The sequence below is a fragment of the Gossypium raimondii genome, chromosome 10 (genome assembly GCF_025698545.1).
Source record: "Gossypium raimondii isolate GPD5lz chromosome 10, ASM2569854v1, whole genome shotgun sequence".
NCBI classification, from domain to species: Eukaryota; Viridiplantae; Streptophyta; class Magnoliopsida; order Malvales; family Malvaceae; genus Gossypium; species Gossypium raimondii.
The window spans coordinates 26,800,412-26,872,500 of record NC_068574.1 but is presented as its reverse complement, the minus strand read 5'-3'; the positions used below and the strand labels follow the sequence as shown (position 1 = coordinate 26,872,500).

Genomic DNA, 72,089 nt, shown 5'->3' with positions numbered 1-72,089 from the left:
GTCTTTAAACCTAAATAATAATAATTTTATTTATATCTACTATTTATATTATTAAATTAAATTTCACATTTTGAACTATTTATATCATTGAGCTGTTTAATCATATTGAATATTTATAATTTTTTGTTAAAATTGAATTATTGGTGATGCTATAAAATATTCATGTAGAAAATTTAACTCGAACAAATATATTCGATTTAATTTGATTCAAATTCTATCTCACTCGACTCAATTTATAAAAAAAAATCAAACAGGATTTGTCAACTCGATTAACTCGAAATTTTTCATTCGATTCGATCAAAAGCTCACCCCTAGGGCTTAGGTTAAGGATATGGAAAAGGTCAGAAAAGTTGGTTATAATCTAGAGTCGACTTGATAAGTTACCAAACTAGAAAAATAATCAATTGTTGAATTAAAAGAATTTACGTCAAGAAGAAATAAGCTTCTCGGTAGACTATGAAACTAACGATTCAAGCTCAATCAATTTTTTTCATTTAATTTTTTATTTAATTCTTTTCCTTTTATTTTTTTTTAGAGTAAAGTAAAATTCAACAATGTAAAAAATGAAACATAGTTAAACAACTACCCAACTCTAATCTCGACAAAACGGGAGTCAATAAGAAAAATGATTTATAACATTAATGTAGATTATGGGTTAATATTAACGGTTAGAAAAAAGAAATGTGTTAGGATCAACAAAGTTTACTACGGGTTAATTCAATAGGTAAGTTGTTTTAAAGGTTAAGTGGGTTAAATCCTAAGTGCCTCTATCATCTCAATAAACCAAATCAACAATATGGTCTTGATATGTATAACCGAAACAAGTTCTAAAATAACAAATGAAGTTGACATACTCACAACCAAAAATAAAATGAGTTCGAACTAAAATATTTGGTCTATAGGCTCAAAAGCTCACAAAAATTATGGTTTTGATGTTAAACTCATATATTTAAAAATTCAAGATAATGCTTCAGTTCAGGGAGATAACCTAAAATATTATTTTTGAAACAATAACTTATCATGCTTGACTCTCTCATGTTTTAAAGTATAAATCATAATGCATAAAAATATACAAATTAAACCCAAACAGAATCAATAAAAACTCAAAATAAAAAAAATAAACTTTAATGATAGAGAAAAGGCTGATTACTAGGAGAGATTACTCAAGACAAGTTCAGGGCCTAAGAAGGTGATGCTTTCTTCATCGTTGCGTGGATATTTATAGGATAGATTAAAGTGTACAAGCCATTACTATGGACAATGAATGTATTAGCATAGTGTATGTGGGTAGTGGATATAGTAATCCCAAATAATACAAGATAGTTATTTATTGGTGGGGTCCACTTGATGTTTGAGATGTGTTCACTATTGAAGAAATATTTGTATAAAAAAAGCAGATATTTAATAATAGGTTGTTGAGTGGGTGACTTTGTAACATCTCGGATTTTTAGGTTAGAAGTTTTGAGGTTTGTGGTTAGCATCAATGAGTAGGTTGAGCAATTAAATTTATAGTCGCATTTTAATGTCAGAATGAGCCTGTTGGTTCGGTGGTTGTGTTAGTGTACCTCTGAGTTCAGGGTTTGAATCATCATATGTGTTTTGAGGAATTATTTTTATTTTACTTTAAAATTGTTTTTAAATTTTAAAATACTTATTTATTTTTTACTTTATCAAAAAACTTTCTCACGTTCTCCCTCTCCCACACTCCTCTGTCTCAACATTCTCTTTTGGCTTATTGGAAGCTTTATTTCTTTTCTATTATTTGATTTGTTTTTTTCTTTGGGGTTTCGAATTTGTTGTTGCTAGTTACTGCTTCTCAAGTCATTTCTTAATTCTTTAAGTGTTGTATCAGGTAAGTGCCATCCTTTGGGTTATTGACTGATTTATTTTGTTATTACTTTCGAATTATTTAGTCGATTTCTTATAGATTAGTATGTTTTTGGAATTGAGGTTTCTGAATAGTTTGGTGGAGCGAATTGAACGGTTCTTGGTGCTTGATATACGTTCTAAGATGTGTGTTGTGAACTATGTAACTCAGTATCGAATTGCTATGGAATTCAGTAACTTTTTGTGTGTTTTGGTAATTGAGTAATTGAAGTGTTGTAACGCTATTAAATTGGATGAAATTCAGTATATTATGGTGTATTTTTAAGTTACCAAGGGTTAGGGGTCGTTTCGACAATAAAGGCACATTTTGCAGCCTGTTTAGGTGTGGTTTCGTGACCACATGAGCGTGAGCTGCACAAGGGTGGTTCACACAGGTGGCCACATGAGCGTGTGCTACACACAGGTGGTTCACACGGTCGTGTGACATTAGGAATTAGGGTTTTTGGGAGATTTTTGGCGCCACATGGCCGTATAGCTGTGATTTGGAGATTTTATCGATTTTCACACTGGCACATGCTTTGGACACACGGGCGTGTGAGATTTCCACACGACCGTCTGAGATTCACACACGGTCGTGTCTACTCTGTACCTTATTTTGGCACATTTGGACAGTGAGTTACACAGGCTACTCACACGGCCATGTAACTCAATCACACGAGCGTGTAGACCACAACACGGGCGTGTATACCTCCACACAGGCTAGGTACTTCCACACAATTGTGTGACCCTATTTTGTAGATTTTTCTTTTGTGTCGCATTCTGACCCATTTTAATTCCTATGTAGTCCAACGTTTGTTAAGGCCTCTGTAAATGTGTAGGGACTCTACTTTCTGCTTAGATTCGGGTGTGTCCTAACTCATGTGTAATTTGTGTGTATGGTGTTGATTAAGTAGATGTGTGCTCTTTAAGGTACTAGTCGAATGTGTTTTGTGCTCTTATCTAAAGGGGGTCGAGTGTAAGTAACCCCTAACTAAGGCAAGCCATGCTTAACTGACTATGGAAATGCCTTCATGGGTGACCGACTGTGTAAGGGTTACAAATAATTGGTGTTGACCGAATGCTTATGTGCTCCTGTTGATGTTAGGTGAATGAGAAGTTGCACTTATTATTATGTTATCTAATACGCCTATGAGCATTTCTTCTATTAGTCTGTAAGTGCTATTAGCATGTTCTTTTTTATTCACTATATCTGTATATGAATAAGTATGTCTGATTTGAGCATGCATAATTGTGTTATGCCATTTGCATAAAATTGGGGTTTCTAGTTGTAAAGAGAAGGAAGACTGTTTTGGGCAAATTTTAACTTCAATACTTCTGTATAGCAGTTTACCACATTGTACTATACATATGCAAGCTTAGCTACATATTGTTATTTCAGTGGCATAGTTCCACATTACGTGGTGTGCAGGGTGGATGGGCCTTCTATAGCCCTTATGTGGTGTGCAGGGTGGTCAAAGTGTTGTTCAAATGGTTGGGTGGGTTTTTAACTTGTTGCATATGGTTTGCATTGAACATATGTGTCTTATTTTGATTCTTTTTAAGATTATTTGCGAATGTTTATACTAATTTTATTATTACATGTGTTTGAGACATTGCTTCTATGGTTTGGTACTGTATATTGACTTATCGGTGTAAGATTTTCGTAAGTGACCATCATCCAAATACTTGTCTGAAATATTTATGGTGTTATCCCCAATTTTACTGACTGATGTGTTTAAAACTCACACTGAGCTCGCGCAGCTCACCCCTTTTTAGTTCTTCCTTTCAGGTAACTCGCGGGGTTAGGCTTTGGATTCGGCGCCGGAGGTCTCCAAAAATGAATTTGATGCAGTTTAGTTAAGTTTTTCTTAAGTTTTATATGATTGGTTTAAAATTGGTTGTAAAGCGATTATATAAACTGTGGTATGGGTTTTTGGGTTAGACTTGCCGTTAAATTACATGGTTTCGGTTTGAATGTCGTTTTCAAAAATTCGCACACGATTTTGATTGGGTTTTTTGTTATTGTTTCAAAGTTCGTATATATTTGAGAAAACAACGTATTTTTCGCACAATTTCTAATCTAGAAATTTTAACTCACATTTGGCAAAATGATGCATTTTGAAACTATACAAGAGACATTAATTTGATTTATAATTAATTGTTTTAACGTTAATTAATTACTATTTCAAAAAATAATGTTAAATGAGTTAGCTCAATTCAAGCGATCCGTGTTCGGATTAGGTTTTAAATGGTTCTTTTGTAAAATTATTTTAGGATCACTTTGGTAATCAATGAACTTTCATGCTGAATTTTGGGTGTTACAGACTTCACCAAAGAAGCGGATGGCTAAGGCCGCCTTCGAAAGGTAACAAATGGTCAAGAGGTTTTGATAACCAAAGGCATACAGGTTGATTTTGGTAGCTAATATATTGACAAGTGTGTAAGTGGCGAGATATATAAAACAATAATAATAAGGGAAATTATTTGATATGTACTTGTTTATCAAACTGAAAGTCTTTCTTCAATTTATCTCTGTTTATTTATTTAGTGAGGAAGTAAAAGTTATCATATGAAGCAACATAGATACAGAATCTCAAAAATTTCCCGTTAGATTCAATCACATTAGTCCTATAATACCATCTGGAATCAAACAACAGTTTCTAGTAAGCAAGAAAACAGAGTACTGAAAATGCGACCACAAATCCAATACTTTCAATTGTTGTCATCAGTAGTAGTGTTTGATGTAGCATAAATGTTCATTTTGAACATCTTTAACTCTAATCTCAGCTTCTCATTCTCTAACTCCAGTCTCAGCTCTTCATTCTCTAACTCCCATCTCAGCTTCTCATTCTCTAACTCCAATCTCAGCCTCTCATTCTGGTGCAACAATTGTTCTTTTTCGTTGATCACTTGAATCAATTCCAAGTTCTGTTCCCTTTGACGCTCAAACTCCAATCTGAGCCTCGCGTTCCGGTGCAATAATTGATCTTCTTCGTTGATAGCTTGAATCAATTTCAAATTCTGTTCCGTTTCACGCTCTAACTCCAATCTCAGCCTCGCATTCTCCTTCTCCAGTTCATCTTCTCTGTCGATCGTTTCAGCTCCAAGCTGGTTAATTATTTTATTCACCTTCTCCTTTTGATCATCCAAACTCGCCATCAATGCCATCAGTTTGTTCACCATTGTTTCTGCATTAACTTCATCGCCACGGCCACCTGCAGCCGGTTGTTGTCCTTCACCATCATCGTCACGTGGAATCACTGCTTGTGTTGACTCCACGGGGAATACAGGGTAATGCACCTCAAACTCCTCGTCTTCTTTGCTGTTCCATTCAATTGTCGATGACATCAGATCGTTAAGGAGCAGACCAGACGCCCAGTCCCCATTAGTATCACAACCCACACCTTCCTCAAGAATCTTGCTTGCTGCCCTAAACCTTTCTTCAACACTAGGCAATCCACACAGCAAATTCTCCGCAAGAAACTCCGAATTACCATTGCAACTCTCAAAGAAAGGATGTTTCAAAAGCTCACCTGCAGAGGGTCGGTTTACAGGATCTTAATCGAGACATGAAGCAACCATGTCGTGAAAAGTTTCTGAACACTTCTTGGTGGAGACAAGAGCAGTTATACCGAAAGACCATATATCAGCTTAGAAACTATAATCTTTATGTGAATGAATCACCTCTGGGGCCTCCAGTATTGCGGCGAAAATGTCGAAGAACCTAATCTGTAAGCCGAACTCGACGCATAGAACGATAACGATACACCGAAATCCGCAAGCTTAACACGTCCGTTATCGTCCAACAAGATGTTACTGGCCTTTATATCTCTATGCAAATGCCCTCGGCTGTGAAGATACGACAATGCAGTCAGGGTTTCTTTGAGAACAATGGCAATGCATTGCTCTTGTATGCCATTGGGGACAGAAGATGCGATGATGGACTCTAAAGAACCGCCGGGCATAAAGGGCATAACCACCCAGAGACGGTTGCCGGCGGTGAAGGAAGAATGAGGGTTGAGGATGTTGAGGTGGGAAAGAAGCGAGGAGGTGTTGGTTTCACGTCCGACAAGGTTGCGGAAATCGGCGTTGGACTGATCAAGATCGATGGATTTAATGGCAACAACAGTTGAATTGATGGGAAGACATTGGGCTGTATAAACTTTAGAACAAACACCAGCACCGATTTCAGCGGTGATGTTGTAAGAGTTGGAATCTATAGGGAACTGAAGCTTAGGATGATCTTCTTGTTCATACGCCATGAGCTTCTTTCTTTCTTTGAGATTGGGTTTTGTGGAAGGATTCTTGAAGACTAATGATGAGGGAAAGAGAAGGGGTTTAAGAAAGCTTTTGTTTAAAATTTTAAAATTACAAAAGTATACATCAAATCACTTTATTTCTTATATTGTCGTTATTTTTAGATTAATCTTAATAAAATCAATTTTTTATATTTTAAAACATGTATATCACTTTTAATAGATGTATAATATAAATATGATTTATTTATAATTGTCTATTTACAAAATAAATTAGTTGTATTGAATTTATGTATGATATATATACAATAATGATTTATGATGGTAAGTTCTTTTTTAGGATAATAATCATGATAATTTTATATATATTTCTACTACCGTCTTGAGGTTAATATTATTTTATGTATATCTTTATGTAATGTTTTTTTATGCATTTAGTCATTTATGCATATTAATCCTATATATATTGTTATGTAATATTTTATAACAGTTTGTATACTGTCATGTGTATTTTATTTATATTATTATGAATATTTTCACTTATATATTTATATATATTTTATGTATAATTTCATGGATAAATTATATTGATAGTCACATGAAGAAATATTTGTAATTTAGACACTTACGTTACGTAATTCGATTATTTACTCACTCCCATTAAAATTGTAAATAGAAATATAACTGAATTATTTTTAAAATTTTTATTTTCACATAATTTATGTAAAATAAAAATTATTATTTCAATCCCAATCTTTTAAATATAAATGAGGTTTAATCCTTTCCTAAAAAGAAGTTAACCCTATAAATTGAGGAAAAGAAAAGGGGGTTGTGGAAAATCTGTGGCTTGATCGTTTTTGTTCTGCTTCCTTCTATATTGTTAATGTAAGGACATAACTGTAGGGAAACTTTTTTGCATTTGGAAGTTGTAGAAATTTATTGTTTTTGAAAGCTAAAATTCACTTCTTTGCAGCTTCTGCATTTCAATCGCAGTTATCGGTGGTCCTTTACTTGACAAACTAGGCACAACTTCTATCTTAAAAAACTTAACCAATGGTTGTTGTATGCCCCGAATCTCTAGCGCTTTGTGTGAGGTTGGAACTGATCACAAGCTTTCATCATCTTGGTTTTAGGTTATATCCTAAGTGGTTGAACCGTCAAATGAGTGTCGAAAGTTTGGGGTAAAGAGAATTCGGTTACACTGCTTTTTATCTTTTGAGATTTCATTCAACACACTCACTAATACTTTTCACTTCAAACATGACTTTTAGAAACATTTTTGAGAAAAATACATTTTTAAAATAAAAAATTTCTAAATAAGATATTTTGAGAGATTTAAAAGTACTTTTAAGGTAAAATAAGTTTTGCAAAAATAATTTTTTTACCAAAAACAGAAGCATAAAATTTTAGTTTTACTCAAAAGTTTTTTTGTCAATTTTGTTTTAAAAACATTACTAAACTAGTTCAAGAAAACAACAAAGAGGACATGGTTGTTGCTTCTTGTCCCCAATTTTAGGGATATTCTTTTCTTTCTCTAAGTATTAAACCTCATTTATTTTAAAATATTGGAGACTTAAATAATTGAACTATATAAAATGGGTGTCTAAATTGTAAACATTTTTTCAGGTGCCTAAAATAAAAGCTTTTGAAAGTTAGGTGACCTTCCTTGTAATTTACCCTAATTTCATTTGTAACTTATATATAATTTTATCCAACATTATTAAAATGATCTTTTAAAATATTATTAAAATTGTTTAAAAACTAAAAGATGGCAAATGTTTTACGTAAAATTTCATTTTTAATTAATATATAGTCTCATTTTTATTTTTAAAAAATTCTATAACTTGTTAATATGGTTTCAAACAAGTAATCTTAATTTTTTAATTGTGAATATTTTTCGTATTTATCATTAACTATTATTAAAATTGTTGCATTTTAATTTTTCAAATTAAAATTATAGTTGACTTTCTTACGTAGTTCCAAATTTTTATATTATTTAAAATTAAAATATGTTATCATTATTAATGATACATAACAATAATTAAAAATTTGTTATTTGAAAACTAATTAAGATGTAAATGCTTGAAATCACATGCAGCACTTATGCATTAGAAACTAGTTAAGATAAAAAAAAAAAAAAAGAGTGAAATATCATGTATTTGATAAAAGGGTAAAAGCCCAAAGCCCAAATGCAGATTTTTGGGTAAATTGTTTGTTTTAATTACTCTAAAATTAGGTTATTATTATTTTAGTTACCGAAATTTTTTTATTAATTTGGTTGTCGTAGTTAAAGAAATTGACCAGATTAATCATTCTACCATTAAATTTAATAGAATGTTCTCATTTCTTTCTCTCTCTTTTTTTTTTCTATTTTTTTTAATTTTTTTCTTTCTTACTTTTTTCATCCTCTACCTTCTAACTCAAAAACTTTAATAACCGTCTCCCTTAAAAATGTTATTGCTTCCTCAATCAAACAACCGTTGGTGAGCATTGTCTTTTTAATGAATGATGCTAATGGATGCTTTTTCTTTCTCCTTAATTTCCCTGCTTTCCTTCTCTTTACCCATGGCCATTGCTTCTCATTGTCTTTGTCATTATTATCTGACGTCTTCTCTAGCAACAGCCTATCAATCCAAAAACCACCGATGTAAAGTCAAAAGCCTCCTCTTCAAATCTTTAAGATTAGATTTCTCCAAAACCCCCTAAAAATTGTGTAGTCACTCTCAAAACTTTAGAATTTTCGAGGTTTGATCTCCTAAACTTGCTGTCACTATGGCCTGATTTTAAGACGCCTTTCTATTTTGGAGCTCGCTAGTAGTGGTTTGACGGAAGTAGCGACAACATCTTTAAGGTAGGCGGAAACTAGAGTTCCTAGATTAGAAGGAAAAGATGGAAAAAAATGAGAGGAGAGAAAAAAAATTAAAAAAATGGATTTAACAATGGAAGAGTTGGATTTAACAATTGAGTGACCAGTTTAATCAATTTCTTTAACGAATGTGACCAAATTAACAAAAAAGAAATTTAAAGTAACCAAAATAGAAATTATCTAATTTTAGCGTCAGTAAAAGTACTTTACCTTAAAAAAAAAAAGTCTCTTCACTAATAATGAGATTTTCTTCTTTTTTTCCCTGAAAATTTAAGTTAAAATAATAATTGCTATATATATACACTATAAAATGTGTTATCGTACCTTTCCAAAAAGTAAGAGAACGAAATTGCTTGAGAAATTGTCCACAATCTCTGCAATCAGCAAAATTGATATTTTGGTTGAAAGAAACCGGAGAATCAACCAATTATCAGCATCAGCATATAAAACTCAAAGTTGAAAGACATTGGTAAGAAGTACAATGTTATTTATTATGTTAACCGAAATTCAACCTAATTTATTATGTTAACCAATTTAATTTTTTTTAATTATTAAAATATGATTCTGAAAAGATGTGAAATTCAACCTAATTTATTATGTTAACCGAAATTTCTATAAAAAATAAATATTCTTAAGTGAATTGCTTAAATTTTGTACATGTGATATTCATATATTAAATGTTGCAACATCCACAAGTAAATATAGCAGTGCTAAGAATTTGAGGCACATTGATACATGGTAGAATAATAAATATTAAATTTGACTCTCTTTTTTTACAAGTATCACAATGTACATTGGGCAAAAATTTAAAGGACAAATGTAGCATTAGCCCTTTACTATCTACTTTAAATATTTGTACAATTAAATAATTAAATACAAATGATTGGAAGAAGTAACACTAAATTTATAAGTTCGTAAGAATACTAACTTGAATCTTCTCTGTGTTGGCTTCAATACCTCTACTAAAAATTATAAAAACCAAAACATTTTTAGCACGAATGATTAACGCACACTTTAAAAAGTTTTATTTCATATTATATTCTCTAAGCACCCGGAACACTTTATAGAGGTTGCTAAAATATTGCTTCATGGATACGCTTTTGACTAGCATGTCATCTTCTAATAGCCTTTACCCATCTTGACAACCAGTACGGATGAGAGATGACATTGGAACACATACATAGCGAAAATCTTAAAACTATTTAAGAAGTCAAGTTTTGAAACAGTTAAAAGAGAACTATAAATTTATATAAAATAATTTTGAAGACTTTAAGTTCATTTTAAAACTATTTTTCAAACCATTAAAATGATACTTCTTCCCTAATTCGATCCTACATGGACCCGCATTTGAGACACGCTTTCACTTCTTCCAACAGTCACCCGAATGGTACTTCTTACAGTGCCCACAAAATGATACGCTCGCCCTATTACTAGAACCATCTACATAACCTTTACTAATACCCAACTGCGTTCTTATACACTTCGTAGACCAAGGCTCCAATCTCAAAGGACTACGATCCCTTTTCTTCCCACAATCCATACACCTATCTTGAACTAACTCTCTATTCCTCTCTATACTAGCCTCGACGACTTTCTCTAACACCTCTCTCACCACCCGAGTCAATGCCTCGATACGAACCTCTGGGTTATCACTACTCGAAACTAGCAAAATCGTAGTGACTTCTAACTCTTGAATAAACTCATGTCCCGGAGAAGCAAATGACTCTTCGAGAGTATCACCAAATTGACCCTCATGATCATGCTTACCATCAAAATCCATATCGTTGTGACTAACTTAAAGTATCTACATTTTTACAAAACAAACACAAAATAAATAGGAAAATCTATATTTCTAATATTATAGTTTTAAATTTCCACCTTGGACCCGCATCAGAGTCTCAAATATTTTATCTCCTCAAAATAAGTGAAACAGACATAATTTCAAAAGACTGTGGTACGATTTATCAAAACATTTTTAAAAAAAATGAACATGCATGCACACAGATATGTAAAAACACAAGTTGAGTTTTTGCAAACCTAGCTCTGGTATCACTAATGTAACACCCCAAAACTTAGCCTAGAAGTTTAGACCGAACCTCAGGGGTTACATTGATCACCAAAGTGATCTGAAACAATTTTACAAAACGAGTTGTTAAAATCTTATTCGAACACAGTTATTAAAATCGAACTAAACCATTTAACCCTTTTAGGATTAAAAATAGAGAACTCAAGTCACGTTGAAAGCGTTCGAGAATAAAGTACCAAAGTTTACAGAAATCAAAACAAACTATTTATGAAAATCCCAAATCAGATTGTACCACAATCTTTATAGATGTTTATAGTTCAAAACAGATCACAAATTTATCAATCTGAAAAGTCGTTTTATTAGTTCGGCTTAAAACATATCACTCCAAGACCTCCGGTATGCCAAGTCTAGCTACAGAAAATGAGGGCACCTGCAAAGGGATAAACTAAGGGGGTGAGCTACACGAGCTCAATGTGAGTTCAAAAACGATAGATAAATGAACACCAAAATGTCACAATAAAAAATAAAAAAACTAAGTGGAAATCCGATATACGAATAGTTTTCACAAACAAATAAAACATATCAATACTGAAACACCTCGATCTATAAACAATTAGTCTCGCAATCAGACAGATAGACAGAATGCAGAATGAATGCAACAAGTAGTAAAAACCCACCCAACCAGCCAAACACCTCATCGTCCCCCAATCACACTCGAAAAAGAGCTAATTAAGCTCATCTAACCATGCACGCCACATAGGACCTCAAAAGGCCCATCCAACCCTACACACCAAGTATGTGGACTAAGCCACTCAAATGTTAATATGTAGCAGAGCTGACATATATGTCGTATTGTGCGGTAAATCACTATACAAATGAATTACAGTTGAAATTGCCATAACAGATCAAACTCCCTTCTCTTCACAACCAAACCCAAAAAAGATTAATGCAAATGCAAAATACACATAATTTGAAGACAGACTTACAAAAACAGAGTACGGAATCAGAAATGCACACATTCAAATGCCCAAAATCTGAATCAGTTATAACATAACATCAATTAACACTCAACTGAATTAGAGCTATGGTTGCGAATAACGCACAAGTCCAAGCCGAAACAAAGTCTCGACCACCCTTACAAAGACCAAGCTAAATGTCAGAATACACAAAACCATAATAAAATAAAAATAGATATAGTATAAAATTTGGCGACAAAAGGCCACATGGTTGTGTGCCCAACTATGTGGGGGTCTACATGTTCATGTGAAAGCTATATATGCCCATGTGGAGGGAATACACGCCCGTGTGAGCAGCACGTGTAACTCATTATCCAAAAATGCTAAAAATAAAGAGTAAAGGAGATACGCCCGTGTGGGGACACATGCCAGTGTAGCCAAGCTGTATGGCACCAAAATTGGCCTTAAAGCCCTAATTCCCAATTTTACATGGCCGTGTGAACCACCTGTGTTGGGGTACACTTCCGTGTAGCCACCGGTGTAGTTACGAAACCACACCAGAAGTAAGTGCAGAATGTGTCTTTACTCTTGAAATGCTACCCAACCATTGTTAACCCAATAGCACACCAAAAACACACATATTTCAAGCAAAACTGCAACAATTGACACTTCGAATGATAATTTTTCAAAGATACACCAAATATGTCGATTTTCACTTAACTAAATTAAAATTTCGACAATCAAAAGAGAGAGTTATGAAACCCACACCTGAATTCATGATTCCAAACACCAACAAAGATCGAAACGCTTCTTCAACACAATTTCCCCTCTCTCGATTCCTTGAATTACTCAACACCAAATAGAAAAATCTAATGAAACCCAACGATTTCAAACAAAATTAAAAGTAGGAACAAATAAAAGTGATGACCAAGAGAAATCAATGGTAGAGGAACACGGAAATATATATATATTGTGATCCCCAAAAGATGAGCAAAGAGGGAAAAAAACTAACATCAAGGAAACAGAGAGAAAATAGGAACGTGAAAAAGAAATCATTCCAAAAAAAAAGAAAGTTAAGTTTAAAAAATTAAAATAAATAAATAAATAAATAAATAAATACTTAAAACTTAAAAACAAAACATAAACAAAGAAAATAAAGTCTGTCGAACACACATGAGGATTCAAACCCAAGACCCCAAGCTAAATTAACACACAACCAACCACCAGACCAGCAGACCTATTTTGACACTAGAATGCAGAACAAAATACAATTGTTCAATCTAGCTGCTGACCCTACCTACAAATGACAGAATTTCTAACCCCAAAATCTGGGGTGTTACAATAGGCCTGTGGCGGGCTTTAGCAAAGACGACGTTGTTAAAATACAAGTCAATGTGGAGATTTGTGGAGTATGCATCAAATTTCGATCAAATTAGGACACAAATAGAGAGTGAAGTCACAATGAGGAGGAGCTCTTCATCCCGACAAGCAACCAACATTATGGCGAGAAGAAGATCGTCATCCTGACGACCTCATCCCAATGATGCAAACTCCACGTCATGAGGTAGTGACTTGTCATACATTTTATTGGTTTTCTTCTTTCAATTAAACTCTTATTATTTGTCTTAGTCAACCTCTGATTAGGGTACATTATTTTAATATTATTTGACCTACAAATTTAGCCTATAAATAGACATTTTTACCATTGAAAGATAAAAACCCATAACACATTTAGGTATTAGCTTTTCAAACTTTTAGAGAATTTTGTGTTCATGTTTTGAGAGTTCTTATTTTAGTGTCGAGGTTTAGTTTTATCTCCATCTTTATACTCTTCATTTTTCATGTTATAGTAAAATTATCTTTTATCGTGATTTTTATTTTCTTCAGAGGAGTTTTTCCATACAAAATATTTGTATTCAATTTTTTAATTTTCTTGTTATTTTACTTGTTCGTTGCTAAATTGGGTTTATCCCCAATAGATCACATATTCATTTTATTTTGGTTTCAATATGTCAAAGGTCTTTTTACTCTTTAAAATTTAAAATTTAATCCCTATATTTTAATTTTGAGATATTGAATCCTTGTACTTTCTATGTAAAAATATTAATCCCTCAGTCAAATTTTATCATTAAAGTTATTGATGTGATAATTATAAAAGGTAAAATAACCTTTTAGTCCTCAATGTTTATAATTTTATCAATTTGATCCTTCTTTAAAAGTACATAACTAATTATTAATAAATTATTATTTTTGGTTTTCCGTATTTTCAGTAAAAAATATTTTTAGTAAAAGAAAAACTAATGAAGAATTACAAAAAAAAGACTTAAAAATCTAAATCTTAAAAAATCCCAAATGTCTTTTGTTTGGAAGAAAAAACATCAAATGTAAATCTAAATTGTATATATGGTAATCCCAAAAGTAAATTTAAATAAGTAATTAGATTCGAGATTATGCTTAGAAAATTTCAATTATTAATTTTGTTTTGTAAATTCATTTGTTAAATTATTAACAATGTTTTTCTCCCAAACATCACATTTTTCTTTATTCATCACGGAACTAAATTCTTCTTCTTCTTTTTTGCCATATACTCTCCACAAGACATCAAGAAGAGAAAATCAAAACTTTCATAACAAAAGTTCTTCTTCAACATTATATATATATATATCCTTCAAAAATGTAAATCTCGAAAACAAAATATATTTGTGGCAATCTTTTGGTCCAAGATTCGAGTAGGTAAAGTTCAAAACGTAAAACTTTGAATTCTCTTATTGATTTTTTTTTTAAATTTTCACTTCAAATTTGTTAATCTCTTTGAAATTTATTTGTTGTTTTTTAATAAAATCACGAATTATCTCCAAAAGTATAAAAATTTGAAATTTTTTTTAAATAAAGACTTATAACTGGGTGTAACTTGAGGAGTAAATAGTGCATTATCCCTTCTTTTTTAACCACTGCTCGGGGATTAAAATAAAAGGCAATTTACCAAGAAAAGCCCTTTTTTTCAAAATTTACCGAAATGGGCCCATTTTTGATTATTTACCGGATTGGTCCATTTTCCCCGAAATCGCGGCCACATCAGCGCGATGTCAGGGGACTCGTCAGGACATCGCTGCCACGTTAGCACGATGTGCTGTCATGGAAGGAAATCGCGTCCTTGATGGAGCAATTTCCTTCCATGTCAGCAAATCGCATTGACATGGCAGCGATGTCCTGACGACACGTAGCGCGTTCCGGGGGACGCGATTTTGACTTTTTTCCACGTTTGGTTCTTTTGGCTTTTAGGGTTTAGGGTTCAGGCTTTTTAGGGTTTTTAAGTCCCGGAATAAATTATTTTTAATTGACGTTTCTGAGTAAATAGTATAAAATCGCTTCTACCAGGATGCTATTTGAGAAGAAACTGTGAAATCGCGCCCTCGTGGACGCGATTTTGCTGCAGTAGGTCATGTAAGAAATAATTTTTTTGACGTTTCTGAGCAAATAGTATAAAATCGCTTCTACCAGGATGCTATTTGAGAAGAAATTGTGAAATCGCGCCCGCGTGGACGCGATTTTGCTACAGTAGCAAGTTTGGGCTGAGGCTATAAATTAGGCAGAAAAAGTTCTTAGAATGCATAAGTCATAGCAGAAACACTTTAGAGAGGCTAAGAAAGTTAGAGTTTCAAAATGAGTGAACGTATTAGTGCTATTATTTACTACGATGGTGAGGTTTGTCGGAGAATACGGTGCGACTGTCATTTAACCAGAACATAGATTTGACAGAACTTCGTAAAAGAATTAGGCGTAAAATCTTCGGAACGATGCCAATGAAAGTTCTGTCAATCACGTATCGATTTTTTTCTTGTGTTGATCCTGTGACATATGACTCGTTCGACATAAAAGGTGTTCGTAGCTTGGAGGCAATGGTGCAGACTCATCTTGCTAGTGGAGCAACTTATATTGAGTTATATGTACAATTTACATCGCCAACTGATATACTTCCGTCCGGTGTTCGAGATGTATACATGACCCCTGGCTGACACTCGGTTAGCAGGTTACAAAATACGGAGCAGCCCATGTTTGGTAGCGGTGTCGAATGCACATCCCCCGCAAGATACTCTGTCGATGGATGGGACATGTACGTCGGTGGCTCAACGTTTGATGCTGGAAATACGTATTGGGGAATGACATCAAGTTCTAGTGGATGGCAATCTACACCCAATTGGGGACGTTATCAAATGCCCAGAAGAAGGGATGACGTACTACCTACGACATCAACCGGTGAGGGGACGTCGTACGCTGCAGATGATTGTAGGTTAGAAGATGACTCCGATGTGGATCCACCTCGAGAGCCCGAGCTGGATGGTGCAGAAGTTGGCTTATTTTCTGAACCGGAGCCTATTCCAATAGAAGGTGAAGATGCTGAAAGGAGTTCAGATGATGAAGAAAATCCACGATTCAGAGTATACTCACCTCCAGCCCACATGCATAATGTCGATCTGTCTGCAGATGATGCGTTAGAGTTTCCAGATCTACCACACTGGTTGCGCGATCGTACAAGTTCGGGGGTAGATTTCGGTGAACTTGAAGTTGGTAATCAGTTTACCAACAAGGATAGTTTTATTGGTGCTTTGAAACAGCATAGCATCAAAAACAGCGTTAATTACCACATCGTTAAATCAAAATCTGATAAGTTTGAGGCGAAGTGTGCGGTGCAAGACGGCACATGTTCATGGAAAATCTACGCCTCGATAAGAAAAAAGACAGGGTTGTGAGAGATAAAAAAGTACAAAGGTCCACATACATGTGCTGCAGGTACATTATTGAATGTATCTGAATAATACTTTTATTTTGCAATGTTGCATTATTTAATGTACTCCCTCTGTAGGTGTTTCACAAGATCATCCCAAAATAGATTCAGCTATGTTAGCTAGCTTGATATTGCCCACGATAAAAGCAGATCCTAGGACTTCAGTGCCGGTGTTAATTGCCAATATTCGTAGCCAAATGGGGTACACGCCCTCTTACCGCAAGGCTTGGATAGCTAAGTAAAAGGCATTGGAGAAGATGCATAGTGGGTGGGACGCCTCATATAATGAAATATGGCAGTGGTGTCAGGTGCTAGAGAGATACGTCCCAGGTGCCATCACAGACCTTGAAATGGAACATGCGTACTACAACGGCCGATTGCTACGTGGATGCCAAGTGTTCAAACGCCTGTTTTGGACCTGTAAGCAATGCCGAGATGCATTTCCATACTACAAGCTGTTGGTACAAATTGACGGTACCTTCATGTTCGGTAGGTATACTTATCGGCTATTGGTTGCAGTGGCACAGGACAGCGGTGGGAGAATTCTTCCAATTGCATTTGCAATAACACCGGGGGAGTCGTCTGATGACTGGGATTTCTTTCTCTCTAGGTTAAGGAGGCATGTGTGCCCCCAACCTGATATCTGTGTTATTTCAGACTGGGGCTCCGGTATACTAGCTGTATTTGATCGAGAGAAAAGCTTGTGGCAGCACACATACCATAGATATTGCCTAAGACACGTTACTTCGAACTACTACAGGCAATATCCATCTAAAAGCGAACGACGACAAGTGACCAATATGGGTATTTAGTCTATAACTGTATTATTTCGTTTGTCAATTTGAATTAGTTTTATTGGTAGAAGTGTTATAAAATATTCGCTATGATCTTATATTCCCAGGGTATGAAATAAATAAATATCGTTTTCACGAGATGTTGGTAATTTTACGATCCCAACACGGAGAATGGGCGAACTACCTTTGTAAAATACGTTTCGAACAGTGGGCACAAGCATACGACGGAGGCCTACGATATGGCCATATGACGTCGAACCTAGCAGAATGCATAAATTCTATTCTTAAAGGAACGCGTCATCTACCGTTAACATCGGTTGTGCGAGAGACATATTTCAGTTTGGCAGTGCTATTTCCAAAGCGAGCAGCAAGTTATGCAGGCCAGATGTAGGGTGGCCATGTATGGTGCAGTAAAGTAGTTCAAGAAATTAACAAGGCGAAGGCGAGGGCAAACATCATACACACAGTGTGTCACGATCGAGACAATTTATGGTTTCGCGTGACGGAGTTTGACAGACCGTACCAAAGTGTTGTTGGCGGGCAATATCGTGTACACTTGCGAAACAGGACTTGTGACCGTGGGAAGTTTGATGCACTTCGTTATCCATGCGCTCATGTTATTGCTGCTTGTCAGAAACTCCTTCTGGATTCGATGAGTTATGTGGACGAAGTGTACAAATTAGAAAACATGTACAACGTATGGAGACACGTTTTCCCATCGGTCCTAGATGAACGTAAGTGGCTGCCCGTATCTCTTGCTCATTTTAAGCTGTTACCGGATAAAGAATTGCGTCGCAAACTAAAGGGTCGACCTTACTCCACTAGAATACGGAACAATATGAATATCCAAGAAACAGCCAGTCAACAAGAAATGGAGCTGAACCGGACATTTGGCTCCAACCTGCCATAGGATTCGGAAAAGGATACATGTAAGAGTTAGGGTACATATAAGGGCTAGGAAACGCACCTAGCATCATCTGAAAAGGCGGTTGCGTGGGTATCATCGGTTGAATTGCTACGTCAGGTGACTGCGTCGGTGCTCTCGTGCTGGACGGTGATTGCATGGTCGCTGACGATGAGCCGGGTGACTGTTTGGGCCTCGTTGAGGGGCTGCCTTTGTAGTCTTGTCCTCTTGGATTTAGAGGCCCGCGCCTTTCCCTTCCGACACGTATTTGCCGCTGCCTCTCCTCTGGCGTCAGTAAATACGGCTTGCCATGGATCCTAAACCATGGCATGTATTCTGGAACGCATGCTAACTCCGGAACGATGATTGGTTCCCGAGTAGGTTGATATTTATGCCAATTTTCCCACATTTCTATGTACCCGGACCAGTATCTACCCAACCATTGTTAACCCAATAGCACACCAAAAACACACAATATTTCAAGCAAAACTGCAACAATTGACACTTCGAATGATAATTTTTCAAAGATACACCAAATATGTCGATTTTCACTTAACTAAATCAAAATTTCGACAACGAAAAGAGAGAGTTATGAAACCCACACCTGAATTCATGATTCCAAACACCAACAAAGATCGAAACGCTTCTTCAACACAATTTCCCCTCTCTCGATTCCTTGAATTACTCAACACCAAATAGAAAAATCTAATGAAACCCAACGATTTCAAACAAAATTAAAAGTAGGAACAAATAAAAGTGATGACCAAGAGAAATCAATGGTAGAGGAATGCAGAAATATATATATATATTGTGATCCCCAAAAGATGAGCAAAGAGGGAAAAAAACTAACATCAAAGAAACAGAGAGAAAATAGGAACGTGAAAAAGAAATCATTCCAAAAAAAAAGAAAGTTAAGTTTAAAAAATTAAAATAAATAAATAAATAAATACTTAAAACTTAAAAACAAAACATAAACAAAGAAAATAAAGTCTGTCGAACACACATGAGGATTCAAACCCAAGACCCCAAGCTAAATTAACACACAACCGACCACCAGACCAGCAGACCTATTTTGACACTAGAATGCAGAACAAAATACATTTGTTCAATCTAGCTGCTGACCCTACCTACAAATGACAGAATTTCTAACCCCAAAATTCGGGGTGTTACAATAGGCCTGTGGCTGACGACGTTGTTAAAATACAAGTCAATGTGGAGATTTGTGGAGTATGCATCGAATTTCGATCAAATTAGGACACAAATAGAGAGTGACGTCACAATGAGGAGGAGCTCCTCATCCCGACAAGCAACCAACATCATGGCGAGAAGAAGATCGTCATCCTGACGACCTCATCCCAATGATGCAAACTCCACGTCATGAGGTAGTGACTTGTCATACATTTTATTGGTTTTCTTCTTTCAATTAAACTCTTATTATTTGTCTTAGTCAACCTCTGATTAGGGTACATTATTTTAATATTATTTGACCTACAAATTTAGCCTATAAATAGACATTTTTACCATTGAAAGATAAAAACCCATAACACATTTAGGTATTAGCTTTTCAAACTTTTAGAGAATTTTGTGTTCATGTTTTGAGAGTTCTTATTTCGAGTGTCGAGGTTTAGTTTTATCTCCATCTTTATACTCTTCATTTTTCATGTTATAGTAAAATTATCTTTTATCGTGATTTTTATTTTCTTCAGAGGAGTTTTTCCATACAAAATATTTGTATTCAATTTTTTAATTTTCTTGTTATTTTACTTGTTCGTTGCTAAATTGGGTTTATCCCCAATAGATCACATATTCATTTTATTTTGGTTTCAATATGTCAAAGGTCTTTTTACTCTTTAAAATTTAAAATTTAATCCCTATATTTTAATTTTGAGATATTGAATCCTTGTACTTTCTATGTAAAATATTAATCCTCAGTCAAATTTTATCATTAAAGTTATTGATGTGATAATTATAAAAGGTAAAATAACCTTTTAGTCCTCAATGTTTATAATTTTATCAATTTGATCCTTCTTTAAAAGTACATAACTAATTATTAATAAATTATTATTTTTGGTTTTCCGTATTTTCAGTAAAAAATATTTTTAGTAAAAGAAAAACTAATGAAGAATTACAAAAAAAAGACTTAAAAATCTAAATCTTAAAAAATCCCAAATGTCTTTTGTTTGGAAGAAAAAACATCAAATGTAAATCTAAATTGTATATATGGTAATCCCAAAAGTAAATTTAAATAAGTAATTAGATTCGAGATTATGCTTAGAAAAATTTCAATTATTAATTTTGTTTTGTAAATTCATTTGTTAAATTATTAACAATGTTTTTCTCCCAAACATCACATTTTTCTTTATTCTGTCACGGAACTAAATTCTTCTTCTTCTTTTTTGCCATATACTCTCCACAGCACATCAAGAAGAGAAAATCAAAACTTTCATAACAAAAAGTTCTTCTTCAACAGTTATATATATATATATCCTTCAGCAATGTAAATCTCGAAAAACAAAATATATTTGTGGCAATCTTTTGGTCCAAGATTCAAGTAGGTAAAGTTCAAAACGTAAAACTTTGAATTCTCTTATTGATTTTTTTTTTTAAATTTTCACTTCAAATTTGTTAATCTCTTTGAAATTTATTTGTTGTTTTTAATAAAATCACAAATTATCTCCAAAAGTATAAAAATTTTAAAATTTTTTTAAATAAAGACTTATAACTGGGTGTAACTTGAGGAGTAAATAGTGCATTATCCCTTCTTTTTTAACCACTGCTCGGGGATTAAAATAAAAACAAAAAAGAATTGCAAATTACGTAACTTAGAGGGATTGATGCCGTGTGGAAATTTCGATCAAATTCTAGACTTTTCTTTATACAAATTCTTGTCTTTTTTCTTTTATTCATATAAGTCCGCCTATGTCTATTCCAAAATTTAAACTTGGACCACAATTCCTACATATTTCTTTTTTCTAAATTTCACCAAAAAAAAAATTTGGATTTGGATTTTCAAACTTCCTTCAAGCTTTTATGTTAAATTGATTTTACAAAAGCCTAAAAACTATAAATATCACCAATATTCATTAACCAATTTTTACGATATATAATCATTTTTATTTAGTAGGTTTTAAAACTCAATTTTCAAAATTAAAATCCTTTAAAATATTTACAAATCATTAACCCTACACAATAAAAGTCTACAAACCATAATTCAAAAGTCTATGTCTTAGTCTATGCTTCATACTTTTCTTTGCATATTGCAATCCTTTTGACCCATTCTTACTTCCTAGAAATAAAATCTAAAATTTGTTGACTAAACAATTATCGTATTTTCAATCAGTAACTCTAGCAAATTTTCGGCAAATACATTATTACAAATTTGTATGTTAAATATTATTAAAACATTTATAAAATAATGTTGCCTACATTAGAATTAAGATAAATAATTATTTAAATAAACAATAAATAGTTACATTAATAAAAATTTAAAAATATTATTATACAAATTATTTTGTTAATAAAATTATAGTTTGATATATTTTTAATTGTTTTATAAGAATAGAATAATTGAAAACTCCTATTATATATCATTTTCAAGCTCATATATTTAATAATCTTTTTCATTCTCACCTTAATGTTACGATTACGTTTAAATCTAAACACATGTTTTATTATTGATTTTAATCTTACTGCTACAATACTTAATTTTACTGCTATAATAATTAATCCAATATTGTGAAACTGTTTTCACTACTCGTCTAAAAACATCCTTAGCGTTGAACTAGAGATAGACAGTGCATTTTAGGAAGGTTGGACTTGAAAAGAAGACTTTTAGATGGATTTAATTACAGAGGTTAATGGTTGTTTGGTATGCTATTTTTTTTCTTGAAGAATATTTTATTATATTAGGTGATTTCGTCTTTTAGCTTGTGAATTATGTAAATAAATTTAGTCTAAATCATTAATAACACAAAATGATATTGAATTTTAATGTGCTTTGTTCTCTCATGAAATATTTAATCTTTAAAATTAATATGACAATAATATTATATTATGTATCAAGAAAACACTTATCCAAAAATAAAACACAACTTAAATTATAATACAAAATGTGAAAAAATATAAATATTATACCAAAATGTTAAAATATTTATAATACAAATTTTGCTTGTATATTCATTTTATTTTGGTATAAATATAGCAAAGGTCTTTTTACTCTTTAAATTTTAGAGTTTAGCCTATATATTTTTATTTTGAGATATTAAATTCCTATATTTTTTATTTAAAATCTTAGTTCTTCTATCCTATTTTGCCATTAAAGTTATTGATGTAACAATTATAAAAGAAGTAAAATAATTTTTTGTAACTCTCAATGTTTATAAATTTATCAATTTGGCTATTCTTCTTTAAAAGTACATAATTAATTAATTTTTTTGGTTTTCATATTTTCAACAAAAATTATTAAAACCTTAAAATCTAAATCTAAAAAGATCTCAATGTCTTTTTCAAAATATAAAAAATCAATTGTAAATCTAAATTGTATATATTGTATCCCAAAAGTAAATTTAAATAAGTAATTAGATTTGAGATTATGCTTAAAATTTTTCAATTATTAAATTCTTTTTTGTAAATTCATTTGTTAGATTATTAACCATGTTTCTCTCCCAAGCATCACTTTTTCTTTATTCTACTATAGAACTAAATAATTCTTCTTCTGTCTAGATTGTCTCATTATAAAATGTGGCTATTATACACTTATAACAACATGTTGTTATAGATAGATAATTGTCAGTAAACTTATTATAGAATTCATATTGTGAACTTCTATTAAATAAAAAAAGTGTAAATTATGTTTAAAAAGAATGAAAGAAGGTGAGAATCAAATCAACAAATTTAAAAGACTGGTAAGTTCAAATGAACTTAGTGAGTGGTCCATACTTGACATTAGCATAATGCTATTAAGCTAGAACTTCAAGATTCATAATCCATATATGACTTGGCTTGCACAAGAACATTTCACCAATCTGGCTGGCGTAGTCTTGATATTACACATTTTAAAATCAACTGGTACTTCCTTGATGACGATCTAGCTTGTCTGACTGTATTGGATCTGTTGAGTTTTGATTAACAGCAAAGACTATAATCAAAGCCTTTTTGGTGTTTGAAAGGATAAAAACAGAAGCAAAAAACAATTGCAAGAGATGATGAACAAAGCTACATATTCATTACTTGAATAAGAACTTGGTTACATACATAAATAGTTCAAATTACATGGAAAGAAAACAAAGCTTGCTTGTGCAAGTGTCTAAACTATTACATCATAATAATGACAACCTAAATGACTACTAAATCAGCTAAACATACAATTAAACCTTAGCTGAACAAAATACAAATAATTATAGCATAAACTAACAAAAGTCAACAGCCAAAGTCCCTATAGTCGAATTACACCATGGACAAAAGCATGCTTCAGCTAAGTTCCTGGTTCTTTGCATGCTGCAACTGTCTTGCATGGTTTCTTGCATGTTGCTGCTGTTGTTGCCACCTTTGAACACTCCTCATTGGCTACAAAACAACAAACTCCAATTTCATTCTTCAAATGCTCAAATCTTGTGACAGCTAATGGTTTTGTTAGTATGTCAGCAAGCTGATCTTTCGAGCAGCAGTGAACCAACTTCACTTCTTTTGACATTTCAACCTCCCTCACAAAGTGATATTTAATTTTAAAATGCTTGGTCTTACCATGAAAAACAGAATTTTTGGCAATGGCCACAGCAGATTGATTGCCAACCTTAATCACTGTTGCTTCTATTTGATCAGTATTCAAGTCACATAGCATCTTCCTAAGCCAAAAGGCCTGATTCACAGTAGAAGCAACAACAATATACTCTGCCTCAGCAGTGGATTGAGCTACTGTCTATTGCTTCCTTGAACTCCAGCAAAAAACACCTGAGCCAAGAGTGAAGAAGTAGCCTGATGTTCTCTTCATGTCATCAGTTGATCCAGCCCAGTCACTGTCTGAATATCCTACCAGCCTTAGCTCCTCAGCTCTTCCAAACTTGACTCCACAGTTCAAAGTCCCTTTGACATACCTAAAGACCCTTTTTGCAGCCTTAAAATGTGTAGCATTACAACAGTGCATGAATCTCGATAGAAGGCCAACAACATACATGATGTCTGGCCTTGTTGCAGTCAAGTAGAGTAGGCAACCAACCAGGCTTCTGTAGCTCTTTTCATCCACTCGATCTTGATCACCATAGCTTGAGAGCTCTTTTCCTAGTGCCACAGGAGTGTTAGTAGGTTTGCAATTTGTCATGCAAAACTTACTCAAGACCTTTAGTGCAAAAGCTTTCCGACTTATGAAAATACAAAGCTCGCTTTGTTTCACTTCCATACCAAGGAAGTATGTCATCAAATCAAGATTAGTCATCTCGAACACACTTTGCATTTGCTTCTCAAAATCCTCAATCAGCTCACTTTTGCAACCAGTGACCAGCAAATCATCAACATACAGAGACACAATCAGCAAGGTCTTATTTCTAGCCTTTTTGACATAAAGTGTACGCTCACTAGTGCTTTTTGTGAACCCGAGCCTTGTCAAATAGGCATCTATTCGATCATACCAGGCCCTTAGAGCTTGTTTTGGGCCATACAAGGCCTTCTTAAGCTTGTAGACTTTTTGCTTCTCACCAGGAATTTTGAAACCTTCAAGCTGTTCTATGAAGATTTCTTCTTTGAGAAATCCATTTAGAAATGCTGATTTGACATCTAATTGATGCACTTGCCATTGTTTCTGAACTGCTAAGGCAAATAACAGCCTTATGGTATCTAGTCTTGCAACAGGAGTAAAGGTTTCGAGGAAATCGACTCCTTGGTGTTGACTGTACCCCTTCACAACCAATCTGGCCTTATGTTTGTTTAGTGACCCATCTGCATTATTTTTGGTCCTTAACACCCATTTAACACCAATGATCTTTCTATTTTCTGGCCTATCAACCAGCTCCCAAGTGTCATTCTTGTGAATCATTCTTAGCTCAGCTTCCATATCTTCTTGCCAGTAGCTTTCTTTTGCAACTTCATCATAGTAGGAAGACTCAACCAAGGTCACAACACACCTTTCATAGATGTTTGCTAGTGTCCTAGTGCCTCTGACAGGCATATCATCATAATTAGTGCATAACAAAAGCAACCAAACACCTTCAAGTGTGACACAATTGGTTTCTGTCCAAACCAAGCTTCAAAGGGTGTTTTGCCCTTAACTGCTTGAGTTGGCAGTCTATGCAGCAAGTAAACAGATGTGTTTACTACTTCAGCCCAGAAATTATTGGGCATTTTGGCCTCAAATAGAAGGCATCTGACCATATCGAGGATAGTCTTGTTCTTCCTTTCACAAACACCATTTTGTTGTGGTGTGTAAATGGTAGTCAGTTGGTGTAGAATCCCAGCTTCATCACAGATCTTTTGGAACCTTTGAGACACGTATTCATTTCCATTATCTGACCTTAAGCATTTAAGCTTACAACTGGCTTGGTTCTCAACCAAAGCCTTGAATTTACAAAAGAAGTCAGCAACATATGACTTTTGTTTTAAGAAGCTTACCTAGTAGAACATGGTGCAATCATCAATGAATAGAGAAAAATACCTGTTTCCATTTAAGGAGGTGGTCTTCATAGGTCCACAGATGTCTTTATGAACCAATTAGAGTCTCTCTTGAGCCCTTCATGCTTTGTTGACTGGAAAAGGCAGTCTGGTCTATTTGCCAAGCTGACAGACCTCACACACTTCCTTCTTTGGCTCAAACTTGGACATGTCTTCAACCAAATTCATTTTTTGTAACTAGCTAAGTGAAATGTAGTTCACATGCCCTATCCTCCTATGCCATAAACTTGCTTCAACAGCTTGAGCTGCATAAGCCTTTACTTGCAGTTGATTGACATCCACAGTGAAGGTTTTGTCATCATGGCTACTGTTGTTAACACCCGATCAGTAGCATCTTTAATCACACATGTTTTTCTTTCAAAAAAGAAAGAGTAGCCCTTCTCCAATAGATGACCAACACTCAGCAAATTTTAATCAATGTCAAGTACATAGAGAACCTCAAAAATGGTTTTGTTACCTGATTTGGTCCCAATTACAGCCTTGCCCTTGCCTTTGGCCATGGGGAGCTCCCCATTCTCGATTCTGACTTTGGACACAAAAGAGGTATCAAGCTCCTTGAACATGCTTTCATCAGAGGTCATGTGGTGTGTACATCCACTATCGATCAGCCAAATCTTGCTAACATTGCTAGAGCTTGAAAAATAATAAGCTGTGAAGATATGCTCCTCTTGTTCTTCAACATCCTCAGCAGCTTAAGCTTGATTCTGGTATTGTGGCTGTGATTTTGGTTTGTTTTTTACAGACTTTTTCAATATGACCAAGCTGTTTACAGCCTCTACACTGAATATCAGGCCTGTACCAGCAGTATTTTTTAAGGTGGGTGGTCTTCTTGCAATGAGTATAAGGTGGAAACTTCTTCTTAGCAGCTTCCTTCTTCCCTTTTTCTTTCTTCTCCATCCAAGACTTCTTGCCTTTGAAATTTGAACTCAAGCTTGAGCTTTCTTTGCTTCTAGCCTGAAAAGCTCCTTCAGAATGCTCATTCATTCTATTTGCTCTTGTGCATAGAGAGCATTTATCAACTCTATCAAGGAAATGACAAACAGGTCCCTCGAGTTCTCCAAGTAAGAAATCTTTGGTTCATACTTCTCTGGCCAGGTTGTTATGACTTTCTCAACTACCCTTTGATCACTAAACTCATCCCTAAGCAATCTGATGTTGTTGACTGTGGCCATAATCCTGACAGCATACTGCTTGATGGTTTCTGAGTCTTTCATTCTCAGATTCTCAAAATCCTTTCTCAAGTTGATCAACTGCTGTTGCCTGATCTTGTCTGACCCTTGAAACTCTTCTTTGAGTTTGTCCCATGCCTGCTTTGGAGTGTCACAAGCCATAATCCTTGTGAAAATTATATCTGAAACTCTATTTTGAAGGTATGACATAGCATTATACTTCTTGGCACAGTCTTCATTGCGCTGCCTGATTTGAGCTATTGTTGGATTAGTTCTCAAAGGTGGTGGCTCTATGTCATTTTGGACAACAGTCCACAGGTCATGTGCCTGTAGATATGTTTTCATTTTAATAGCTCAGATGTTGTAACTTTCTCCAGCAAAAACAAGTGGAGGTGGTGGTAAAAAGCTCATCTTCACACAGTTCCAAACAAGTCAACAAGGGCAGCTTCTGTTTCTTTTCTTTCAAGCACGAGTCACCCACAAACGCAGCACACAACAAAAGGCCCTCAAAGACAACAGGCTCTCGATACCACTTGTTGAGTTTTTATTAATAGCAAAGACTATAATTAAAGCATTTTTTGGTGTTTGAAAGGATAAAAATAGAAGCAAAAAATAATTGCAAGAGATGATGAACAAAGCTACATCTTCATTACTTGAATAAGAACTTGGTTACATACATAAATAGTTCAAATTACATGGAAAGAAAACAAAGCTTGCTTATGCAAGTGTCTAAACTATTACATCATAATAATGACAACCTAAATGACTACTAAATCAGCTAAGCATGCAATTAAACCTTAGCTGAACAAAATACAAATGATTATAGCATAAACTAACAAAAGTCAACAACCAAAGGCTCTATAGTCGAATTACACCATGGACAAAAGTATGCTTCAGCTAAGTTCCTGGTTCTTTGCATACTGCAACTGTCTTGCATGGTTTCTTGCATGTTGTTGCTGTTGTTGCCACATTTGAATAGGATCTAATACAGATAATCCGAAACCAAGAGATTACACATTCAGACTATTCACAGTCTTACCCATATAAAGCTTCCCTTTATGAGATTCTACAAGCGTATAATCAAGAATACAAATGTATAGACATTAGGCATTTTTGGCTGATAATACCTGTGGATTCTTTCTTCCACAGTTGTCCTTGCAGACTCCTGTGCAATTACCCCATTGAGAGTTATTCCTAGCAGATTCTTACTTGCAGACTTATGAAAGAAAACCCAAAGATAATTCCCATGGTACTTGACTTGTATCAACAAATATGGATAGCCAAGTGAGATAGGTCTTGGCAAATGGTTCCTGCAGCAGACTACTATTAGCAGCTTATCGTAACAGTCTCAAGTTCGTAGTATGACCCTTGACGGGTTCAGGTTTCAAACCCAATATGCAAATACACACTTGAGAAACATATAGGCAGATTTATAAAAGAAGACTCCAATAGAGAGATGGGCTCATAGATGATTAGCCATACTATGAAAACATATACATTCTGCATGGAGTCTTGGACAGATATATTTTATGGATTAATTAAGAAATTACTCATATCGATCAAGAAGACAAATTTGGTGGTCATATTTTTCACATGATTATTATATACAAATATCTTCTACCTTCCAATACACATATATAAATAACTTACAGATATGCAGATTCATTCTTGGCAGACTTATAGAAGCGGATTCAACCTTGCGGAGACTTATATATAGACATATATACTAATTCACAGAAGATGTACGGTCATATATGCCATCACCCTACAGACATTCACTAGATTATACCATATAGGTGAACCTGGCGAACCTCCCTAGATCATGTTTGTATAAGCGAAACATATTTTCCATACAAGCGAAACCTTCCCAGATCATGTTCACATAAGCGAAACATATCTCTCATACAAGTGGAACCTCATTGGATCATGTCATGGTCGTGGACTTGTGTAATGCGTTGAAATTTGAGTAATTGTCAATAAATTCTATCACTAATTAAGTCTCTGTTTCTATGGTTAAATGCTTTGTTTAGATGTGAGGTCAGGGGTTCAAGTTTTGTTTCTGAAAAGTTTTGGTATTTTAATTTGATTTAATCATTATCATTGAACTATCTATTTAAGTTTTATTTTGTGTGAATCTATGTCAAGAATGAGCTTGCTGGTTCAATGGTTAAGCTTTTATATTCTCTCTGGTTCTATGTTTGAGTCTCGATGCATGCGTTAAGAAATATTTTTGCTAACAATTAGGATTTTAGTTAAAAAAGTCTAATTAACATTTCCTTTGTATTTTTTATTTTTCTTATTTCTTTTTCTTTACTTTCGATTTGCTTCGATAATTTTGCTATCGAGTCTAACTGAGGGTTTATATTGTTCGTTGCGTTAATTGGAATGTGATTGAGTTAGTTATTATTATTATTATTTCTTCCTATTTTCGTAAAATTTTTAATGTTCTTCGTTCGTGTGTTAAGAATTGGTTTTTTCTGTTATTTTATTTAAATTCTTTATTAAACGATTGTTTGGCTTTCTTTTTTAGGCGCAGATATCAATGGTAGTGATTCTCAACACGCTAATTTGAGTAATTACTATTGATTCGATGGTAAGTGTTGGTTCATTTGAAGGCTTTACATAAAAAATTTTAACATAGTTAGTTCTGTGCTAAAGTGTATGGTTTTTTGTCGAATAAGTTGTTTATTTGGTTATTGGATGCTTGTATTAGGCCTCGGGAGTCTCCTGCGTTGTTTCTACTTAAAAACTACTTCAGGTGCGTAACGAAAACCCAAATTTCTATGATTTTCGTGTGGTAGATCGTGTAACTCACTGTTTTGGAATTAGAGGCACACGGGCTAGGGACACGAGCGTGTGTCTAGGCCATGTAACTCACTATTTGGGATTAGGGTCACACAGGTTAGGGACACGAGTGTGTGCCCATGCCGTATGAGTGATAGTTTGGGGTCTGGGGTCACGTGAGCGTGTGCCAGGCTGTGTGTTAGACCGTGCAACTCACTATTTTAAGCCACATAGCCGTGTGAGTATTTAAAAGGGCCACATGACGTGTGCTAGGCCTTGTAAACCACATAGGCCAGATACCCAAGCTGCGTGGGCCAAAAAACTTTATTTTTCCCTAGGGTTGTGCGTGACATTCTAATCGAACTTAAGCCTTTCATAGGGTTCGTATGATCTGAATTATGATTTATATAACTTGATATCTAATCATCTATTGTTCTGGTATTGAATAATTTGTTATCTGTACGTATCTTATACAATATATGTATTGTTATGAACATGATTGGTTTCTAAATAACTGTATATGCATTAGGTTAGGACTGTAAAAAGGTAGAAGTGTGATAGTTTAATAATCTGTTAAACATAGTGGCTAAGCTACGAACATGTATATGATTTTGGCAAATAACTGCATCCAGATCTGGCAGCTTGACTGCAAACATTTTGAATCGTGATGCACAGTCACTTTGTGATGTGTAGGGATGGTCGAAGATGGTGTGTAGCGGTTGGGGGTAAGAAATTGCATCCGTATCTGTAACATATGAAACTATATTTGTTACCTTATGTTTCTATTTTTGTATCTGATATGAATATGTGACTATTCAAGAATGAACAAGTGATTGTATCGATTAAATTATGATTAATGTAAATTGTAATTTACGCTTTGAGTTGTAAACTTATTTTGTCTGTTTCTTAGATTTCAGGTAACCCACAGATTTAAGCGGGTCGACGTGGTAGGAGCTCGACCATTACTTTACTTATTTTAACGTTTTCATTAGGACTTGTACTTTTATGCATTTATTGCGGATTCAAATTTTAAAATGGATTTCTACGTTGGACTTAAGCTTATAAATGATTTCGATTGTTAAATTTTAAACAATTAAACTTGGTTTGTTTTCTATGGTTGATTTAATGTAGTCTCCAGACTTGGTTTTAACGTCCAAGCCAGGTATGGAGTGTTACAACTTGCATTTCACATATATGACTTAAAGCCTTAGACTTCCAAAGTCACATACTACTCATAGAGGGCTTTTATACTACTCGTAAATGGCTTTCATATTCATGTGCACACATTCTCCGTACAAGCCAACCAAACCTCCGCAAAGCGGAATACCATTACTATCATTCTCCATTCAGTCTGCCCAAACTTTTACAAGTCACACACCATTAATATCATTCTTCGTATAATCTGCCTAAACCTCCGCAAAGCCACATATATAAAATAAAATGCATATATGGTCTCCGTGCAGTCCATCCGAACCTCCGCAAAGCCACAGTTATAAATGAAATTATATTGAAAACATTACTGGTACATTGTGTTGCAAAATTTCGAACACAGCCACATATATAAAATAAAATGCATATATGGTCTCCGTGCAGTCCATCCGAACCTCTACAAAGACACAATTATAAAAGAAATTATATTGAAAACATTACTGGTACATCATGTTGCAAAATTTAGAACACTCTAAGGCTAAAATTCTTAAAATACGCCTAAAACTCTTATGCCCTATTTTAGGGTGTGACATTGGATGAGTTTTGGGGAACTCATCGTGTGGTGTGTAGCAAAGGGGTAGGATCTTTTTTGTTAAACTGAAACTGTATGACATTCATAAAGTATGCGCATACAAACTGGATATTTTGTGATGATGGATTTACATTTGTGTATAAATTGTTGAGTAAACTGATATTCTAACTTTCTAAAATTACTATTATGAATTATGAGATACTATTGAGGGTTAATCTGAAAAACCAATTCCCTAATTTGCTAGATGTTTGTAATTATTCTATACGTTATTATTTAGTATGACTTCTTATTATTACTGGTCTTGTAATAGAACTCACATTGAGCTCCATAGCTCACTCCCTTCTTAATTCCTTTTTAGTATATTATATATATAATAGTAGTTTTATAATTTTGTGTTATCAATTAATGATGCAATTAATAAGAATATTACTTTTGACGAGTAAAGTGTGGGGCAAAGTATTGAAAACATGCATCTTTCTTAAACTTGAACAAAAATGGTTCACTTAAATCAACACGGTTTCATTTTTGTCTATAAATATGGTGCATATCAAAATCTGAATCTGCACACAATTCACCCTTTTATTTTTGTCTAAAGACCAAACATGGAGAATCTTGGTATCCTAATTGCACTGTTTTTCCTCTTCTCCTCCTCCACTTCCCTTCACCCATCTTCTCATACTAATCTCCAAAACCGTTGCCTTGTTGACCAGAGGTCTACTCTCCTACAATTGCAACATCATCTCTACTACGCCCCAAACTTCACTTTCTCTTCCAAACTTGACCTTTGGGATCCCAACACCCATTGTTGCTCTTGGAAAGGAGTTACATGCCATGCTCTTGGTCATGTGATTGGGATTGATCTCAGTTACCAAAACCTTTCAGGCAGCCTTCACTCCATTTTCAATCTCCATCACCTCCAACGCCTTAATCTTGCTGGAAACAATTTTAATACCACTCTGTTTCAGTATGGGTTTGGAAAACTCCCAAATTTAACTCATCTCAACCTCTCGGCCTCATATTTTCATGGCCAAATTCCGGAGGGGATTTCATACCTAACAAGGTTAGTCTCTCTTGACCTATCTTACCAACGTGAGTGCTATCGAAGAAATGATCAAAGTTATGATCCATTTTACCCTGCTTTGAAACTAGAGAAACCGAACTTCAAGACATTCATGAAGAACATGAGGTCTCTCAGAGAGCTGTATTTGGATGGAGTGAATATTTCAAGTCAAAGTAGTCAATGGTGTGAAACCACATCGTTGTCACTTCCTAAGCTGAGTGTTTTAAGCATGTCAGCCTGTGGTTTGACCGGTCCATTTTGTTCATCACTCTTAAAGCTTCGTTATCTTTCTAAAATTAACCTTGATTCTAATACAATCTCTTATTTGCCTCCCAAGTTTTCGAAAATTTCTTCTCCATTGGTTTCTCTTATTTTAGCACATTGCAATTTGAGTGGGCATTTTCCAGCAGAATTTTTCTTATTGCCCAAAATTCAAAGAATTGATATTTCATGGAACTCACGTCTCATGGGTCAGTTGCCAGAATTTCCAATTAACAACACTTTAGAGGTGTTGTCATTGACAGGTGCTAATTTTTCTGGATCTATTCCAGCATCAATTGTATTGAAGCAATGGTTAGCATGTAGCAATCATATGTTTTATTTATTATTATTATTATTATTATTATTATTATTATTTGGATGTAATGATGTAACTTAGTTGTATTCCAACTAAGTTTGTTAGTGGTAGTAGGTGGTGATTTATTTTAAGTTGATGTAATGATGAAACTTAGTTGTATTCCAACTAAGTTTGTTAGTGGTAGTAGGTGGTGATTTATTTTAAGTGGATGTAATAATGAAACTTAGTTGTATTCCAACTAAGTTGTCAAGTTGTAAGCTTGTATATATAGGCTTTATGCCATTTTCAAAAAAATGAATGAATTCAATCAAGATTTCATCCATATACTCTCTATTTTAGCTTTGCTTAAAATTTATTTCATTTTTCTTCTTTGTTTCTGCCGCAAGTCTCGATTCTTGCTCGGTAAGCTTTTTGTTGAACCTTGCTATTTGTTGCACTTAGCTCCAACAATTGGTATCGAGCTTATTTCTTAAGGGATCATTATACAAATTCATGGCTTCATCAAGCTTTTCACCACCGCACCTCAAGTCTTCAATGGAGAAGGCTACCACATATGGGTGGTCAAAATGAAGACCTACCTACAGGCTTTCGATCATGGGAGGTAGTCAACTCAGATGTTGAACGAGCCACTTAGAGGCAATCCAACATGGCTCAAATCAGGCGACATCTTGATGAGAGGACCAAGAGGCAGAAGCCATGTCTTGCATCCGAACTCGATTATCGGATGTGATTTTCACAAGGATTATGGCTGTGAATCACCAAAACAAGCACAGGACAAGTTGCAAGAGGAGTTTCAAGGACGAGAGGACAAGGCGAAGAATTCTTTGAACTTGAGGAGAGATTTCGAGAATTTGAAGATGAAGGAAGAAGAAACTATCAAGCAGTACTCTGACAGGATTATGGCTGTGATTAACAGCATTAGGCTCCTTGGAGAGCAGCTCAAGGAAGCTAGGATAGTGGAGAAGGTTATTGCAACTCTGCCCGAGAGGTATGAGGCAAAAATCTCATTTCTCGAGGACTCAAGGGACCTGTCCACCATCTCCCTGACAGAGTTGATCAATGCTTTATATGCTCAAGAGCAAAGAAGAGCAAGCAGACTGGAGGAGCATCAAGAAGGTGCCTTTCAGGCAAGAACAAACGCTGCCTACAAAGGCAAGAAGGCCTGGAGAGACAAGCCAAGGACTGATGTTGCAAGAAAAGATGGTCAGACTTGCAAGCACTGCAGAAGGGCTAGTCATCCAAAAGAAAAATGCTGGTTCAATCCAGATGATGTATGTCAGCATTGTAAAAAGAAGGGTCATGTTGAGAGAGTCTGCAAGAGCAAGGCCAAATCAAGGCAGAGTCAGTTTCAACAGATGAAAGCTGAGGCTCGAGTAGCTAAGGAGGACAGTGACCAAGAGGAGCAAGTCTTTGCTGTGTCATGCTCAGCTGCTCAAGAAAGGTTCTCATCTGGTTGGCTCCTAGACAGTGGATGCACCAACCACATGACACCTGATGCTACAATCTTCAAGTCTTTAGACAGAAGCTGTAGAACTAAAGTCAAGATAGGAAATGGACATTTTATTCAAGCTGAAGGCAAGGGTGATGTGCTGATATGCACCCCCACAGGTGCCAAAGTGATTTCAAATGTGCTTTTGGTGCCTGAAATTGACAGAAACTCCTTTCAAAGATAGCTCGATTCTTTGGAGAAAGGTTATTCATTGTGTTCAAAGACAACCAATGCCAAATCAATGATCCAAGTGGATCCAAGCTGATGGCAGTTCTTATGGCTAATAAGAGCTTTGTAGTTGACTGGACCAGGGAGTTAGACATTGCCTACACAGTCACATCGATGAATCAAGCTTTGGCATCAAAGACGGGACATGCCAACTTCGGATCGATGGCTCGAATGGTCGAGAGGACTTGGTGAAAACTTCATCAACTCAATGGATCATGATGATGTGTGTGAAGTGTGTCACTAGGAAAGCGTGCCGACTCCCATTTCCCTCGAATCAAGCACGAGAGCCTCGAAAAACTCCAACTGGTGCACACCGATGTGTGTGCCCTATGAGGATCGAGTCATTAAGTGGAAACAGTACTTCATCTTGTTCATTGATGATTTTCAAGATATTGCTGGCTTTACTTCCTAAAAGCAAATCGAGGCGACCTCGGTGTTTGGAAGTTCAAGGCTCTGCTTTGAGATCAAACAGTTGCAAGTCAAGTCCATAAGGTCTGATAATGGGACTGAGTACACCTCAGCTCAGTTCCAAGCCTTCTGTGATAAGGCAGGCATCAAACATCAACTTACCAACACATATACACCTCAGCAAAATGGTGTAAGTGAAAGGAAGAATAGGAGTTTGATGGATATGGCCAGGTGCTTGATGATTCGAAGAATCGCCTAAAGCACTATAAGTGAGGCGATTAACACTGCAAACTACATTCAAAATAGGCTTCCAACCAAGGCCTTGGATCAGAAGACTCCATTCGAAGCCTGGTTTGGATTCAAGCCATCACTGGCTCATCTGAAGGTCTTTGGATGCATCTGTTATGCTCATGTACCTGCTGTCAAAAGGGACAAATTGTCTGAAAGGGCTCGACCTGGTATTTTGGTGGGCTACAGCACTGTTAAGAAGGGCTATAGGATCTTGGATCCTTCAACAAAGAAAGTGTCAGTCAGTAGGGATGTGGTATTTGATGAAAAGTCATGTTGGAACTGGGAAAAACATGAACCTGAGGAAGTTTCAGAAGGACTTCAAGATCAAGTGAGCGGATCAAAATGTTCTGAAATGGACATTGATGATGAACCGATTAGAGGAACAAGACCATTGGTGAGATTTATGAAAGAGCTCATGTAGCCATAAATGAACCAAGCAATTTTGAAGAGGTCAAGCTCAAAAAGAGTGGAAGCGAGCAATGGTGAGGAGATTAGCATGATTGAGAAGAACCGGACACAGGAATTAGTTGAAAGGCCACTCAAAAGGAAGATAATTGGGGTGAAATGGGTGTACAAAGCCAAGCAGAATCTTGATGGTACCTTGAACAAACTGAAAGCAAGGCTAGTTGTCAAGGGTTCGATCAGAGGGTATGGCTGGACTACTGGAGACCTTTGCACCGATGGCGGGCTAGACACCATCGATTCTCGATTGCCTTAGCGGACAAACTGAGTGGAAGATCCATCAACTCGATGTGAAATCAGCCTTTCTGAATGGTTTCTTAGATAAAGAGATCTATGTTGAACAACCACAAGGGTTTGAGATAGCTGGCAGAGAGCATATGGTCTACAAACTGAAGAAGGCCCTATATGGCTTAAAACAGGCTCCAAGGGCCTAGTACAGTAGTATCGATGGCTACTTGACTAATTTGGGATTCGATCGAAGCAAGAGTGAGCCAACACTGTATGTCAAGAAGCAAGGGACACAAACACAGCTCATTGTGTCCCTATATGTTGATGACTTCTTTGGTGACGAGGAGGAGATCGAGCGATCTTGGTCGATTTCAAGACCAAGATCAGGAAGTATTTGAAATGTCTGATCTAGGGGAAATGTCTTATTTCCTTGGAATGGAGGTGACTCAAGCACAAAATGGGATATTTCTAAGTCAGAGAAACTTTGCCACAAAGATTCTGACCAAGTTCTCCATGCAAAATAGTAAAGCAACTAAAACACCTGTTGCTGTTGGAGAAAAACTATCGAGCTAAGGTGATTTTGAGAAGGTTTGTGAAACAACCTACAGAAGTCTAGTTGGTTGTCTGTTATATTTAACTGCCACTAGACCAGACATAATGTATGCTGTAGGATTGCTCTCAAGGTTCTTGCATTGTTGCAATAAAAAGCATTTACAAGCTGCTAAGAGAGTGCTTAGATATGTCAAAGGCACTTTGAGCTATGGTTTAACTTACAGCAAGGAAGGAAATCTGAAGCTGGTTGGCTACACTGATAGTGACTGGGCTGGCTCGATAGATGACATGAAAAGCACCTCAGGGTATGCTTTCAACCTTGGTTCAGCCATGTTTTGCTGGAGCTCGAAGAAGCAAAGTCTGGTGGCTCAATCTACTGCTGAAGCAGAATATGTGGCAGCTGCAAGTGCTGTCAACCAAGCCATTTGGCTAAGGAAAATCTTAGCTGATTTGAAAGTGCATCAAAAGGAAGCTACTGAGATCTTCTGTGACAACCCATCTTCAGTTGCAATTGCTAAAAATCCAGTGTTCCATGGAAGAACAAAGCATTTCAGCATCAAGTTGCATGTTGTTCGAGAAATGGAGCAAGCTCAGGAAGTGAAGCTGATCCATTGTAATTCTGAGGATCAACTTGCAGACATTTTGACTAAAGCCCTTAATGTCACAAGGTTCGAATGTCTAAGAAGGAAGCTAGGTGTTTGCTCCATGCAAACCAAGGAGGAGTATTGAAGCAATGGTTAGCATGTAGCAATCATATGTTTTATTTTTTATTATTATTATTATTATTATTATTATTATTATTATTTGGATGTAATGATGTAACTTAGTTGTATTCCAACTAAGTTTGTTAGTGGTAGTAGGTGGTGATTTATTTTAAGTTGATGTAATGATGAAACTTAGTTGTATTCCAACTAAGTTTGTTAGTGGTAGTAGGTGGTGATTTATTTTAAGTGGATGTAATGATGAAACTTAGTTGTATTCCAACTAAGTTGTCAAGTTGTAAGCTTGTATATATAGGCTTTATGCCATTTTCAAAAAAATGAATGAATTCAATCAAGATTTCATCCATATACTCTCTATTTTAGCTTTGCTTAAAATTTATTTCATTTTTCTTCTTTGTTTCTGCCGCAAGTCTCGATTCTTGCTCGGCAAGCTTTTTGTTGAACCTTGCTATTTGTTACACTTAGCTCCAACAAATTGCATATCTCGGTAACCTTGTGGAATTGGATCTAAGTGATAACAATTTCAATGGTTTAATCCCTCCATTTCATAGATCTCGAGTTCCAAATCTTGCATCTCTTGGTTTGTCATTCAACCAGCTTTCTGGATCCATTCCAGCATCAATTGCAAATCTCAGTAACCTTGTGAGATTGGAACTAAGTCGTAACAAGTTCAATGGTTCAATCCCTCCATTTCATAGATCTGGAGTTCCAAATCTTGCATCTCTTGATTTGTCAAGGAACCAGCTTTCTGGATCAATACCTTCATCTTTATTTACTCTTTCAACATTGCAAGACCTCTCTATTGGATACAACAGCTTTAGTGATCACCGATTAAAGTTTGACATGTTTTTCCAACTCAGCAACTTGACGTTTCTCGACCTATCCAACATGAGCTTGTTAATTGGAAGCCACAACAAAAGCCGTACTTTTCCCCAATTAGAGACACTAGAGCTAAGCTCATGCAACCTTACTGAATTTCCAGAATTCATCAAAAGCCAAAACAAGTTGACTTCCCTAGATCTTTCTAACAATCGATTCCACGGTCTTGTTCCAAATTGGTTGTGGAAGAGCACACTTGGAGTGTTAGACCTTTCTTCCAATGCGATTGATATTCCAAATCAGTTTCCTTTTGATGATGTGAATTCCTCCTTTCCAATGCTGAGTTCGTTGTGGTTGCGACATTGTAATATAAGTACGTTTCCAGCATTTCTGAGGAGTCAAGAGAGCTTACAATATCTTGACCTTTCAAATAACAACATAAGCGGGGCAGTACCAAATTGGGCGTGGAAGAAAAGTATGCAGTATTTGGATCTTTCCAACAATAAATTGGAAGGAAAGTTGCCAAGGTCATTAGCCAATTGCACAATGCTCTACTTTTTAAACCTTGGAAACAATACTCTTCACGACACATTTCCTTTGTGGTTGGGAAACTTGCCTGGCTTGATGGATCTTCTACTGCCAGAAAATAGGTTTTATGGTCCAATTAAACATTTGGAAAATAATTTCTCAGCATTGGAAATACTAGACATTGCTTCCAATAATTTTTCTAGTCAACTATCGATTGAATTCTTCCAAGCCACTCATCAGCTAAAGACACTCAAAATCAACGGGAACAACTTGGAAGGGAAGTTGCCAAGGTCTTTAGCCAATTGCAGAAACCTTGTAGTTTTGGATCTTGGGAAAAATATGATACATGGTACATTTCCTTACTGGTTAGTGAAGTTGCCTCTCTTGAAGGTTCTTATACTAAGATCCAATAGATTTTATGGTTCCATTAAAATTTTCGGAGATGGAAATGCTTTCCCAATGCTACATATACTAGATCTTGCTTCCAATAACTTTTCAGGTGAGATATCTGTTGAATTTTTCCAATCTTTGAGGGGAATGATGGTGATTGATGACAACAAAGCTAAGCCAAGATATGTTGGAGATAATTATTATTATCAAGATTCGGTGACAATTGTGAATAGAGGGTACGGAATTTTTTACCCGAAAATCTTAACCCTCCTTACTTGTCTCGACCTCTCCAATAATAACTTTCATGGGAGGATATTAGAAGAAGTACAAGACCTCAAGTCACTCCATGTGCTAAACTTGTCCTACAACAGCTTCTTTGGCCCCATTCCTTCAGCACTAGGAAGCTTAACCGAGCTCGAGTCATTGGATCTCTCCCAAAACAGTCTCTCCGGAAAGATTCCTCCACAGCTTACAAGCCTAACTTTTCTTGCAGTGTTGAATCTCTCTTACAACCAACTTGATGGAAGCATTCCCCAGAGCAAACAATTTGGTACATTTTTAAATGATTCCTACAGAGGAAACCCAAGATTGTTTGGGGTTCCTTTGACAAAGAAATGCAATGAAGTTGATTTGCAAATGCTGCCGCCAAAGGAGGGTGAAGATTCACGGATAGATGGTTTATCTGTTTGGAAAGTTGTGTTGATGGGGTATGGATGTGGATTGGTGATAGGATTTTCTATTGGATATACAGTGCTGAATGAGTTCGGAAATAAATGGATGGCTAGTTTAATTCGGAACTGGAATCGGAAACGGAGAAGATCTAGGTGACTCAATCAGAACTGAAGTTCCAATGTCCTTTGGTAAGCATTTTAAAGTACTTGATAATTAAAAACTTTTAGGTCTCATTTTACAAGTTGCTTATATTTGTTATTATAGCATTCAGATTCTTTATATACATGACACCCTTTACTCCTTTCATTATCAATGATTTTGCAACTATTTGCAGTGCAGGGAACTACTACCAGTCGTATGTTAGCACAATCAGTAAACGTGTGGAGAACTGTGCACTGAGGAGTAAATAACATAAAGAGTTGCTGGAAGTACCGTTGGACTTTCATAGCGATTGGCTAAGGGGATAGGTGAAAGGGAGAGTAATGCAAAGATGAGTCCAAGACAAGAAGGAGATATTGATTCCATCATCTTGGTGGAGATGAAGAGAGATATACCAGTGAATTATTGTGGATCGAGGTTTCTGATCCAAGAGACCTTTGTTTGAAGGAAACCCATTGTTTGCTGCATTTATGGTTTTGTAGTAGTTAATTTCAAATCCAAGTGCGTATGCTTCTCTGCAGGTGACAGGTTTTCCTCAAACCTATTCTCTACCTCTGCATTCACACATGCATAAACAACCTATAGGGTGTGAATAAATTAAATATTTTTAAGAGGGTCTAAAATTGAAAGAACCACATTCTTAAAATATTGTCTACTCGATTAAATGATTTAAGTTTAGCATTAAAATGAAATGGCAAAAGCTGCCTATTAGATGAGTACCCTTAATTTTCATTCTTTGGCTTAACCTCATCTGTTGTTCTTACTAAATTGAGCTTATGTGTACAAAAGAGTTGGTTGTATTTAGTATCCTTGCGATTTGTCACAAGCTTATGATCTCTGACTAACTAATCCATAATGAACAAATGTTTTTGTAGAATCCGTATAACACAACTTTTTTTGTTCAACCAAACTAGATGACATCTCGGTGATCAATCCTCTTCGATGAATGAGTTGTATTTGAGGTAAACATGAGTCATGAGTTTGAATGTTTTAAATGAGTATCCCATTAAATTTTAAATGAGTATCCCATTAAATGAACTTATTTACGTAAATTTTAGAGAAAAGGAGTCTAATTTCATCAGGACAGTATGGTGTAGTTGAAGACGGTGGAAGTACTTGTTCATAAAGGAAGCGATAGTCTATGACTCTGTCACCAAGAGCTAGGTACTTTTTTTTCCCCCAATTTTGTTGCTGCTTTACTTTTCAAATTTTTACCCGATGGATCTGGTGTATTTTTCTTATAGATCTGATGAATCTGATTTAGAAATGACAAATTTTTTTGGGTAAACTACTGCAGATTTGGTGTTTGACTGCCATGGTGTTGCAACTGTGGTTATGAAGACTGAATTATGAAATGATTTTGAATGCAATAGTATTGTATTGTTGATATGTTAAAATGGAGATGGTATGAAAGCATCTTCGGATATTGTGAATAAAATCAATCTTAAATTCATGTGGTGGCACTGCAAAATTCTATTTCAAATATTCATTGGAAGGTAGAAAGTTGATTTCTGTGTGATTATGAATGAGTTAATCTTATATTAATTTATGTACATGCTTTGTTTTTTCTAAAATAAATAAGATAATAATTTTGGTGATCACTGCTGGGATTTCCCTGGGTATACTAGGAAACACCAAATTTTTAAGCCAACGTAAAAGATAACCAAGCACTTACACTCAGTCGGGTTACTACACTACACCAAAACAGGTCTTTAGCGGCGTTTTTTTATGCCTTTAGTGGTGCTTTTTAACGCTGCTAAAAGTATTTGCGGCGTTTTTGAAAGCGCCGCAAAAAACGCCGCTGTTGTCAACGCCGCGAACATTTGAATAGATCAGGACCTTTAGTGGCGCTTTTCCCACAAACGCTGCTATAGATCAAGACCTTTAGCGGCACTTTTCCCACAAACGCCGCTATAGATCAAGACCTTTAGCGGCGCTTTTTCCACAAACGCCGCTAAAAACATATCTTTTAAAAAATAATTTTTTAAATAATATTTATTTCTATAATAAATATTATATTTTTAAGGATAAATAAAAATATTATTTAAATTAAATTTTCTACAAAAATTTAACTTGAAAACTAAATATAAAATTTAATGAATTTAAATTTAGAATTTAAAATAATACATTAATAACACAATTAAAATCCAAAAGTTAGAACTCTTAAGTAAAAATAAAAATTTAGAATCAAAACTAAAATAAATAATACATATGCAAGGTAATAAAACATAAAATGCATTTTCTTACTCAAATAAATAATACATTTACTTAATCAAGGAAATCTTGTACATCATTGAAGTCACACCATCAAATCTGTACCTATCAAACTTATACTCCTCCAGCCACCATCTTGCATATGAAAGAAGATACCTCAATACCTAAAGCAACAACTAAGAAATAATATTTACAACTGGAAGGGAGGAAGCCAAAATTTTAAACAAGCTATTCATTAAGAAATGTTTAGGTAGAAGTACATACTTCCCAGCTTCCATAATTAAAAAGGCGAGAATCCCACACCGAGTGGTGACCCCTTGACCCCGTGTGGAAGTAATGAGCATCAGTTCCATCAAAAATGTTCAGCCCATCTAACACATTATTGGAAGCATGGCTGTATTCATAAAACATCATTCAGATACACAAGTAGATAAGAAAATAAAATTAGCAACTTAACTATAGAATAAAAATGAACGGGGAAATAGCAAACAAATGCTTTCACAACAAGCTGGTCGTGAACAATCATACTAGAAATTTTATAGTATTCTAGTCATTTATATATTCTCAATCAATTACGACTTTGCTTCTCTCTTTTAGATTTATTTTTTAGCAACCTTTTAGGAAGCAAAAATCAACTAGAGAAACGAAGGAGTAAAAGTGACAACCAATAAGAGCCTAAATTCTCATGGCCATATTTGCATCAAGTCTACTGGAAAAATGAGCATAAAGCCAAAGCAGGAAAAGAATAAGAGTTCAAGTTCTCATTTTATTTACAAAACAATCAGGGAAAATGTTGGCATAAAAAGTATAACATCAAATATAGCTGAAGGGCATGTTTCTAGACGTTATATTCTCCTGCAGACATAACTATATAGTGAAGATGAAACAATTATAAAGAAAATTATAGCTTTAGTACCTTTAATATCTAATGAGCCTTGCACATGGTTGGCATACAAAGACGCAGGAAAATTATAGCTTTAGTACCTTTAATATCTAATGTTTCATAATTGCCCAAACATAAACATGAGAATTTAAGAAATAAAACAATAGACAATAATTTAAAGTTTCTAATATTAGTATTTATTTGTAATAATTATATTTAGTTATATTAAATAAAATTATTGATAAATTTTATTTTATTTAATAATGATGATGTATAATATTATTATTTATTAATGATAATTGAGACCCATGCATCCATACATTATAACCTAAAAATCAAGCATTAATTTAGTTTTCTATGTTAAAAGATAGAACTTGTTTTAAAAGGTATTAATCTGAAATAAGATAATTGACTAAAATTTTATATTAACTTCTTTACTTGTATTTAATATTTTAGTCATTCTTCAAAACAAGGTTAATTTTCCAAAATTTAAGATTTTATTTTACTTTTCAATAATTTAATTATGTTTATTAACTCTTACAAATTAAATCTTGTAATTGGATAAAGATTGGGATTGATACCCACTCCACAACAACAAATATGAAAATATGGAAAGAACATAGGAAAGTATGCAGAAATAGAACAACGATGAAACTGTGAAGATAAATAGAAAGAAATAAAACAACAAATCACAGTTAATTGGTCTCTTATATTAGCAAAATAGAAGCTAAAATATTTAATCCAACACAGCTCCAGTTTAAGCCACTCAGTAAATGCATTGGAACTAAATGTGTTACTTGAGCATAAAACATACAGGCATAGAAAACTGAAATCCTCCTCTTCTACATGCCTCTATTAGGAAAAAGGTAATTTTTGGTTTGACATATTCACATATAATGAGAGAATATACATTTATCATTTTGCGGATGTCTAAAAACCGTAGGGAACAGGGATTTAGATTTATACCTGCCTATAATTTGCCTCTTTTGAAGTAACATGTAGCAAACAATTAGTCTATATGAATAAAAGAAATAAGAGTATATAGTAATATCCCTCTGCTGAAATACGCATATTCAGTTATATTCCAGTTCATATAACTACTGCTGGGATTTAGATTCATAACTGTTGATAATTTCTTTGAATCAATCTATAGGAAATAATCATCATCACATAAAACCAAAATCAGAGAGCAAATAGCAATTTCACTCTGCTAGATATTAAATCATACTATACCATCAATGCATGATCCATCATATTCCAGTTTATATAATTATTAGATATAATATGATTAACCCAAATGAAGACCAACCAACATATTTAAGCATAAGGGTATGGGCAAATAAATTACCTTGATTAGCTTTGGATTATTTTCAACGACATGCTTAAGACCTTCATCAGTAATCCTTTGGCAATCAACCAGGCTCAAGCATTGCAAGCTTCCTTGGCCTCTACCAGTTATTTGTAAAAGAACATCATCCGTAATCTTCTCATTCAGTGGCGGATTTATGTGAATATCCCTCCATAAAAGAGGATCATTCTGAACTACAGATCGCAGAGATGTGCAAACATTCTCAATAACAAAAATATCCCGCACACCCAAATAGCCAAGCGCCAAAATAAGAGCTTCATGAGGGGTTCCTTCATGTCCCTCAGCACGAACCTCACAGTCCTGAAATTCTTCATTTTCCTGATCAACCGAAACCATATCTTCATCCCCAAAAGACAAAACATCCTCTAAATTACAATGGAAAACCCCTGTCAAACTACCCAATACAAATAAAAACTAACACGAGACTAAACTAAGTTACAGGGAATAAAACAATTGAAAATAAAGGCGCGACCTTCATTTTCAATGCAACTAGCTATGGCATTATCTGACAACTCATGCTGAAGTAAAAAGCTAGCAATAAGAATATTTTCCATTCACACTTCTCTTTGCTTCAGTACTGAGCAAAAAACAGTTAGCAAAAGAGTTAGCAAAAGTAGCAACTAACTGCTACCTGATGAACTAATCTTAGCTTAACGAAGCTCAATAGTTTCAAATTCTTAGCTAATTAAAAACCCTATGAATATCAAAACCTAACAAACAATCAAACCACAATATATTCTCCAACTAAAATTAAAAACAACCCTACATAAAAAAAAAACCCTAGGTTCTAACAATTATTTTACAAGTTAATTCAGCAAATAAATGACGATAAATTGGAACTAAATTCAAAGATTGGAGGAAATAAAATGCGAAATTGAAAAATACCGAAGTACCTGGATATTTTTCAGCACTCTGAATGGATCTGAAATTCAAAGGAAAAGATTTGAAAAATGGCATTTGAAAAAAAAAATACAAAAGAAAAAGAGGAAAACCAATAATTAGACTACCAAAAGCAAGAACAGGAACACAATAAAGAGAAAGAGAGAAAGGAAAAAACACAGAGTTAATAAGCTTTTGGGTTTTTTTCTTAATCAGGGATTTTGGGGGGAAAGTTGGGAGGGAATTTTACAAAATGGCGCCTAAGTGAAATTATTTTTTGTGGCGTTTTTAATAAAAATGTCGCTATTGCTGATCTTTTGCGACATTTTTGTCAAAAGCGCCGCAAAAAATTATTTCATTTAAAATAAAACGACACTATTTTGCTATGTTAAAAGGACGCTATTTTTTTAAAGTAAATTTTTTTTGTGGCGTTTTTATAAAAACGCCACATTGCTTAACTTTTGCGGCGTTTTTCATAAAAACGCCGCAAAAAATTATTTTATTTAGAATAAAATGACACTATTTTGCTATATAAAATGGAGCTATTTTTTTAAAGTAAAATTATTTTTTGTGGCGTTTTTTATAAAAACGCTGCTAAAAAATTATTTCATTTGGAATAAAACGACTTTGTTTTGCTATGCTAAAAATCTTTTATTTTGCTTGTTAAAATTATTAGTTAAGTGATTTTATAAAACATTTATTATTATTTTTATAAATTGAATTCTTATAAAAAAATCAAGTACTCTCAAAATAAATATCGTATATTTTAATAAGAAAAATGATTAAATGGTCAGTAATTAATTATTAAGTTAGAATTATCCAATATAAGCAATTATTCTTTCACATATCAAATTTCTATTAAAGATTGAGACGTTAATCATGATTTTGTATTATTCATTTCGATCTAATCTCTATTTTATTAGAAATATTTTTCCTAACTAAAATATAATTATTTTGCTAGATGTTCAATGTGGAATGATTTTAGTTTTTGTATTTTAATTTTATTTGTTATAATTTGCTCCTATATATCCAAAATAAATAGTTACCTATCCGTATCAATTTGTTACATTTTTTTACTTATTAATTTTTAAATCTAATATTTAAATATATCAAATGGTTTAGATTAAATATTTTTAGTCATAAAAACCGTTAATGTTACCTTTTCCGGTGTTTACAGAAGAAACGCCACTAATAAATTAAATTCTTGTAATGAAACGACACTGTTTTGAAAAATTCTAATACATATTAGCGGCGTTTTTGCTATAAATGCCACCAAAGCTCGCATATTTTATAATTTTTTATATTCAATTATTGTATAATGCATATCAATTTTAAACTAATAATATTTAAATTTTATTATTACTCTTTTACAATTATATAAGAATTTATTTAATATATAAATTAAAATATTAATTAATCTAAATCTTAAACCCTAACCCGACCCGAATCTCTAAACCCTAAATCTTAACCCCAAATCCCAAACCCCAAACTCCAAACCACTAACCCTAAATCTTATTTAATATATAAATTAAAAACACTAATTAATCTAAATCCTAAATCATAAACCCTAACCCAAGCTTGAATCCTAACCCTAACCCTAAACATTATTTAATATATAAATTAAAAAGTACTAATTAATCTAAATCATAAACCCTAACCCGACCCTAAATCCTAACCTCTAACCCTAAACATTATTTAATATATAAATTAAAACACACTAATTAATTTAAACCCTAAACCCTAACTCGACACGAATCCATAAACCTTAAATCCCTAACTCTAAACCTCTAACCCCTAACCCATAAACCTTAAATCACAACCCATAATGCATATCAATTTTAAACTAATAATATTTAAATTTTATTATTACTCTTTTACAATTATATAAGAATTTATTTAATATATAAATTAAAAATATTAATTAATCTAAATCTTAAACCCTAACCTGACCCCGAATCTCTAAACCCCTAAATCTTAACCCCAAATCCCAAACCCCAAACCCCAAACCACTAACCCCTAAATCTTATTTAATATATAAATTAAAAAACACTAATTAATCTAAATCCTAAATCATAAACCCTAACCCAAGCCTGAATCCCTAACCCCTAACCCCTAAACATTATTTAATATATAAATTAAAAAGTACTAATTAATCTAAATCATAAACCCTAACCCGACCCTAAATCCCTAACCTCTAACCCCTAAACATTATTTAATATATAAATTAAAACACACTAATTAATTTAAACCCTAAACCCTAACCTGACACCGAATCCATAAACCTTAAATCCTTAACTCTAAACCTCTAACCCCTAACCCATAAACCTTAAATCACAACCCATAATGCATATCAATTTTAAACTAATAATATTTAAATTTTATTATTACTCTTTTACAATTATATAAGAATTTATTTAATATATAAATTAAAAATATTAATTAATCTAAATCTTAAACCCTAACCCGACCCCGAATCTCTAAACCCCTAAATCTTAACCCCAAATCCCAAACCCCAAACTCCAAACCACTAACCCCTAAATCTTATTTAATATATAAATTAAAAAACACTAATTATTCTAAATCCTAAATCATAAACCCTAACCCAAGCCTGAATCCCTAACCCCTAACCCCTACACATTATTTAATATATAAATTAAAAAGTACTAATTAATCTAAATCATAAACCCTAACCCGACCCTAAATCCCTAACCTCTAACCCCTAAACATTATTTAATATATAAATTAAAAACACTAATTAATTTAAACCCTAAACCCTAACACGACAATCAATCCATAAACCTTAAATCCCTAACTCTAAACCTCTAACCCTAACCCATAAACCTTAAATCACAACCCATAATGCATATCAATTTTAAACTAATAATATTTAAATTTTATTATTACTCTTTTACAATTATATAAGAATTTATTTAATATATAAATTAAAAATATTAATTAATCTAAATCTTAAACCCTAACCCGACCCCGAATCTCTAAACCCCTAAATCTTAACCCCAAATCCCAAACCCCAAACCCCAAACCACTAACCCCTAAATCTTATTTAATATATAAATTAAAAAACACTAATTAATCTAAATCCTAAATCATAAACCCTAACTCAAGCTCTGAATCCTAACCCTAACCCTAAACATTATTTAATATATAAATTAAAAAGTACTAATTAATCTAAATCATAAACCCTAACCCGACCCTAAATCCCTAACCTCTAACCCCTAAACATTATTTAATATATAAATTAAAACACACTAATTAATTTAAACCCTAAACCCTAACCTGACACCGAATCCATAAACCTTAAATCCCTAACTCTAAACCTCTAACCCCTAACCCATAAACCTTAAATCACAACCCATAATGCATATCAATTTTAAACTAATAATATTTAAATTTTATTATTACTCTTTTACAATTATATAAGAATTTATTTAATATATAAATTAAAAATATTAATTAATCTAAATCTTAAACCCTAACCCGACCCCGAATCTCTAAACCCCTAAATCTTAACCCCAAATCCCAAACCCCAAACCCCAAACCACTAACCCCTAAATCTTATTTAATATATAAATTAAAAAACACTAATTAATCTAAATCCTAAATCATAAACCCTAACCCAAGCCTGAATCCCTAACCCCTAACCCCTAAACATTATTTAATATATAAATTAAAAAGTACTAATTAATCTAAATCATAAACCCTAACCCGACCCTAAATCCCTAACCTCTAACCCCTAAACATTATTTAATATATAAATTAAAACACACTAATTAATTTAAACCCTAAACCCTAACCTGACACTGAATCCATAAACCTTAAATCCCTAACTCTAAACCTCTAACCCCTAACCCATAAACCTTAAATCACAACCCTTAAATCAAAATCCCTAATCCATAATCCCTAATTCCATAATCTATAAACCTTAAATCGGCCCTAAATCCTAAATTGACCATATATATATACCCTAAATCATATATATTAAACCCTAAACTATAATGATAATCAAATTAAATATTTTAAAATTAATACTATCGTATCTTTTACAATTATATTTGAAATTATTTAATATATAAATTAAAAATCAATCAATTATGTACCCAAAAAATTTTAAAATTATTTTAAATAATAGTATTTTAATTTCTCAATTTTTAACAAATATTTTTCTATTTTTTATTTCAAATTATTTCTACGTGTCATTATTTCAAAATTATCCATTTTTAACAAATATTCAATTAAAAATAATTTGAATTTTAATTAATATAAATAAAAAAAATAAAATAGTAAATAGACTGATAAAATGTTTTTGCGCGGCTTTTTTAAAAACGCCGCTAAAGATCTGAGCATCAGCGGCGCTTTTTCAAAAACGCCGCTAAAGATCTGAGCATCAGCGGCGCTTTTTCAAAAACGCCGCTAAAGATCTGAGCATCAGCGGCGCTTCTTCAAAAACGCCGCTAAAGCCTCGAAGGGTAGAAAACTTTTGGCTTACGATTCGTTTAGCGGCTCGATCTTTAGCGGCGTTTTACGTAATGCGTCGCTAATGCTTGATTTTTAGCGGCGTTTTTTGTCCAAGCGCCGCTAAAAACGCCGCTAAAAGCCTGTTTTGGTGTAGTGCTAGTTCGTTTTGAGACTCATTAAATAGATCTTATCCATACTTAAGTTCAAAATATTCATTACGATAAATTTATAAATTTCAAGAGCATAAAAAAATATTTTAACATATGATGGAGATAAAATTTCATGCAAATTATATACATCATGTAAAAATAAAAAAAGTTAAAATGTTAACAATCATGAAAAAAAATTACAGTTAAAAAGAAGCATGCAATGTTAAATTGACTTGACTAGCTGATTATACCTATCTTTAGTTTTTTATTTGAAGCATCATCGATTTATTTGATTAAGGTATCTGATTATACCTACGACACAAAATCAAATAAAAAATAATTAAAAAATTTAATAACGTGTAGTTCATGAATTAAGGTCGTAGTCATGTCTGTTTCTCTTGTTCATGTGTTCAATAAATAAGTCTAATATCAATAAAAATTTAATGAGAAAAATATTAAATAATAAATTAAAATGATCTGACCAAATTTTCGAAACCGTTCCCTTGATCTATTATAAAAATTATTCTTTTATTGCTCTTGAATTCAAGGGAAAAAAAAATATCTGAAACAAGTAAAACAACTTTTAAGAGGTCAAATATAGGATACAATATCAAATATAAAATTTTAAATAAATAAAATACCCTTAAAACATGAGTTTGGGCTGTCCACTCTATTAGGGTGAACAAAACTCGATTCGACTCAATTTTTTTAATTTCGAGTTGAATGAATCGAGTTATTCAAATTAATCGAATTATTCGAGTCAACTCGAATTTTTTTTGAATTTCGAGTTCGAATCGAGTTTGTTTTCAAATTTGAATAACTCGAATAATTCGAGTAAATGGAATACCAAACTATAATATTTTATATTTTTAACCTAAAATCCCAAACCTCTTTACTTTGCCCCAAATCTTTTACTCCCTCCCACTTTTCCCCCAAAATTTTTACTCTCTTCTCATCCCACCCCCTTTCTACCCCAAATTCATCCCCCTCCCCCGATTTGTTTTTTGAATATTTCCCCTAAAATTTTACTCTCCCCATTTACTTTCCCTCAAAATTTTACTCTCTAAACCCCAAAAACTTTTACTCCCCTCCCATCCTACCCCCTTCTATCCCAAAACCATTCCCTTCCCCCCAAAATTTACTCCCTCAACCCCAAAATTTTTATTTTCCCCTAAACTATTACTTCTCACATTTTACCCCCAAATCAAAAATTAAAATCATTCAAAAAATCCTTACACCTAAATAGTAATAATTTTATTTATCTACTATTTATATTATTAAATTAAATTTCACATTTTATACTATTTATATTATTGAATTGTTTAATCATATTGAATCTTTATATTTTTGTTAAAATTAAATTATTGATTATACTATAAAATATTTGTATTAAAATTTTATGTTGGTATCAATTTCACATTTTATCTTTAAGATAACTTTTATTAAAAAAGCACATTTTTTACATATAATATGTTTTTAATTTTAAAATACATAGCGACAAAAATCAGAAGATAATTGAAGCAACTAAGCAAGCAAAGAAGCTAACCTGTATATAAAAGATTAGTAAATAAATTATGAGGGGATGAAAGTTAATAACATATTTGATTACGGTGGACAAACTTGATTACGTTGGGTGACAATGATTACAAGGACTCAAAATCATTTTTTTAAAGATTTAACTCGAACAAATATATTTGATTTGATTCAAATTCTATCTCACTCGACTCGATTTGAGAAAATTTCAAATCGAGTTAGGATGATAAAATAGGATTCATCAACTCGATTAACTTGAAATTTTTTCATTCGATTCGATTCGATCGAACGCTCACCCCTACACTCCACCAAAAACACTGAAAATTTTAAGCTGAGAGAGTCTCCGCCAGCGCAAGGCATCGTCCAATGCAGGGGTGCAGACATATGGGCGTTCAATCATACATTGGGGCACCAAAACAGGTGAGCGGGTGCTGGGCGAGGCTGGAACTCGAAGTTTGGGGTGCTAGAGCAGCAACTACTGCTTGAAGAAGGGCGCTGGTGCGCCGAAACCCGAGCAAGGGCGTGTGATCTAGGGGGAAATGGGGTGCGTGTGATCTGGGGGGAAATGGGGTTAAGGGACGCGATGTGTAGGGCAATAGGGAATGGGAGAGAGGGAAAAGAAAGGGGATTGGGGCACGTGTTGGGTTTTTTTTTCAATTAGTATTATTTATTGATAATAAAAAAGCTATAGTCGGTTGAGTATTACCTCGATTGGTATGGGCATTATTGTCAATGTAGGAAGACGTGGGTTCAACTGCGTTAAAGCGCATTATACTCCTATTTATGGGTTGGGGGGCTATGGGTAATTCTAGACATCTTGTATAAAAATGAACATATATGATCAAAACCTATAATGCGATTGTTAAAAAAAAAGGTTATACATATATTAGAGAGAATAAAAATATACAATATAATAAAATTATAAAATCCTTTTTAAGAGAGAATTAAATATATATATATAGTAAAATTGAAAAAAAGTATTAAATAAAAACAAATTATAAAATTGTTTCTTTTTTTTATTTATCCCAGTTCAGCCTTAAGACTTCGTTTGAAGCTTGTTTCACTCCTCCAACTTGACCCTACACATCAAAAACACTAAAAAAAGATTTAAAAATGAATAGGCTCCAAATAAAATATAAATAAAGAATGCAAATGAGCTAAAATTAGATGTGTTGTGCAATGAAAAGGAGAAGAAGAAAATAATAAATAATATTATTTGACCACGATGTTGCCTCTATAAAAGCGCCTTTATTTAAAGTCTTTGGTTAGACGTTCTTAAATGTTATTTTACCACAAAAAGATTTGAATGATGCATTGACTTAGTAAAATCAAACATTAAGCATAAATATAAAGTCGAGACAACTTAGGAGTGTTGGTCCCCCTTCGGTTCTCTTGTGACATTTATAGTAATAAATTCTAAACCAGAATAGTATTTGTGATTTGTGTGAGGTGGACTCAAGTCAATGATGACTTTCAACTGAATGAACTTCTCTACTATTCTCATACCACAAATTGTGTCAAGTGTAAGCTCGAACAACACGAATCAAATAACAGAAATCAAAAACAATTTATTTACTTTTAATATGAAAGTAAATTCTCTTTTTATGAAACCGGTAACTATTCGTAATTCCAAAAAAATAGATTTTATTATTGCTAATAAATCTCTACTGCTTTCTGCAGAATAACAATGTATAAAACAATGTTGTAAATAGCTTTACCGGTGCTCTCTATTTATAGAGAGAGATAGAAGAATCATGGTTGAACAAGCCCTTGTAAAATGATATTCTTTAAATAGAAAACACAATCCTACTTCAACTAGAGTAGGGAGGGGAATTTGAGCTTCTCATGTATTGGGTTCAATTATATATGCTTTTTAGACTTTTAACCCATCACTTTATAATTTAATCTAACCTAATATTTATTTTTGTTTCCCAAAATTAAAAATTAATTAATTAATTAATTAGGTTAACTATATTAATTTTACCAATTAAATAATTTTCTCAACTCAATTCTAATTTCGTTAAAGTCGTGTCAACTTTACCATAAAATAATCTATAAGGAAATATATTTAGTTTCATTATTCAATAGATTCATAATGACTAATTAATCTAATAATATTTTCAAAAGTCAATCATTTAATTATAATTAATTGAATGATAATTTGAAAAACCTTAAATTAATTTTCAAGTCATTTTCAGTACTTAGTGAGAAAAACTCATTCATTTGTGAATGCGACTCATTTATCTTAATTCATCATTTTCATTCATTTATATTCATTTGGTTCTACATGCAATTCATTTATGATTTCATCGAGTTAGAGGAGGGACCAATTGAACATATATAATTAAGGCTCAAATAATTTGTAATTAAGTTTCAACTTTTCGCCTATTAGTTACAAACTTATTTAGTCATAAAGTTATTCCACCATAATATTGTGATTGAGTTCTCCCTTATTTTATACCATTATGAGAGCTACTGAATAAGTGCGCGTCCAATGACCTTATCATAAGTTTGTTACCATCATAGGATATCCTTAGGGTCTGTTTGTTTACATGTAAAAGGTTTTACGGAAAATACTTTCTGCATTTTTCTGTGTTTGTTTCACAGAAAACAGTTTGGTCAACGGAAAATGACTTACAGGTCAACGGAAAATAAGCCTTTTTCATTGTAAAATGATTTACCCTTTTGAAAAGCACAAGTCATTTTCCGGAAAAGAGCTCCTCAATAGATAATTTTACTTTTATATAAAAATTAACTTAAATCAAGTTTAATATTATTATATTGATAATAAATTTTATTTTATTTTTAAAAAAAATTAAAAAATTAATATAAAATATTATATTTTTAATATTATTAAATTTACGCGCATCAGTGTAACTCAAAACAATTTGCAAGAGTTGAAGGAAATCTGGGATCAGTGGAATGACAAGGTTAGACAGCTATTTTATAATAATTATGAGGATTTACCTTATTTGCTCGATGTGAAGGTAGACAAGTATTTATTTCGAGCCCTCGCCCAATTTTGGAATCCTGCTTACAACTGCTTCACATTTGTGAAGGTCGATTTGGTGCCTACGATAGAAGAATATGCGATTTTACTCCGATGTTCAAAGTTTCAAGTGGTTAGGGTTTACTCGAGAGCGATAAATGTGCCAACCTTTTCAAAGAAGTTGATGAGTATAATAGGGATGAGTGAGCAGTGGGTTGCTGCACGGATTAAGCAAAAGGGAGATAGTAAGTGTGTTCCTTGGAGGAGTTTGAAAGATGCAATTCTAACGCACCCAGACGTGAGGAAGAGGGTAGATGTCTTTGTTTTAAGCATATATGGCTTGGTTGTCTTCCCTAAAACCTTGGGGCATGTTGATGAAGCAGTCACCGATTTATTCGACTGGTCTGATCAGAGGGTTACACCAATCTCAGCGATTTTGGTAGAAACTTTCAGGTCATTGAGTGCATGCCCAAAAACGGGAGAGGGTAGATTCATTGGATGTGCACAGCTCTTACTCGCATGGTTTCATAGTCACTTTTGGAAAGTTGACAAGGTTTCATATCGAGTTTTCTCTGAAGGTTATTCGGCACTAAAGGAGATTGTAGCTACACCAAGGAGAGATGATATTTCAGATGAAAAGTGGATGGCAATTCTTTAGAATCTTCAAGAGGAAGACGTCGAGTGGAGAGCTCCTTGGTTACTTCCAGCCGAGATCCTATATAGGTGTGGTAATTTCGATTGGGTTCCACTGCTTAGAATTTAGGGAGCTGTTGGATATGCCCCATTGTTAGTGCTAAGGCAGTATAGGTCAAGGCAATTTATACCTGCGACCCAAGGGATAGCTGATTGTGAATTTTCGTACAGAGATGATGGTTATAGAAAGAAGATTCAAGAGATATCTACTGCATGAAAACAGACTTTCTGGATGAAGAGGTTAGCTGTGGGTCCAATGACAACTCTTAAGTATAATGAATGGTGGGTTAGGAGAATCAACGATAATATACCCAAGATAAATCAAGAAAATAGCCAGTCAATAGAGGAATATTTGCGGGTCGTCCCTTCTGAGTTGGAAATCATAAAACAAGATTTTGAAAGAAGAAATGCGGAGTTAGAGAAAAAGATAGAACAAATGGAAGAAGAGAAGGTGAAATTAAGGCTAGATATAGACGTTCATAAGCTCAAAATTGAGAAATTAAGGAAAGAGAAAAATAAGGCTGAGGAGGAGTTGGATAGCTTGAAGACAGATTATAAAAAGTTGCGTCGGTCAATGAGAACTACTGGGTAGGAAAAACCTCAGAACAGTGGCGTGAAGAAATTTGAGAAGAAAAAGGCAAAGCTGATAGATGGGAGCAGAAATTTCGAGAGGTTCAGATGCGAAATGAGGTTTTAGAAAAGAGTTTGTCAGATAGCCAAAGGGAAAAAGGTGAATTAAAGGATAGGGTGACCTAGTTGGAAAGATCACTTCGTCAGTACCAAAATCGAAACTCCGTAATAGAGTTGAAAGCAAGCTTGAGCAAGATTGAGGAAATGAAGAAGAGAATCGAAGAGCTAGAAATGGCACTGCGAAATTGTGAGATCCAGATCAAGTACCTGAAAGCAAATGAAAGTCGTAATAATGAACAGCTCCACTACTTTCAGAGTCAAGTTAGGAGCAGAGATCATCTTATGGAGGAAGCTGTGGTCCAAATTCGAGAAGTAGTCATATACAAATTTTAGCAGTACAGGCTGACATGCTGAGTGTGAAGTATGAGTTAGAATCGGATCGGGGGCAAAAATTAGCTTTGTTACTTAGAAAGATTAGAGTTCTGGGTACTAGGGCAAAGTCTTATTTGTAATTCACTTTATGTAAAGGAATTTAATTTCTAGTAAAGTTTTCTTAAATGGAATTGAATCAAAATTGACACCTTTTTGCATTCATTTCATGCATTGCATTGCTTCATATGCATTAAAAAAATACATCAAAGAATTCTGATTAATTTGAATCACTCCTCAGTTAATCTGGAAACCAATCAACCTACCAAACACCACTATGATACTCGATCGAAAACTAAAGACATGGATCAAATGCTAAAACAGTTCCAGAAGGAAATGCAAGAACAAATGAATAAACAGCTTGAGAAGATCCAACAAAAAATAATGGATAAAATAATGGAATCTCAGGGGAGTATGATGGCTAAGTTGACTCAATTGTTGACTGGAGGAGTTGATAAAGGGAAGGGCTCTGTGCTTAATATTGAATAAGGAGACAGAGAGGGACCTGTTTATCCCCCAGGCTTTACCCCTCAGCAAATGGAGGTATATCCGCGCAAGTCCTCTGTCACCATCAAGTCTCAGCAGTCTCAGGACGGTGCTGTAACACCAATGAATTTTCAAGCTAGATCAGTCTCTAACCCCGGAGACAACCTTGTTAATCCTGCTATCCCTGACTTCGACAAAATAGCTGAAAAAGAGAAAATGAAAGATGAATTGCCAAAACAGCTCGAAGAAAAGTATAAATGGCTGGAGGAAAAACTTAGAGCGATGGAAAGTACTGAGAGCTACCATGGAATTGACGCTAAAGAATTGAGCTTCGTTCCAGAGTTAGTACTCCCTTACAAATTCAAAATGCTCGAGTTTGAGAAGTACAATGGAACTAGTAGCCCTGAAGCTCATATTACCATGTTTTGTAGGTGGATGACTGGGTATGTTAATAATGACCAGCTATTGATACATTGTTTCCAGGATAGCCTCACAGGGGCAGCATCCAAGTGGTACAACCAATTAAGTCGTACCAAGATCAATTCATAGAGAGATTTAGCACAGGCATTCATAAAGTAGTATAATCACATAACTGACATGGTACCTGATAGAATCACTCTACAGAATATGGAAAAGAAGCCTGGTGAAAGTTTTAGGCAATACGCACAGAGATGGAGGAAGGTTGTCATCCAAGTTCAGCCATCTCTTCTAGAAAGAGAGATGACGATGCTTTTTGTTAACACATTGAAGGCCCCATTTATTACACATATGTTAGGAAGTTCTTCTAAAAGCTTTTCTGACATAATTATGAATGGCGAAATGATAGAAAATGCTATCAGAAGTGGGAAAATAGATGCTGGAGAAAGTAGCAGAAGGTCGGCTTCGAAGAAGAAAGAGAACAAGGTCAACAACACAAGTTCATATTCAAAGACGATTACGGTGAATCAACCGGGAAAAATGGTTGTTAACCAGCAAGGATCATCAAAATAGGGATCTGACACAAGACAAAATACGGAGAAGCTTCAATTTACGCCAATTCCAATGTCGTATAGGGAGCTATATCAGAATCTATTCAATGCACACGTGGTTTCCCCTTACCACTTGAAACCTCTGCAACCTCCATACCCCAAGTGGTAAGATGCAAACGCACAATACGATTATCACGCATGAATCGTAGGGCATTCTATAGAACATTGTACGGTGTTCAAGAAGCTCGTAGAAAGACTCATAAGCATGGGCGTTGTTAAATTGGATGATTCGCCCAGTACAGAGAATCTGTTACCTAATCATAATGAAAATGGAGTGAGCATGATAGGAGGGAACACGGGTAGAAAAATTAAGGAAAATATTGCAGAAGTGAAGATTCCTTTGAGATGGATTTGGAAGAAGATGGTAGAAAGAGGGTTGTTTATTTTGGATTTAGAAAGAAGCTTTGAAAGGGTGAAAAACTACTGTGAGTTCCATCATGATGAGGGACATGAAATTCAAGAATGCACAGAATTCAGAGCCTTGGTTCAAGGCCCGATGGATAACAAGGAAATGGAGTTTTATGAAGAAGTTAAGGAGGAGGGGAGTATCTGCACATCTGAATCCACGAAGGTTCCAATAGTTGCACAACCGTGGTCATCTCGCGACCAAAGAATGATGAAGTGAGAATGCCAGTAATACCAAGGATCATAATAAAGAAACCTGCAACCTTTTCTTACCAAGATAGTAGGAAGGTTTCGTGGAACTACGAGTGCAATACGACTGTCCCTGGAAAGGAGACTACAAAGAATCAGGGTGTGAGTGCCAATCCAGAACCTGTGAAGGAGGAAGAAGCTGTGGAATTCCTCAAATTTTTGAAGCATAGTGAGTATAATGTCGTCGAGCAGTTGCATAAACAACTGGCTCGCATATCTGTACTAGCCTTACTCTTGAACTCAGAAGTACATCGAAATGCGTTGATGAAGATGCTAAACGAGACCTATGTGACCAATGATATTTCTGTTGGAAAATTAGATCGGTTGGTCAATAATATCAGTGCTGATAATTTCATATTCTTCAATGATGATGAAATACCTCCTGGGGCGTGGGATCTACTAAGGCTTTGCATATCACTGCACGATGCAAGGGGCATATTTTGCCAGAAGTGTTGATTTACAATGGATCAACTTTGAACGTGTTGCCATTATTCACACTTAACAGGCTTCCCATAGACAGTTCGTACATGAAAACATGCCAAAATATAGTGAGGGCGTTTGATGGCACAGAAAGAAAGGTCATGGGAAGAATTGAGATACCCCTACTGATTGGCCCAATAGTTTATGAGGTAGATTTTATTGTGATGGACATCAAACTTTCCTATAATTGTTTATTAGGAAGACCATAGATACATTTGGCGGGAGCAGTACCGTCATCATTACATCAGAAGCTGAAGTTAGTGTCAGAAGGTCAGCTAGTGACAATAAATGCCGAAGAGGATATAATAGCAGTTGTATCCAATGAGATGTCATACGTGGAGACTAATGACGAGTCAGTAGAATGCTCATTTCAATCTTTGAAGTTTGTAAATGCAACATTTATTCCTGAAGGGAACAAAATTTTGGTGCCTAAATTATCCAAAACTACATAGATGGGTTTGCAGTTGTTGGTAGGAAAAGGAGCTTTACCCGGAAAAGGGCTAGGGAGATATCTTCAAGGGAGGACTAAGGTTCCAATGCTGAAAGAAAAGCAAGATCACTTTGGCTTAGGATACAAGCAAGACAGAGAACAGAGAAAGAAAGAATTAGAAAGAAGGCAGGAAAGAAGAAGAGCGCATCTAAGTGGGGAGGAAACTAAATGGGAGCCAATGATAATTCCCCACGTATCCAAAACTTTTGTATCTGGAGGGGTTATTCATTCTGAGGGAAAGATACCAGGTGAGAAAAGCATCAAAGAGACGTTGGGAAACATGCATATCAACGCCGTAAGTGAGGACGCAAATAAAGAAGGGAGTTTGTTAGACATTCGTCCTTATGAGCCTGGGAGTGTTCTAGACAATTGAACTGCGGAAGAAATACCTAAAGTCTTTAGAACTGTCTCAGAGTAATATTCAGAACAAACTTGTGTTTTAGCCTAAAAATAACAAGAACTCTTTTGTGAAATAGGCTTATGTTTAAATATCATTATTTTCATAAAATACATCTTTGCAATTGTTTCGAGCAAATATTCTTTCATTCTTTCCATACAAGTAAATATATTCTTTCATTGCACAAATAATTGTACATAAATTCATACATTCTTTTGTAACCATATTAGGTCCCTGTATATCAACGACGTGAATGACGCCGCTACGAACTCAGAGTGTCCTTTTGAACGAAACATGTGTTTAGAGGGATTGCACGACTTTGAAGGTGATGAAGATTGTGGTTTATCTTTGGACTTGTTGAGGATGGTAGAACAAGAGAAAAAACAAATCCTACCTCACAAAGAATTAGTAGAAATTATGAGCTTGGAAGAAGGAAAAGAGGTGAAAATTGGAACTGAGATTTTCGCAAAGACAAGGCGAGACCTCATTGAATTACTCCAAGAATTCAAAGATGTCTTCGCATGGTCATACCAGGATATGCCCAGATTGAGTACTGACATTGTAGTGCATCGCCTACCTATAAGGAAGGATTGTAAACCAGTTCAACAGAAGCTCAGAAGAATGAGGCCTGATATTATGCTTAAAATAAAAGAGGAAGTCAAGAAGCAGTTTGATGCTGGGTTTTTACAGGAGGTCAAATATTCTTAATGGGTAGCTAACATCGTTCCAGTCCCTAAAAAATATGGAAAAGTGCGAATGTGTGTGGATTACAGAGATTTGAACAAAGCAAGCCCAAAAGATAATTTCTCATTGCCACATATTGATACTTTGGTGGACAATACGACGTGATATTCACTGTTTTCCTTCATTGATGGTTTCTCAGGATACAATCAGATAAAGATGCACCCTGAAGATATGGGAAAGACCATGTTCATTACTTTGTGGGGAACATTCTGCTATAAAGTGATGCCCTTTGGGTTAAAGAATGCGGGGGCAACATATCAAAGAGCCATGGTAGCCTTGTTCCATGACATGATGCACAAGGAGATTGAGGTTTACGTTGATATTATGATTGCCAAATCCAGAACAGAGGAGAAACATGGGCAGGTCCTGAGAAAATTGTTCTTAAGATTAAGGAAGTTTTAGCTCAAGCTTAATACGACAAAATGCAATTTTGGAGCCAGGTCAGGAAAATTGTTGAGCTTCGTAATCAGTGAAAAAGGAATCGAGATTGATCTAGACAAAGTCAAGGCAATACGAGATTTATTGCCACCACGTACCCAGAAAGAAGTTCGAGGTTTCTTAGGAAGATTGAATTACATTGCTCGGTTCATTTCACAGTTGACCGAGAAATGTGATCCTATATTTCGCCTTTTAAAGAAACATAATCCTGGTGTCTGGAATGAAGAATGCCAGAAGGCCTTTGAAAAGATAAAGCAATACTTATCCAATACTCTAGTGCTATCACCACCTAGCCCAGATAGACCCTTGATTTTGTATTTGACAGTGTTCAACAGTTCTATGGGATGTGTGTTGGGTCAACATGATGCGACTGGAAAGAAGGAAAAGGCGATATACTATCTTAGGAAGAAATTCACTAATTGCGAAATGAGATATTCGTCTATCGAAAAATTATGTTGTGCTTTGATTTGAACGACAAAGAGGTTGAGGCAATACTTACTCTATCATACGACTTGGCTAATTTCAAAATTAGACCATTTAAAGTATATGATGGAGCCAATGGCGTTGAATGGGAGAATGGCTAGATAGCAAATCTTGCTTTCCGAGTTTGACATAATATATGTAAGTCAGAAGGCTATCAAAGGGAGTGCGATAGCAGATTTCTTGGCTGGCAGAGCTTTAGAAGATTATGAACCTTTAGACTTTGATTTCCCGAATGAAGACTTGATGTGTGTGACAAATGTTGAAGAGGATTCCCAAGAAAATCATTCTTGGAGGTTAAACTTTGATGGAGCCTCGAATGCATTGGGCAATGGGATTGGGGCAATCTTGGTATCTCCAAATGGAGATTATTATCCTTTCACCAGTAAACTGGACTTCGATTGCACTAATAATATGGCTGAGTATGAAGCTTGCATCATGGGTATTCGAGCAGCCATAGAACGGAAAATTAAGATACTAAAAGTGTATGGAGACTCAGCATTGGTAATATACCAATTAAAAGGGGAATGGGAAACGAGAGATCCCAAGTTGATTAACGTGAATCAGTTAGAGGACATGAAGCCCATGCAAATTAGTATTTATGAGATCCCAGCCCATTGTTACAATATTGAAGAAGTGGAGAATGATAATCATCCCTGATATCAAGATTATTATCCTTTCACCAGTAAACTGGACTTCGATTGCACTAATAATGTGGCTGAGTATGAAGCTTGCATCATGGGTATTCGAGCAGCCATAGAACGGAAAATTAAGACACTAGAAGTGTATAGAGACTCAGCATTGGTAATATACCAATTAAAAAGGGAATGGGAAACGAGAGATCCCAAGTTGATTCGTTATCGGAGATTGGTCCTGGAATTGATTGAAGAGTTTGACAACATTACCTTTTGTTATCTCCCACGAGAAGAAAATCAGATGGCGGATGCTCTTACTACTTTAGCCTCCATGATTAACGTGAATCAGTTAGAGGACATGAAGCTCATTCAAATTAGTATTTATGAGATCCCGGCCCATTGTTACAATATTGAAAAAGTGGAGAATGATAATCGTCCCTGGTATCAAGATATATTGCAATATGTGAATAATCGCGAATATCCTGATCAGGCAACGGAGAATGATAAGAGGACATTGAGGAGATTAGCTATTGACTATGTCTTAGATGGAGAGATTTTATATAAAAGGGGAAAGGAGCGAGTACTTTTGAGATGCGTGGATGCTGTAGAGGCTAAGGAAATTTTAGAAGAAGTCCATGAGGGTATTTGTGAAACACACGCCAATGGATTCACCATGGCTAGACAGATCATGAGATTTAGATATTATTGGTCCACCGTGGAAAGAGATTGCATCAATCATGCCAAGAAATGCCATAAATGCCAAATTTATGGGGATAAAATGCATGCGCCTCCTTTACCTCTTCATGTTATGACTTCTCCATAGCCTTTCTCCATGTGGGGTATGGACATCATTGGACCAATATCACCGAATGCTTCTAATGGACATCGTTTCATTTTTATGGTTATTAACTATTTCACTAAGTGGGTAGAAGCAGCCTTATATGCTAATGTCACGAAGTCAGCAGTCAGTAAGTTTTTGAAGAAAGAGATCATATGTCGATATGGAATGCCTGAAAGAATCATATCTAACAATGTGCTAAATCTGAATAACAGCACAGTAGCGAAAGTCTGCAGTCAGTTCAACATAAGACACCATAATTCATCACCGTATTGCCCAAAAATGAATGGTGCAGTGGAGGCAGCAAACAAAAATATCAAGAAAATTGTGGCGAAAATGGCTGAAACTTACAAAGATTGGCATGAGAAGTTACCATTCGCTCTTCTTGCTTACCGAACATCTGTCAGGACTTCTACTGGGGCAACACCTTTTTCTTTGGTTTATGGAATGAAGGCAGTTTTACCCATTGAAGTTGAAATTCCTTCTCTCCGGATATTGGCTGAGCTAAATTTGGATGAGGCTGAATGGATCCAATCTCGGTATGATCAGTTAAATCTAATAGAAGGAAAAAGACTAAAAGCTATTCATCACGGTCAAATGTACCAGAAACGAATGATGAGAGCATATAACAAAAAGGTCCGTCCTAGAGAATTTCATGAAGGGGACTTGGTGCTGAAGAAAATCCTCCCTTTACAAAAGGGATTTCAGAGGGAAATGGATGCCAAACTGGGAAGGACCTTATTTTGTAAAAAAGGCTTTTTTTGGAGGTGCTTTGATTTTGAGTGAAATGGATGGTAAAAACTTATTGAATCCTGTAAATTAGGATTCCGTTAAGAAATATTTCACTTGAAGGAAAATGAGGAGTCAAAGTGAAAACCCACAAAGGGTGCTTTGATTCCAGAAAAAAAAAGAGGAGAGGCCAATGTGAAAACCCGGAAAGGGCGCCTTGAGACCAAAGGGGATTTGAGTTGAAAACCAGAAGAGGGCGGCTCAAACATGGATCAGATTAGGGCATATGGTGATCTTGCTATACCTAACAGGAAAGGGATATGCGACATCTTAGGGGCATCGACAAAGTACTGTAGATCTTCTAAACACATGTTAAATTCAAAATGGTCCTTAGTTTGTATGGAGAAGTTCAAGCTGCGATATCCAAGGCACCTAGTCTTTATATTACTTGTAATGAATTTGTTTGTTCTTGTAATACTTTATTCTTTGATGATCTTGAATACCTTTTTCTTTTCAAGACACTTGCTATCAATAAATTCCTTTTTTATTATTCGAGTTATGCCTTAAATTAATTCATTTCTTAGTCAGTATCTTGATCTTTGTACAAGCATGTTGCATTAAAATAATGATTGATAGACTAATAAACTTTCACAAAAGAAGTTTTGCATATTACTCTGGGAATTTCTAAATAGTTTAGTAACTAGAAGCAGGACTATTTGTTTAGAACGCACCAAGTTTAAAAGTCTAAAGAAGGAAAAAGTTTAAATTAATACTGTTCCTTCAGATTTTGTTTGAATGAGATGATAAGAAGTCTTGATTGGTGATGAATCTTCAATCACCAGGGAGTGGGAAGAAGTTCCCTCTGAAAAGAAAACTATTTATTTGTGCATGAGCATTTGGTATGACACCTTGTGGATGGTGTAAAAGAGTTTCATGATCTACAACCTTGAATTACGATAGGAGGGGATTGAGAAGAGTCAAATTTTCCTACCTTTGGGTCACGGTAGAAGGAGGATGGTACAAATTCTGTGTCCTAGTTGACTAAGTGTTCATTTGGAGACACCAATTGAACAAAAAGGCCTTATGGTACGTCAGTAATAAAACCCTAATAAACTTCAAGAAATGATAACTTGAGTGATAATTCTCGAAAAGTGACATTCTGTATTCATTCAACTGTCATTCGTACATGTCTAGTTAGGAGCATTGAATTCATTTTGATCATAACATCCTAATCACTAGGCATAATTAAGTTCATAGAATGAATTTTTACAGGTCATGTTCCCTAGAGAACAGATCGATGACCAATAATCCTATCTCCCTGAAGTTGCAGTGGAGCGGATTAAAACCTTAGATCTTATCTCTCTGAAGTTGCAGAGAGCAGATCGCATCTAGTCTTATCTCTCTGAAGTTACAGTGGAGCAGACTAAATAAGCAAGTCTTATCCTCCTGAAGTTTCAGTGAGGCAGATTGAAGATGGAAAATCTTATCTCCCTGAAGTTGCAGAGGAGCAGAGTAAGGCCAATATTCCTATCTCCCTGAAGTTGCAGTGGAGCGGATTAAAACCTTAGATCTTATCTCTCTAGAGTTGCAGAGAGCAGATCACATCTAGTCTTATCTCCCTGAAGTTGCAGTGAAGCAGATTAAGGCCAATAATCCTATCTCCCTAAAGTTGCAATAGAGTGGATTAAAACCTTAGATCTTATCTCTCTGAAGTTGCAGAGAGCAGATCGCATCTAGTCTTATCTCCCTGAAGTTGCAGTGGAGCAGACTAAGTAAGTAAGTCTTATCCTCTTGAAGTTGCAGCGAGGTAGACTGAAGATTTTAAATCTTATCTCCCTGAAGTTGCAGAGGAGCAAATTAAGGCCAATAATCCTATCTCCCTGAAGTTTTAGTGAAGCGGATTAAAACCTTAGATCTTATCTCTCTGAAATTGCAGAGAGTAGATCGCGTATAATCCTATCTTCCTGAAGTTGCAGTGGAGCAGATTGAGTAAGAAAGTCTCATCCCCCTGAAATTGCAATGGGGCAGACTGAATGAACAAATCCTATCTCCCTAATGTTGTAGTGGAGTAGATTAGAATGATGAGTCTTATCTCTCTAAAGTTGCAGCAGAGCAGATTACATCAAATTCATCTTTAAGTGACAGCAGATTAAGTTGAAGCTATAAATCTTATCTCCCTGAAGTTGTAGTGGAGTAGATTGAAGCACTAGTTCCTATACATTTGAAGATGCAGTAGAAAGGAATGAGGCTACTTGAAGAAGAAGAGTACCAGGGTTCAGCACGACCGGGTAAAATTGGGCATTTTTAAAGTCTATGCTCCGTTCCCGTTACACGATAACGAGCAAAGAGGGGCAGCTGTAATACCCAAATTTTACCCGGCCTACAAAAACAGTCCAAATTACAATGGGCTTATGTGGCCCAAAACCCAAAATGAACAGAGGCCCAAAACAATGGCCCAAAACAATGTCAGAAACTCTTAGGGTTTTTGAGGAAAGTTTCGTGCCGCAACCATACCCTCCAAGCACCAAGAGCCGATTCTTCACCTGCAAATTAATGTAAACAAATTAGCTTTCTATATTATTGTCTTATTTCGGCTATAAAAAAGCCATTGATACACTGTAATAGGGGTCGAAATCTGAAATCAATAAAAAACAAGTATTTTCCCAACAAGCAGAGAGTAAATCGGAACCAAATGTTGATATACATTTTCATTTTACTATTTGTTTTCTTTTTATTGTTTTTTCATTATATACGGATATAAAATAAAATAAAAGTGAAAGAAGCTTACCTTCATTCGGATCTGTCCTACCATTTGAATGATTGAGGGAGCCACCCCCGAGGACCAGTGGTTGGAAACCGAAAGGTTTCTTGATTTTTCTAGTGGTTTTTGATGATTTTTTGGGAATTTTGAGCCTAGATCTGGGTTTAGAAGGGTCGGAAAAGCCGAATAGGGGAATTTTCCCTTTTTCGGCCATCGCAGACGGTGTCGGTGCCGAAGATCGGTGGCCAGCGCGGTGCCCGACGACTGGCCGATGACCGGACTGGAGGCCGAACGACTAGGGGCGAGAGAGTTTTTTGAAGAATTTTTTTTATTTTTTTTAGAAAAGGAATGAAAATGAGAATTTTTGAAATGTTTTTTGGCTTTAATAGCCTAATGAAACGGTGTCGTTTCACTTGGCCTCCCCAGGTGCCAAAACGGTGTCATTTTGGGAAGGCCGACCCGACTCCAACCCGACCCGGCCTAGGATCTGCGTGTTTTTTAGGCGATGGGTAAATTGCGTTTTTAGCCCCTCCGCCTTTGAACATATTTCCAATTAAGTTTTTTTTTTATTTTTTTAGATTTACCCTTTTTATTTATTTCAATTTCAATTTGGTCCAATTTGCAACGGCACCGTTTTAGAGGAGAAGGGATAATTTCCTTTCCAGCCCCTCTGTATTCTTGGCGCGTTCGATTTGGTCCTCCAGACTTCAATTATTTACGGATTTGGCCTAGATTCTTGTCTATAGTTCAATTTAGTCCTTTTTTATTTTCTTTATTTTTTTAATTAATTGATAATGTAATTTTTTTCATATATATGTAGTTATTTTTTTTATCTATATATATGTATATATATATATTTTATTTTTAATGAATATTTTTCTATTTATACGTATATATTTATGTTTTTAAAATGATTAAATATTTACTTATTTTTTATTTTATTATTATATATATACGTATAATTATGTATTTTTTTCTTTATTTTCATAAATACATTATAGATTTTTCTATATGTAAATTTTATAATTCTAGATTTTATGTGTAAATCCACTTGCATGTTTTTTTTAAAAAGGTTCAATATATATATTATGTATCTTTTATTCTTTAGTTCTTTCGTTTGTTTATTAATTTATGTTTTCATTTATATTATTTTGCTCGTTTATGTGATACTTTGCCTATCATTGTTTATTTTTTATTAGTTTCATTTATTTATTTGTATGCATTGTTTCTATGCCATTGTTCTATTTATTATTGTGGTATTTATTATTGTGGCATATATATATATATATATATATATATATATATATATATATATATACATTATAACATTACATCATCTTTCACTCGAATTTAAAGATAGAAAATTTTCAAAATAAAGATAATACTTGTATTTAGGATTTTCAAGAAAGTTGAGCCCTAACGTATTGGGTTCCGATTTTCTTCGTAAAATCTAATAATCGAGGATTGTTTTTTTACTCAAACAAAATAAAACTTTGTCATCAGGGATTCAATATGTTGTGTCCTAACATATTGGATGTGACATGTTGATTTCTCGTGACAAAGATTTTTCAAAAAAAATAAAGGAAATATTGAATGTTTGGGATTTTAAGAAATCGTGCCCTAACGTATTGGGCTGCGATTTCTTCATAAATTTTAAACAATTAAATATTTTCTTAAATTTAATCACACGAATTCTTTGGACAAACTCATCTTGGAAAATAAGATATCGTGCCCTAACGCATTGGGTGTGATGTTTTCCTTTTCAAAATGAGAGAGTCTTAATAAATAATTTAATTTAATTAAGGATCGTATTTTTTTTAATTCTCGACTTTAATACATTACTTAATCAATTTGGTACCAATTTTTGGGCGTTACGAGGGTCACAATTCTTCGTCGAACGTAACTGACTCCCGAACCCATTTTTTAAAAAAAGAAAACTCGTAGACCAGAGCCGCTTTAGGTGATCCAATCACACCTTAATAAAAGAATGGTGGCGACTCCAAATTTTCATCAACAACTTATTTTTGTTTTTTTTAAATAAAAATAGTTTCGACAAAAATCATTAAAAATAAAAAAAATAAACAAAATTGCTATATAAAGGCACTATACACGTGCTTTAATTAACCTATTTTGTTCATTCGATAAGATCTAAAGTCGTATAATTGATATCAATTTGTAAGTTTCAATCTATATTCATAAACTCAAGATTTTAATATAAATAATTAAACCTAAAAATTTTAATATAAGTATCAAACATCAATATATATAATTGAAATATGAAATCAAAATATCAAACCCATGAAATTTCATGAAGCAATCATTCCAAAAGAATAAAAACTTAATCAATTTTAATGATTCGACATGACGAGGCGTAAAACTTTGATATAAAACTTAATAAGCCAAGATTTATCATGTTAGATCATTAAGAATAAATTAAGAACAAAACTAAATATAGAAGTATATATGAATCCATTGTTGGAGATTGCCCAAAAATTATGATATTCCAAGAAAATAGTTTTCTCTTTGTATAATTCTTTCTGATGGAGATAGAAAAGAAATATGAGATATATATATATATATATATATATATATTGGGAACCACTACCTCTTTTTAAAATAATTTATTATTAAATTAGTTTGGGAATTGATAATTTGGCCCCTCATCAAAATATAAATACAACTTATGGTATCTATACATTATTTTCATGACACTTTAATACCTATGACACTTATAACATAATTAATCACTTAATTTTGCATCACATTTTATAATAACATTATATATTATACATATGTGCCATAATTGAGGATTTTAATCCAACAGTTAGAGGGGTCGTTGTTAACAACTTTTCTATTCGAATGGAGGTCACCTGGATTGTTGTCACACGACAATGATTGGTTGGTTTGCTTAAGGTTTGTTTGTTGTTTAATAGTTTGCTACTTGATTTTATTTGCTAGGAAGGGAGCACATAGATAGTCATCTTTTTAATCCTCATTTGGGGCATTATTCCAGGTGGTTCCGTTTTGAATTTCAGGTTTGAATTTCAATTCAACGGTGGTTTTGAACTGATATATTTATTGATTTACAATTTGATCCTTCTGGTTTTAATAACATCACCAATATTTAAAATAAATTTAAAATTTGAAGCTGTCAAAATTGGGTCTAATATGAAAAATGGGAATTAAGATTAAACGTCTTCCAGAAAATACGATTATAAGGTCGAACAAAAATTAGTATTAAAAAGTTGTTTATAGGAAATCACGACATGCCGAATTTTTTAAAAGTCTAACCCAAACCCTTAGTTTTTTTTTTTTTTTGTCTTTTTAAGGTTTACAAGTTGTCATAAATTAATTATTACAATAAATAACTCAAAAAATTGAACTGCTTGTAAGTTGCTCACTTTATACAAATGAGATGTGATGATGAAAGTATAAAGTCCCAATGGCACTCACACCATCTCACAAACAGCCGCTTTAATTATGCTTATGTTCCTTTTAGCCATGGTTTCTCAGTGCTTCACTTTTGTACTAAAGATTAAAGTATAGATTGTAATATGAGTAGCAACTTTTGTTACTCAAGTCTACCCAAATCATTGTTTGCGGTGAATGTATTTTTAACTTAAATTTAAACATTTTGATCCAATAATTTTAAAATATTTAATATAGAAATGATTTTTATTTTTTATTTTTAATTATTCTTTTGAATTGAGCTAGCTTTAGCCTGACTTGATACCTAGAACATGAACATCGTTATCTTCTATATTTATAATTGTGATAAACGCTATCATAATTCAAATCTATATGTAAAGTTAATCTACTAAATTTTATAATTAAGCTAGAAAATTCCTCAATCAAAGTTTAATAAATCATTTAAAGGAAATTATATAATCTATTTTTTAACAAAATTTGATGGAGAAGAAGAATAATGTGAAACCTAAACAAACTTTTGAATTTCACATCATGCAAATATTTTATTCACAAATGTCATCATCAAACCGCATTTATATTACTAAGACTGGCGTCACTACCAGTTCCACACCATCTTGCTGATATATACTAGAGATAAAAGATAAGGGCCAATTCACTAAATGTCCTCAACCTATATATTTTAGAATATTGGTATCTAAACTTTATGACATTCTAATTGAGTTATCTAAGTATTAGATTAGTATAAATTTAGTTTCTTTTTGCCAATCTAGCCATCAATTGTAGTTTTAAATGTTAGTTTAGATCTAATATGAAACATGTTTAAAACATGTAGATTAAATTATAGATACATATATACTTACCACATGGAAAGTTTGTATATAATGTTTTAACAAACATTGTCAATAAAATTGAGGATGACTTTTAAAGACCAAATATGGGCTAGACTAACAGAATGACTTGATTCATATAACATTGATACTTTGGGGGTTGCAAATTAAAAATTAGTTACTTTGATATAACATTTACACATTAAATTTAATTTCTACTTATCTCATCATCAATTAAAATTGATGAGTATTTATACATATTTGACTAATATTTCATTATTTTTATTATATTTACGTGAGGTTTATATTATCCAACAATCTCCCTATAGGATCATATATATATATATATATATATATATATATATATATATATATATATTTTTTTTTACTCTGCGATGCATCGGTTTAGGTATATATATTAACTGAATTATATTATGTTTTTTTTCAAACTCTATATTAATTATATTAAGTTTTATATATTAATTTAAATATGAAATTAATACAAAATATATTTTTCGATATTAATATATAATTCATATATTTAAATTAATCAATAGCATTAAAATGAAAATTATAAAAAAAGTGTGAATTAAAAATAATAAAATTGTTTGGACGCCATTATCGCCAAAAAAAGTACTAATTGGTGGTATAAACACCAATTACTTGACAAAATATATTTATATAAAAATTTAAGAAAGTTAATAGAATCTTTTAGCAAAAAAATAATTATATAAATTTTTTAAGAAAGTTAATAGAAAGATCAAAATTTTAATTGTTTTTGTTATTAAATTGGATAAGAAATCAGAAATACAAGTTAAATTCTTTATAAATTAGTAGCACATATGAAAATTTGTTTAAAAACATTATTATTTATTTGTTTAAACAATTTATTAAAATTTTATTTAAAATGGGTCCCACTTTCTATAATAATAAAAATGTTGAGCTGGCATGTAGTCAACACTAACACTTGTTAGAATTTGAATCATCATTAAATAATGTTTCCTATATAGGTTTTTGCTATTAGTGGCTATATTTAGCAA

The 72,089-nt window shown here is 34.0% G+C and overlaps 3 protein-coding genes, 1 long non-coding RNA gene and 1 pseudogene across 8 annotated transcripts; 3 read left to right on the top strand and 2 right to left on the bottom strand.

Moving 5' to 3' along the window:
* Nucleotides 1–4,402: 4,402 nt before the first annotated feature.
* Nucleotides 4,403–6,155, bottom strand: LOC105776813 (serine/threonine-protein kinase BLUS1-like; annotated as a pseudogene).
* A 26,254-nt stretch (nucleotides 6,156–32,409) lies between these two features.
* Nucleotides 32,410–34,078, top strand: LOC128033923 (receptor-like protein 7). The gene is made up of 2 exons (XM_052622425.1): nucleotides 32,410–33,440; nucleotides 33,886–34,078. Exons 1-2 carry the CDS (start codon nucleotides 32,410–32,412, stop codon nucleotides 34,076–34,078), a joined length of 1,224 nt encoding a protein of 407 aa, XP_052478385.1.
* Nucleotides 34,079–37,867: 3,789 nt separating this feature from the next.
* Nucleotides 37,868–41,000, top strand: LOC105776812 (receptor-like protein 19). The gene is made up of 2 exons (XM_012599724.2): nucleotides 37,868–40,421; nucleotides 40,568–41,000. Exon 1 carries the CDS (start codon nucleotides 38,668–38,670, stop codon nucleotides 40,387–40,389), a length of 1,722 nt encoding a protein of 573 aa, XP_012455178.2. The 5' UTR covers nucleotides 37,868–38,667; the 3' UTR covers nucleotides 40,390–40,421; nucleotides 40,568–41,000.
* A 296-nt stretch (nucleotides 41,001–41,296) lies between these two features.
* On the top strand, nucleotides 41,297–41,880 carry LOC128033777 (uncharacterized). Its single transcript, XR_008189818.1, has 3 exons — nucleotides 41,297–41,354; nucleotides 41,451–41,556; nucleotides 41,690–41,880. It is a non-coding gene; the product is annotated as an uncharacterized LOC128033777 (long non-coding RNA).
* Nucleotides 41,881–42,532: 652 nt separating this feature from the next.
* On the bottom strand, nucleotides 42,533–45,942 carry LOC105776814 (F-box protein SKIP14). Of its 5 annotated transcripts, XR_001128091.2 has the most exons (4): nucleotides 45,331–45,738; nucleotides 44,838–45,223; nucleotides 42,871–43,000; nucleotides 42,533–42,770 (listed from the first exon to the last, which is right to left on the bottom strand). XR_001128091.2 is itself a non-coding variant. In XM_052621874.1 (3 exons), exons 1-3 carry the CDS (start codon nucleotides 45,813–45,815, stop codon nucleotides 42,986–42,988), a joined length of 465 nt encoding a protein of 154 aa, XP_052477834.1. In that variant the 5' UTR covers nucleotides 45,816–45,942; the 3' UTR covers nucleotides 42,533–42,985. The 5 variants fall into 5 exon arrangements, 3 of the variants coding, with proteins under 3 accessions (XP_052477834.1, XP_012455180.1, XP_052477835.1); XR_008189817.1 differs by lacking the exon at nucleotides 45,331–45,738 and adding an exon at nucleotides 45,752–45,939 and having other exon boundaries at nucleotides 42,533–43,000; nucleotides 44,838–45,176; XM_052621874.1 differs by lacking the exon at nucleotides 45,331–45,738 and adding an exon at nucleotides 45,752–45,942 and having other exon boundaries at nucleotides 42,533–43,000.
* Between the last annotated feature and the right edge of the window lie 26,147 nt (nucleotides 45,943–72,089).

What these genes read in the sequence shown, in the direction of transcription:
- LOC128033923 (XM_052622425.1), top strand. Translation starts at nt 32,410, where the DNA reads ATGGAGAATCTTGGTATCCTAATTGCACTGTTTTTCCTCTTCTCCTCC. An exon ending in TCAATTGTATTGAAGCAATG is followed by an intron (nt 33,441 to 33,885) that starts GTTAGCATGTAG and finishes TGTTGCACTTAG; the next exon opens with CTCCAACAATTGGTATCGAG.
- LOC105776812 (XM_012599724.2), top strand. Translation starts at nt 38,668, where the DNA reads ATGTTTTTCCAACTCAGCAACTTGACGTTTCTCGACCTATCCAACATG.
- LOC105776814 (XM_012599726.2), bottom strand. Translation starts at nt 45,412, where the DNA reads ATGGAAAATATTCTTATTGCTAGCTTTTTACTTCAGCATGAGTTGTCA. An exon ending in TAGTTGCATTGAAAATGAAG is followed by an intron (nt 45,224 to 45,330) that starts GTCGCGCCTTTA and finishes ATTGTAATTTAG; the next exon opens with AGGATGTTTTGTCTTTTGGG.